The 72,089-nt window shown below is 41.1% G+C and overlaps 1 long non-coding RNA gene across 2 annotated transcripts; it reads left to right on the forward strand.

Moving 5' to 3' along the window:
- The first annotated feature begins 29,629 nt into the window (after positions 1-29,629).
- LOC140364839 (uncharacterized) lies at positions 29,630-36,776 on the forward strand. Of its 2 annotated transcripts, none has more exons than XR_011927736.1 (4): positions 29,630-30,120; positions 32,846-32,908; positions 36,016-36,610; positions 36,647-36,776. It is a non-coding gene; the product is annotated as an uncharacterized lncRNA (long non-coding RNA). The 2 variants fall into 2 exon arrangements; XR_011927737.1 differs by having other exon boundaries at positions 29,630-29,838.
- Positions 36,777-72,089: the final 35,313 nt, after the last annotated feature.

A 72,089-nucleotide genomic window follows, 5' to 3' on the forward strand; every position in this document is an offset into this window, starting at 1 on the left:
ATTTATGGCTTTGTAGGTCAGGAGTAGAATTCAAAATGTTATTTTAAACTCGACAGGGAGCCAGAGAAGAGACTCCAGCACCGGCGTAATGTTTTCTCTTCTTTTAGTTCCTGTCAGTAATCTTGCTGCTGCATTTTGAACCAGTTGAAAGCTTTTTATGGAGCTTTTAGGACACGCTTCGAGTAGGGAGTTACATTAGTCCAATCTAGACGTTACAAATGCATGGATAAGTTTTCAGCATCGCTTTTAGACAGAATTCAATCATTCATTTCAATCAATCATTTGCCTGACGCCCCGCCTACATTCTGTTCGAATGCGTCTCGGTCTGGACTCGGAGTCGTCAATAGCCAATGAGATCGTCGGTATTCCATCTACCGACCAATTTACCAATCCCAGGCTGAGGTTTTAAGGCGTCACACTGAGATACGGAAGTAGCTCTTCACCCTCGTTCCAAAACATTCAAGATGGCGGACCCGGCTCATGACCGAGTGTTCACTTCTGCTCTCGCTTCGGTTTGAACAATCTCTACTCGCAGTGATGAACGTGCGTTAGATGCGGTTATACAAATGGCGTCGTCGCGATTCAGGAGACATTTTCTGCGTTCGGGGACGGATAATGCGGAACACGCCTTGTTGACATGGGCTACGTAATATCCAGTTAAACGCGTCGCATTTTTGCGTCACTTCTGGGTTTATGTGATTGGTTCTGTCTCTGCTCTCTAAACTCCACCCTAGAAATTGAAACGCAGCGGTTTCAAGTATGTATGTCAAGTTCCTAAACTCTCAGTGGGCAGAGCATGAGACTCTTGATCTGAGTTTGAGCCCCATGTGTATGTGTTGGTTTTGTCACTGATTGTTTTAAATCAGAACACCAAGATGTACAATTTCTTGAAAAAGTAAATGTAATGCTACCACCTCTGCTGTTCTGTTCAACGTTTTGTAGAGGGAGGAGCTCTCTCAGAAGGCAAAAAGGCCACGGTCTTTCTTTGCCTTTGGAGGGTTACTGTATGTACAGAAAATACAGTATTGGGGCACTAAAACCACATAATATCGGCCTGAATGAACCCCTCTCCCTTTCTTTTTGGACTAAGCCTGGTAACAAGTTCCGGTATCACCTTCTCGAGAAAGCCTTCAGTGATGTCCGCTTCGCCACCCGCCCACAAGTCTGAGATGGGCTGTGGGGAAAAAATCTAGACTTATTCATCTGCAGTTTCACCACTTTCGGCTGCCGTATTGTCTGAGATATGCTCCTCCGCCTCAGCAAGGCACATGTTAGCCACGTTAGCCTCGTTAGCTTTTGCTTGTGTCTGTTTTCCTACAAGGCTACAGTTTTGATTGTTAAGGTCCCGAAGCATTACCTCCCTTGTTTTTTTCCGTGTTTACCCATCTCTTACAGTGGCTTTCAATGCTTTTGACTTTTTTTTAAACAAAGAGCCATTAAGAAGGCAAGCATTTAACCTCCAAAGTGTGTTTTCTATTTTCCCTCCAAATTTACTGTAATTCTACTATAATTTAAATACATGCAAAGCTGAATCTAACCGTCTGGGGTCAGAGGTAGGTCTGGTGTGCAGATCTCACCATAGTGGATCACTCCTTTACTTCCTGCAGCTCGTCAGACCTCGTCCTTATTTCTGTGGTTCCAAAATCTTATCATCAGGCGTCTCGAGGGATCTGTATATTTTCTCTTTTGACCAACTCTTTTCACATTCTCCAATGTAAACTGAGCGACCGTGACTCGAGATCTGGCCAGGAATTTGTTTTTCAAGAAAAGTTTCCACCGGCTCTCTGCGCCCTCAACTGGGGTTCTCCTAGCTGCACTGCTTTCAAATAAATTAAATTCAATGTAATCATAACGGCGGTTGTCTCGGAGGACTAGGTGTTACCTAAGCAAAGCTCTGCCTAGGTAACACGGTGGCCACATCTGACCACCCTCCCTCTCGGGGCTCCTACGTCTGCCTACAGCTTGACAAATCTTGTGCCGTGTTCTGCCTTTATCTCAGCTTGGCTGCTCATCACTGGTTTTACAAGTGTGCAAGTGCTGATAATGGGTGCATATGTCTGTTATGTTATGTTGTAATATAGTGTATGATTGGTAAAAACACTGTTTGGCCTGTGTTTGCTGCGTTAACATGTCCCTGCTTTGTTTTGGATGACTATGTGTCTGTGAGTATCTTAAATGATTATTTTACTTCTCAGTCACCCCACTGTTTGGGCCTTAGTGTTTAAGATTGTTCTCAGTGTCCTATAGTTTTATCACATCAAGCCTATAAATGAAAATACAGTAACCTTTATTTAATCTGGACTACTTCACAACTGTTTGAGCACTACATCTTGCAATTTCTACTTTTTACTTGAGTATGATACTTAAACCAATGGCCCTTTTTGTGTAAATGAAGGTTATAAATGTAGTCTTCCCACATTGCTTATATGTTTTGTCAAATTATGGACAGTGGCTCCAGTAAAATGCACAGGATATGACTCTTACATTACATTTCATTTTTGTCGGTCCATCTGGACCAGAACTTCCCGCCACAAGAAGTTTCTTTCCCTCTGCCGTTGGACTCACGAACACTTCTTACACACTGTCACTTTAAAGGCGCAATGGACGATTTTTCGGCGATTTGAGAACTCAGGCGGAAGTGCGCATGTGCACTTCCCAGTGCGGACTGATACAACACACACTGCATTTGTTAATTATGCGACGGATCGCATCGCATCTCTCGTCTCCCGTAGATTTCCGTCTCAAACTCGAACCTCGAACTGTCTTTCTACGTTTTTGTCCCGTACACTGAGGGAACTATATCATGATAGATCCATGTGCTTAGACACGCGGAAACGTGCTGCTCATGGGGACGAGCCGCACGCGGCTGCAGGTGAGCGGTAGGTGCGTTTTATGATTGATACGTGGCAGGACTAATCGGCAGTCCACGCCACGAGGAAATAAGGCCAAAAAAAATCGTCCATTCAACCTTTAACGACAATTTAATCAATCAATCAATCAATCAATCACTGCATTGTTCACTTTATGCACTACATCTGTAAATTTAACTGTACATTTTTGTGTACATAGTAAGCCTATTTATTTTATCCTATTGTAAATTGTAATAGTTTTTTCTTTAATGCCCTTTAGATATTATATGTTGTATGAACTAATAAATTTAACCTCGAGTTTCCACACGGGAAATTCCTGCAGTTTTCGCGTACTTTCTAATCGAAGGTGGAACTATTTTTTGTCTGTTGCGGACGAGTGAAGAGGCGCGGAGCAAGTCTGAACAAATCAGAACAGCGCTTCTTGGATATAAACTCAGTGATCCGGTCTGTTTATCAACAAACATGGCGTTGAATCCTCGAAAGCGGCGCCGTGGATCTTCAGAAAAACCTGCCTGTTGTATGCATATTTTAGAAAATTGCACCGAACAGACGAAGGTCAGAAGGGACACATTTCGGCTGATTGTGAAAGAGTGTTATCGCTCGACGGGACTGAAGCGAGCGCTGTACAACCAGTGCTGTTTGGACCTGGTTTAGTCCTTGTGTAGTCCTGGTTTAGTCCTTGTGTAGTCCTGGTTTAGTCCTTGTGTAGTCCTGGTTTAGACCAGGTGTAGTCCTGGTGTAGTCCTGGTGTAGACCAGGTGTAGTCCTGGTTTAGTCCTGGTGTAGACCAGGTGTAGTCCTGGTTTAGTCCTGGTGTAGTCCTGGTGTAGACCAGGTGTAGTCCTGGTGTAGTCCTGGTGTAGGCCAGGAGTAGTCCTGGTGTAGTCCTGGTGTAGGCCAGGAGTAGTCCTGGTGTAGTCCTGGTGTAGTCCTGGTGTAGACCAGGTGTAGTCCTGGTGTAGTTCTGGTGTAGTCCTGGTGTAGACCAGGTGTAGTCCTGGTTTAGTCCTGGTGTAGGCCAGGAGTAGTCCTGGTGTAGTCCTGGTGTAGTCCTGGTGTAGACCAGGTGTAGTCCTGGTGTAGTCCTGGTGTAGTCCTGGTGTAGACCAGGTGTAGTCCTGGTTTAGTCCTGGTGTAGGCCAGGAGTAGTCCTGGTGTAGTCCTGGTGTAGTCCTGGTGTAGGCCAGGTGTAGTCCTGGTGTAGTCCTGGTGTAGTCCGGGTTCAGAACGGTTTCAGGCCTTTTTTTTATCAAATCAAATCAAATCAATTTATTTTTGTAAGGCCCAAAATCACAACAACAGTTGCCTCTGAGGGCCACAGGGAGAAATGAATCAACAATGTCTGTGGTGGCGATGGAGTCAGACAATGTCTGTGGTGGCGAGGGACGATGTCCCAAGGTCCTCTGTCCTTAGACTCTCCTTCTCGGCCAGGAAAAACTACAAAAAAAACCTCTTTGGGAAAAAAGCGTAGAAACCTGGAGGAGTTCCAGTGAAGGAGAGATCCAACTCTCACAGACGGACAGATGGACACGAGGGAGACTGGAGCTGGACCCACTCTTCAGGCAGATGAGGGACCGACTGAGGCGAACTGGACCCACTCTTCAGATGAGGGACCGACTGAGGCGAACTGGACCCACTCTTCAGGCAGATGAGGGACCGTCGGAGGCGAGCTGGACACACTCTTCAGGCAGATGAGGGACCGTCGGGGGCGAGCTGGACCCACTCCTCAGGCAGATGAGGGACCGTCCACACAGGGCAGGGACCACTTCACCAGGGGAGGGGCATCTGGGTCCACAGGTCCTCAGGAGTGAGAGAAAGAAAAGAAGGCGGTGAACAGTTTGCAAGTGGAATCAAAAAATAAATATTGTTTGATAGCATAAGTAGTCAGAAGAAGAGGATAGTGCTCAAGCTGTCATACTTCCCCCAGCATAGTTACTCCTAGGGCAGCATAGCTAAAGCTGTGGGTTTATGTTTCTGTTCCTAACTAGTCTGACCATAAGCGATTTCAAAGAGGAACGTTTTAAGCCTGGACTTAAATGAAGAGACTGTGTCAGCATATTTAACATGGACCGGGAGCTGATTCCATAACACAGGAGCTTGGTAGCTAAACGCTCTACCTCCTACAGTACTTTTAGAGACTCTTGGGACCACCAGAAGGCCGGCATTCTGAGAGCGAAGAGCTCTGTTTGGATGATATGGTTCTATAGCATCTTTGAGGTAGGATGGGGCCATGTCATTTATGGCTTTGTAGGTCAAGAGTAGAATTTTGAATTTGATTCTAGACTCGACGGGGAGCCAGTGGAGAGACTTCAGCACTGGCGTAATGTGCTCTCTTCTTTTTGTTCCTGTTAGTAATCTTGCTGCTGCATTTTGAACCAGTTGAAAGCTTTTTATGGAGCTTTTAGGACACGCTGCAAGCAGGGAGTTACAGTAGTCTAATCTAGTCGTTACAAATGCATGGATAAGTTTTTCGGCATCACTTTTAGGCAGGATTCTTCTGATTTTGGCTATGTTGCGCAAATGGAAATAGGCTGTTTTACAAGCTTGATTTATATGAGCTTTAAATGAGAGCTCCTGGTCAAATAAGACTCCAAGGTTTCTTACAGTAGAACTGGAGGCTACACTGACATTGTCCAGTGTGACTATCTGCTCAGATAGAGCGTCTCGTAGATGCTTAGGACCAAGCACAATGACCTCGGTTTTTTCAGGGTTAAGAAGCAGGTAGTTTAGTGTCATCTAGGTTTTTATCTCCTTCACACAAGTACTAAGTCTGTCTACTTGATCGCTCTGATCAGGTTTCATTGATAAATACAGCTGAGTGTCATCTGCATAGCAGTGGAAGTTAATGTCATGCTTTCTGATAATGTTGCCTAATGGCAGCATATAAAGAGTAAACAGAATTGGACCGAGTACCGAACCCTGTGGCACACCGTAAATTACTTTAGAGCTTGGTGAGGAGCTCTGGTTTACATTAACAAATTGGAACCTATCAGATAGATAGGATTTAAACCAGCTGAGGGCTGTTCCTCCAACACCTACATCACATTCTAACCTCTGCAGTAGAATGTTGTGGTCGATGGTGTCAAACGCTGCGCTGAGGTCCAACAGAACCAGGATTGAGACCAGTCCATCGTCAGCGGCTAATAACAAATCATTTGTGACTTTAACTAGTGCAGTTTCAGTGCTGTGGTGGGCTCTGAACCCTGACTGGAGAACTTCAAATAAGTTATTGTCCTGCAGGTGGCGACAAAGCTGTTTTACTACAACTTTTTCAAGGATTTTAGAGACGAAGGGAAGATTTGAAATAGGTCTGTAGTTTACCAATAGGTCGGGATCTAGGTTAGGCTTTTTAAAAAGAGGTTTAATGACTGCATGTTTGAAGGACTGTGGAACATAGCCACTTTGGAGTGAAGTATTTATTATATTAAGAATAGGGTCTATAATTAGGGGGAGAATGTCTTTGAGGAGTCTGCTTGGAATGGGGTCTAGGACACAAGTTGAGCTTTTAGAGGACATAATGTATCATGTTCCTATGCTCAGTTGTTGTTGTATGCCGATGCTCATTTGTCTTGTTTCCCTAGAATCCATCCCCGAAAAGACTCCGGTCAAAGACAGAGATTATCGCACCCCGACACCAGGCTCCTCCCACAAGTCTGCTTGATATGCAAGAAGAAAGACCTCTACATTAGTTAACCAAAAAAGAGTGAAGGATAAATTGGCAAAGGCTGAAACAGAATCATGTGGTATGTATAGGCTTAAATTATAGTTCACAATCTCCCAAAATACCACATACATATAGAACAGCCTTTGGTATATAATAATTCAATCTCACTCTTTCTGTATAATAAAAATGCACTTTACATATCTATCATTTATCTCGCTAATTTTTTGTGGTTGTGATTTTCCTTCAGGACGTCTACGAGAGGCACATCCGGGATAAGGACTGTGTGACAATAGAGGCAAGATACCATCACAGCAGCTCTAACAAGTACACAAGATACCATCACAGCAGCTCTAACAAGTACACAAGACACCATCACAGCAGCTCTAACAAGTACACAAGACACCATCACAGCAGCTCTAACAAGTACACAAGACACCATCACAGCAGCTCTAACAAGTACACAAGACACCATCACAGCAGCTCTAACAAGTACACAAAACACCATCACAGCAGCTCTAACAAGTACACAAAACACCATCACAGCAGCTCTAACAAGTACAGTGATCCCTCGCTATAACGCGGTTCACTTTTCGCGGTCTCGCTGCTTTGCGGATTTGCATCATGCATTGTGTTCTGCATTCTGATTGGCTAAACAGTCTCTCTGCGTCTTCTCTACCTGTGTGTCAATAACGTTATGGATTAATATGTACACGTACGTAAAACCGCTTGCCAAATTGAAGTTTGCGAGGCCGGTGAGAGCGGCGCGTGTGAGCTGCGGGAGAGGCCGGTGAGAGTACAGTACAAACGTTTATACAGTACTTTTATTTGTTAAACAAATGCTTGGGCCTGTAAAAAGGTTTTGTTCCTTGCTTTCAATGTTTTATGGAATATTTCATTGTATAATAACTGTAAAAAAATAAAGGTTTCTACTTCGCGGATTTCGACCCCCGCGGGTTCTTCTTGGAACGTAACCCCCGCGATAAACGAGGGATCACTGTACACAAAACACCATCACAGCAGCTCTAACAAGTACACAAAACACCATCACAGCAGCTCTAACAAGTACACAAGATACCATCACAGCAGCTCTAACAAGTACACAAGATACCATCACAGCAGCTCTAACAAGTACACAAGATACCATCACAGCAGCTCTAACAAGTACACAAAACACCATCACAGCAGCTCTAACAAGTACACAAGACACCATCACAGCAGCTCTAACAAGTACACAAGATACCATCACAGCAGCTCTAACAAGTACACAAGATACCATCACAGCAGCTCTAACAAGTACACAAAACACCATCACAGCAGCTCTAACAAGTACACAAGATACCATCACAGCAGCTCTAACAAGTACACACGGTTCCTGTTCACCAAAAAAACAACACAAGATGAGAGCGCAAGGTAAATTAAGATATGATATTAATAGAAAATATATCTCTTGTTAGGCCTAGAAATGGTTGAAACAGAATAAAGTTACTCTAGAAATGATTTTCATTTACCATATAATTTGTAATGAAAAATGTCTCTTTTCCAGTGAAACCAGACTTCCCTTTGCACATACGTACAAGCTCTTTTGTGATAGTGTGATCACAAAAAATATTCTGGAAGAGCAAGAAGTCATGCGTATGTCAAAGCTATTGAGGATATAAAAAAAAAAACCACAAAGCTTTGGATGCATCATCATACGGGTATGTATTTATGACTACCTCATTTCAAACACAATATTTGTATCAACTGATAATCTGTATTCACTAACGTAACAATTTTCAAGATGTTTAATTCATTATTTCTTTTCCAGGAGCTATCAATTGAAGAGAAGACTACAAGCTGACTTCCCTCAGATATCATTTCATCCACCAAGTCAACAAAATGCGAGCGACTTTGTGTATGTGGAAACTCTTCAGGCTGGTGATGTATTTGAACAGCTTCATTCTGACAGTGAGATGTTGTCATCTTCAGAGACTGATGTTGGTAGTATTAGTAGTCCTGAATATGCAACAATTGGACAATCCAGTAAAGACAATTATGAGTTAAACACTAAAGCAGCACATACTACGAGCAAACTACCAAGCTGCAATTCATCGTAGGGCTCTACATCAACACATATCTGCATTGTCACCATCACTAAATGGTTGGAACATAAAGGACAATGAACTGTCCATAAATTGCATGTCTGGCAGTCCAGCCCCAAGAGATGTTCTGAAAGTCATAAACTGCAAGTGTCGCACAAACAAATGCGAGTCAAATCGGTGTTCTTGTAGGTCTTCTCAACTTGTCTGCACTGACCTTTGTCAATGTAAGAACTGTTCTAACGAACCTCAGGATAATGATGCAGCTGTCATGTCAGAAGATAGTGAAACAGATTAATGTAAATACAGTATTGCTCTAAAATGAATGTTGCCCTCAGACCTGTGTGTAATCGTATCAAGTGCAATGTCATTATATTTCATTATTAAAAGTTTTATATCTTTAATTCAGCATTAGTTTTTCAGTTGTATTGTTGGTGTTGGTATTGTTAATGGATTTGTGAAAAGTTATTCAGGTTTGATAAATTGTCAATCGTTTCTAAATGGCAAATCTTTCCCTTTTTACACTTACTGGTGTAAGCTTAATATTAATCCGATCAGTCTGAGGTTTTAGATATCCAAACTTCAGTTGCCCCTTGATGTGTAAACAAAAAATGGTATCTCTATCTTGCCTGCATCTGGACTTTTAATGCCAGTAAAAATGCCACGTGCCAATCTTTGCTAATTTTCGCTATTTATCGAACTTCAACGGGCTATTTGTCAATAAACTGCAGGGATTTGGTTTGTGAAACTTTTTTTCATGTTACCTCTAGTATTTAGCTTTAAGAAAACACCAAAAGAAAGTATCCCCCATAATGTTGCTACGGAATCCACTTTCTAGCCACTTTTCTGTCTTCGGCAAATGGCCTAAATGGCAATAAACCTTTTCTGATTCTGATTATTACCCCTTAACTTGATTTGTAGGTTTTAGAGAGACTCTGGCGGTGACACTAACACTTTCTCTTTGTTTCTGTGACCAAAGACGATGATTTCAGTCTTGTCTGAGTTCAGCTGGAGAAAGTTGTTTTGCTCCACAAACTGATCTGTTGGCTGCAGTGACAGAGTGAATCCACTGGTCCAGATTCACCTGCGACAGTGAAACATAGATCTGACTCGTCTGCATAATTGTGATTGGACACATTTTCACTGCGTATCAGCTGACCTAACAGCAGCATGTAGAGGTTGAACAGAAGGGGTCCCAGGACTGACCCTTGGGGCACCCCACAGGTCAGGGGCATGTGGTCAAATATAATAGTTAGTACAGTTATTAACATTATCACTTTGGGGGAGATGTAACATATTTTCACATATTTTCTGTCATAACTGGTTTATTAAGTCTGACTGGGAGGAGACTGGCTGAACTGATGAAGCAGACTAAGCCTGGCTCGAGGAGTTGCGCAGAAACCTAAAGAAGAGAAAGCCTTCCTCATTATATCACTTGTTAAAGCTTATACTATGCAGTCCACTGTATATCAAAAAAGGTACTAACTATATTAGTACCTACCTCTTACCCAAATGCTTATAAATCAAGTACATAGCCTTAGTTTAGACAAGTATCACAATAATATTGATATTGCAGTACTTGACCCCCATATCACATATCACACTTTTTTCCCAATCCATCGTGCAGCCCAATATCGTGCCCATGCCTGTACACATGTATATGTATGCACGGTGAACATACCTATATATTGCTACATTGAAAATAACCATATATTGCTACATTGTCCTGTACAGTGCTCTGGCAGAGGAGCCGTGGCTGAGGATTAGTGCTGGCCTTTGTTGGTGTGACATTCAGCAGTTGGACTTAATTAGCAGTGTGAGCCTGCCACTGACCTTTGTCACGGAGCTGTCATGGACAACCTTCCTGTTGTCCTCACCGCAGAAGGCTGTTTGTTCATCTTATCACACACTCCTTTGTGCCGCATATAGCGCCACACGCTGCACGGCTCACTGCTCACATCAGCTCCACTTTTATCACTGTCAAGACACTATTCTACCTGCAGTCACCTTAAACGCAATTCAAGAGAAAAACCCATCCCCCAATTCACATTTCAGTCTGAGCACGGTCGATTCAATAAGCAGTGACATGAGGGAAGCTACACTGTTGTTTGTCAAAGTTACGCTCTGAATGCAGAGTTTCAAATATGTATGGTTATTTATTTTTCTTTGTTCAACCAATGAGCTTTTCACAAAATAGGTTTATTTCTTAAACTGGTCTCTGAAATTACTTATTTTGTTCAGTTTCATAAATCAGGCTAACACTGAGTCTCACTCAGTAACTATGGAATTTTAAACAAGGAACTTAACCTGGTCTGGAGATGATTTGAAGTCTGGTTAGTCTGGGCTAAGACTGACATTTCAGGGGGGGAAATATTTGTATCATTATCCCAAAATAACTTTTTATTATTAGATTAATGTTATAAATTCCCAGATTATGGCTGCCTAGCTCAAACAGGTCTCTCGGGCTGCATTTGAATCTGTTGGATTTCATTCATTGTTTCAGTCATTTATTTATTTACGCAGGAAAACCCCAATGAGAAGTTATCTTTTTCATGGGTAACCAAATAAAACACAAATAAAACATTAAATAAAATTAACAAATATATAAAAATTAAATGAGGGTGGGAGGGAGGAGCACAGCGTCATGAACACAGGATAAAAATAAAAATAGGCTTTCTATGTACACAAAAATTACAGTTGAATTTACAGATGTAGTGCAGAAAGTGAACAGTGCAGTGAGTGATGGGTTAAATTATTGTTAAAGTGATTGGTGTTGGGAAGTGTTCATGAGTCCAACGGCAGAGGGAAAGAAACTTGTGTCGGCAGGTTCTGGTCCGGATGGACCGTAGCCTCCTGCCTAAGGGGAGTGGCCTCCTGCCTGAGGGGAGTGGCCTCCTGACTGAGGGGAGTGGCTCAAATAGTCCGTGTCCAGGGTGAGAAGGGTCGACTGTGATCCGACCTGTTCGTCCCAGAGTCCTGGAGAGATGGGAGTCCGCAGCCGATCATCTTCTCAGCAGAGCACACAATGCGCTGTAGTCTCTTTTTGTCCCTGGCTGTGGCTCCAGTGTACCACACGGTGATGGAGGAGGTGAGGATGGACTCAATGATGGCCGTGTAGAACTGCACCATCCTCTGCGCTGGCACCTTGGCTTTCCTCAGCTGCCGCAGGATCATTGGACGACCTGGAGAATTGTAGACACAAAAGCAATCTTCCAGAGTACACTGAAGGTAAAGATGTGGTCAAATTCATGGAAGCTTTGATCCATGAATATCTAAAACATTCAACAAAATCTGGGAAAATAAAGCTTGACTGTGCACATGGCTCCCTGGCTCCCAAACCAGTTCCTAACCAGGGTCCAAGACCCAAGTTCCGTAACTTCACTGATAAACAACGTGTTATGGCTGCAGCCGGACGTCTCGCTACGGACCTGACCAACGAGCTCTAAGTCTCATTCTACAACTACTCTGCGAGTGGTCAAAAAACAAATGTAGTGTCCCATTCCCTTCCATGCCCCAGACAAACAGGTTTTAATGACCTCTACTGTCCAAAACGGTTCTGAGTTACCTGGGTCGAACCAGGGTCCACATACTGCAGAAAAACACTAGTCCAAAAACAACAAGAACTTGCAAACCAAACAATACGAAGGTTGAGCATCTTGGATCAAATGGCAGAGTGCAGCCAATGAGAGCTTTAAGAGCTGACCAAATTATACAGCAGCAAGTTTGTTTTTATTTTACAAATATAGAATAAGAATAAACATAGAAAATACACATAATAACACAGAACGAGAGAGAGAAAAATGAAAACCAGCAGACATCCAATGAAAAAAGAAAAGGAAATCAAGGCACAAACATCACAAATGTCCCATTTCAAATTTGTCCCTTTTCAAACCAAGACAAAATGTATTGTTTTTTTCCATTTTCCATTTCCAATATAATGTCGGTCCAGTTCCTGTTTTTTTTAGGTAGTTTTTTTGCCACTGCCAGGATTATGTTCCAGAGGTAACTATTGTGTCCATGGCAGGAGTCTTAAGGCCCAAGTACATAATGGGATGTGGGATGGTGATGTGAAAAATATATCTGCAGCGATTTATTGTTATTTATGTCAGTTCAACATTTCTGAGCAACAAGAGAGTCCCAAAAAACAGTAATGGTTTGCCTCCTGGATGCCACAGTTTCTCAAGCAGTTGAAATGTCTGTGAGTAATGGGAACTTTTACATGGTGTTATGAAAAATGTGATACACTTTTCCAGCAGAATTCTCTCCAAACATGTGATTATGTGGTCTTCCTCAATTTCTGGTTTGGTCAACTATAACTGAACGTCAGCTACATAGCAGGCAATTGTATGTTCCATCCCACCAATTGTAACACAGTGAATTGTTTTGGATTGTCTAATTGGGCCAATGGATATAAAGCAAATAGGAGAGGGGATCAAGCACAACCCTGTATCACCCGTCTTTCCAGGGTCAGTGGGTCTGTAATAAACTGTTGTCTATTTGAAATTGGTTTAGCACTTTAAATAAATAAGGCCAGCTAAATGAGTCAACATCCAAACAATTTATTACAGCTTTATTCTGTTGCTTTTGTATAGGATTCCCTTTGCATATTAAGGATCGTCTTATGTTATCATGCATTTGTCATCTATGAATAAATCCTGTCTGATCATTGTGGATTAAATGTGGGAATATTTTTTCCATTCTTTTGGACATAATTGAGGTGTATATACGATAGTCCACATTCAGAATAGAAATAAGTCGATAAGGCACAATGATGAGAGGGGTCTTTAAGTGCCCAGTTAGTTAGTGCCAAAAGTGGTTAAAAGCAAAGGGAAAAGTGTTTCTTTTAGAGCTTCATACCACTCTGAGGTGAGCCCATCACTCCCTGGACATGTATTGTTCTTTATTCTCTTGATTCCACGTTGTATTTCTAATATTGTTATTTTTTAAAAGGGTGTCAACATAATTAATTTCACCTCCTACTGAGATTTTCCAGAAGAGAAAAAAGATTCAAATGATTTGGTCTTGTTTAGTTGAGATTGCATTACTCTGCTTGTCTTGTATTAAAAAAAATATTCAGTTTTTTAAGTTTCTAGGTTAATAATTTAGGACATTTTGACCCACTTTCATAATACCTTTGTTGAGGTGCGTATTCTTAACTATTTCTTGCACGGTCAGATCGTTCATTGCAACTCTCCTCTTGTGTTTGCCTCTGTATGATGAGTAGATGATAGATGAAAATATGTTTTATAACAAAATGTTCTTAGTTTTTGATGTTCAATGTCATTTAAATGTGTCTCTTGTAAATATACAATCTTTCTTTTTTCATTTTTGTTCAAATGTTTTGATTTTTTGATTGGGTTCAATATGCTGTTCAGATTGAAGGATGCTAATTGTAACACTTTCGATGGGTTGATTGTATTCAAATGTTTTTAAACTCTCTAGTCCAGGGGTCAGCAACCTTTGATGTTCAAAGAGCCAAATTGGACCAAAATGACTATGTCTTTGTGTTTATTTATCATTTCCATGATCCCATTAAGAAATCCTCGACTGGGGATGTCGTTGGACGGTGGAAGGAATACTTTGAGGACCTCCTTAATCCCACCTTCACGTCTTCCGAAGAGGAAGCAGAGATTGAGGACTCAGAGGCTGACACGTCCATCAACCAAGCTGAAGTTACTGAGGTTGTTCGCAAACTCCTCGGTGGCAGGGCTCCGGGGGTGGATGAGATCCGCCCAGAGAACCTAAAGTCTCTGGATGTTGTAGGACTGTCTTGGCTGACACGTCTCTGCAACATCGCGTGTAGGTCGGGGACAGTGTCTCTGGACTGGCAGACCGGGGTGGTGGTCTGGGAAATCTCACATGAACCCTCGAGCACCCGATGGAGGGTATAGAGCTGGTCCAGTGTTCCACGACCAGGACGAAAACCACTCTGCTCCTCCTGAATCCGAGGTTTGACTATCGGTCAGATTCTCCTCTCCGGTACCCTGAAATAGACCTTATCGAAGAGGCTGAGGAGTGTGATCCCTCTGTACTTGGAACACACCCTCCGGTCCCCCTTCTTGAACAGAGGGACCACCACCCCGGTCTGCCAGTCCAGAGGCACGGTCCCCGACCTCCATGCAATAACACATAACATTCATTTACACAGACTGTACAGGAAGAGCCAGAGTCGGCTCTACCTCCTGAGGAGACTCAGGTCTTTTGGAGTGACAGGGCCACTCCTGAAGACCTTCTACGACTCTGTGGTGCATCAGCTCCTGTATGGTGTGGCCTGCTGGAGCAGCAGCATCACAGAGAGGGAGAGGAAGAGGCTGGACAAAGTCATCAAGAAGTCCAGCTCCGTCCTGGGCTGCGCTCTGGACTCGGTGCAGGAGGTGGGGGACAGAAGGGTCCTGGCTAAACTCACATCTATGCTGGACCATGAGTGTCGCCCCCTGCAGGACACTCTGTCCGCTCTGCATGTAATTGATGTAAATAGTGTGTTTATTTGACCGTTATTATTAGTATTATTTTGTCTTTGTCTTTCTTTTTCCCCTCCATTCCTTATTAAGAAATTAGAGTTTTTGTTTATAAGAGTTTTGTTTACAAGAGTTTTTTAAACTTCCTATAAATTATTTGTCCTTTTCCTCTGTTTCTACCTGGGTTGCAACAATGAAATTTCCCCATGTGTGGACAATAAAGGAATATCTAATCTTATCTTAATATGTACAGAAATGTATCACCATGTGACCACAATCTGAACTGAAAAAAAACATATGTCCAGATGACTACAACTGAATATTTTTCTATGATGGAACTCTCCTGGATGAATGAGGGATTTACACTGATTTATTAAGGCATATACTGTAAATCGGATCTCTCAAGGGGAATAATATCTAAAATATATAAATGCTTTAATAATCTGGACAGCCATTCTAAAAAAATAAATGGGAAAGAGAAGGTCATTTGGTTTTGACAGATGAAGAGTGGGAAAGTGTAAGTACATCTCAGTGGAGAAGCACAAATGCAACACGTTTTTTCATAATGCCATGTAAAACTGCTCACTATTCACAACTGCTTAAGAAACTGTGGTTGTCCAGAGGCCGTCACGTTGTTCAAAAATATCGCGCTGAGAACGATTACGCGCTGGTCCCACGGAGTCCACAACTATGTATTTGGGCCTCAAAACCTGCCATGGACAAAATAAATGCATATCTTTGCAGCATACTCCTGGCAGCAGAAGGCCATTACAAAACAATTATGACTTAAGCAGCACCACCAATCAATGACAGGACCCAAACTATAACTGATATTTGAAAAATGAAAAAAAATTACTTTCATACCTAATTTAAAAAAGAGGGCTAGATGGGTTAGGGTTTGTGTGCCATCATTTTTGTTTTATATATTGGAAGTCTTGTTAATTTTGTTAAGTTGCTCTCTGTGTGGTGCTAGGGTTAGCTTTTATGTTTTTGAATTATGATTAAAAAAAAAAGAAAGAAAAGAAAACTGAAAAAGAAAGGTCAACAGGGCTAATACAGTCATTAAACATAGTGTAAACCTAAAGATAAGCAAATAAAATTAGGTTTGCAACAAAAAAACTAAAATCTTGTCATCTTAACTAAATTTAGACTGAAACAAAAAATAACTCAAAATCCAAACCTTTTATTTGAACTTTATCAAAAATGCCTAACAGCCTTACTGGCCTGCCTCTGCACAGATCTGACCTGTAACCTGACCTAGTGGTGTGACCTGCTTGTTTGGAGGCGGTGGATGTTCCACCAGAAACAAATGTAACACTGGAGGCTCTACAAAAAAAAACAAAAAAAAGGAAGAAGAAAACCTACGTCTGAACTGTTTAGATTTTCGGTCTGCTTGCTTTACAGCCAAACAAACATAAAATGGATATCACTATTTGAAATCAGAATCAACTTTTCCGTGTAACTCTGAAGCTGACATTGGACTGCAAACTGATGGAAATGCCACACAGCTTGACTGCTTGAATTTGTCCTGATTTTCCAAAAGGCCGAGCTATAACTGATAGCCCTGTCCTGCGCTTTCTGCTGTAACTGTGTTAGGAGCCAGGTTAACCACTCACATTTCCATTCTCTTCAATTTATCCAAGCCATTCCCTTTATCCCAATATTTGTCAGGATTGCTTCATTCAGAGAAATTCACCAGACAATCAGATTTGGCATGCTTTTGAATGATGCAGTGGTTTTTAACTCCGGCTGACCAGATGTGGCTTTGGTCTCCTGTGTTACAGACATGAAACTAAACCGCCACTGTACAAAAGACTTTTTGTGTAGTGGCTGTTTAATCTCACCTATGTACAGCTCTTTAGAACTTTACTCACTGCATTGATCGAATACACTCCATTACTCTGTTTTTGTGTCGGCATCTTATCCTTAGGGTGAAGTTTTTATCTTAAAGTGTTGCCCGGTATAAAATAAACAGGAATTTTGTGTGTATAAAATTCTTTGTAGTTTTTCCGTCCAGACACAAGGGAACTTCTTAGTTCTGTTCCCAGGAAGTGCCCACTAGTCCAGAGGGTAAGAGAAAAGAGGAAAAACATGTCTGGAATGCTCTCTCAGCCTGTGGTGATCCCGCTTGGCATCTCAACAAAGTTAAACGAGCTAAAAAACAGGACAAAGGGGAAATGGAATCAAGAAGGAATAGAAGAGCGGGTAGCATCGGCTAGCAAAGTGGTTGTGCTTGAGCAACGGATAGACTATATATTTTACTATAACCTTTATGAATTGCACAGCCTTATCCACTGCACTAATATGACTGATATGCAATGTTGGGTGACTCTTCTCCCAGTCTTAACTAGTCCTTGTTAGCCTGTGTTTGCTGTGCCAATAATAACTAACCATGTAGAAATGTGGGATAAACACCAGCAATTTGAGAGATTAAAAAAATGATAATAATGACGCTGGAGGCAGCAAACAAAGTGAGAAGTGTGTGCATTTATTCTGTGCTATTAAAAGCTGAGCTGCAGAGATGACCTGAATTGGTGGGTCAGGCTATGATAACTGAACTGAGCTCTCTTTCTCTCACAATAAAGAGGAAGAAGGTGCATCACATGAATGTACTGTAAGTGCATGACTGATGCAAATGAAGAGGAGTTCCACATTTAGATTAGTTTTCTAGAACGTTTGTCCACAGCCCAGTCAGCTCTCTTGCACTTTAGAAACCATCTAATCCATTTATAAAGCATATATTCACAGTTCAGTGTGAAACTGCACTTCACAGACAGTTTGTCACTGAGCACAGCGAGACAGCAGAGGCTCAGGCTTCACTGGGAACCACTGAGTTTTACAGAAATGATCAGCAGAATTATGAATATTTGGGGGGAAAAATATCTTTAAAAGGTGCATTGCATCTGGCATGTAGAAATAGATTATGGGCTTGTGCACCACTATATTTTAAGTTCTAGTGATGCCCCTGCTAATTAGACTAATACATAGATCTGTGGTGCTATTCAGTTAGAATAGATTTCCCGTATTGTTCCCATAGGGAAATCTGTCCTCTACATTTAACACATCCTTCAATGCCGCTGGGTTAACCTGTCAGGAGCAGTGTGCAGTGCAGTGCAGCGCCCGGGGACCCATGACTTGGTGAGGACCATACCTGGAGGACTTCACCTACTCTGCATCTTTTTGGTTGATGGGTGCACAGAGGAGACTTACCCAGACACAGGGAGTAACATTCACTTTACACAGAAAAGCCCTGGCCTTCTGGCTGTGGGGCTAAAGTGCCACCAATTATTCAACCCCAAAGAAGTAATTGTTGTCAGTTAAAAGGACTAGAAGCCATGAGATTAATATGACAAGTTTGTGCAACCAATCCCAAAAAATAAATGATTATAAATTGGGATATCTCTTAAGAATAGCTCAATTACATAGGCCCCACTCTCCAACATAAAGTATTACTTTCAAGAATATGTGAGAGAATGATTGGATGTTCAGAAAAAGTCATACACAATTTTTTGTCCAAAATACAAAAGTGTGTAAATTACTTTATTTATTCATTTATTTGTATCTGGCAGTGACTGTAGTCAGACTACGACATTTCTAACACTGTCAGATATCCCCCACACAAAGACAGCAATGTTTACTCTAAAACCCTGAAACGAAGCAGACCTTTACAGGCAGATAAAAACATGCTTTTCTCGCTGCAGACTTGTGGATGAGTGTCTGGGGAGAGGGAGGTCCACGCATCTCAGCCTCACGGCGGCCCCTGGGAGCCAACACAGTGCTGAGTGAAGAGAGGAGGGTCATTAAAAAGAGGAGGACACATTTGGTCAAGGAGCACCTACGGCCGCTGGCGAGGGTCAATCTTCTCTGTCAATATCTGGTCAGTTAAGACACAAATAAGCTGAAGAATCCCTGGTGGATCGCACTCTCAGAAGCTCATCTCCAATACTCTGCAGCAGAGAGCCACCGCAGAGCACTGTCAGTCGTGCTCCACTGCTTTAAGCCTGAAGCAGCGTGGGCTTAGATGAAGACATACAAATAAATATGATTTGTCTTTTATCTAATTGAGCTCATACCATAAAGAATGACAACTGAGAGGCAACTGCTTTACATAACTGAATGACAACAAAATATTTACCGTCCATTAAAAAGGAGGAAAGTGATGCATGAGGACACAGGTGTAAACATTAAAGTGCATTAGAAGAAGACAGCACAGGCTCATAACTGCATCTTCTCCTAATCCTATAATGGCCAGACTTCACCAAAGAAGAGACTCATCTTATTTCAAGAAATATACAATAAACATTATTTCCAATTAGGTGGACTGGTGAACTGGTGATTATCTTGATAATTCATTTATGTGGCAATATTTTTTTCAATTTGGCATTATATCGCTAATGGCAATCCTTTCTTTTATTTGTATGAATATACACGTTAACAAATAGAAGAAACAGAACAAGACCAGAGAGGGAAAGGCATATCACTTCCTGTATCCGTCCCATCGGTGTCTTCTAATTTTGTCCATGTTAAGGTTCAATATAAGTTACGTTTTTTTTTTTTTTTTTTTTCTTCCATTTTGTAAATGTCCAAAGTTATTTCAGTCCAGTCCTTGACAGTCGGCTCTGTCCCTGTCATCCATTTTTTGTTACCTTTTTTGCTGCAGCCAAAAGTACACTCCACAGGTATCCATCAATCATCTCTATTGCAGGAGCTTTACAGCCGAGACATTGTTACATAAACATACCGTACATTGTGTCAAAGTCAGTACCTCATTTATCTCAGTCCTAAAACACATGAAAGTGATGAGCCACTTGACAACCACAGTTTCAATAACAACCAGTATTTCCCTGTGAATAATGTGCACTTTGACGTGTTATAACATATCGTGATACATTTCATTTTGTGGGCCTCCATTGTGATGTATATATATATATATATATGTTCCTTCCTCCAATTTATTGTTCATCTATCCCAGGGGTGGGAAATTATTTTCTTCCGAGGGCCATATTCGAATCCAGGCAAGTAGCAGCGGGCCGGTCCGATCATTGATGTGAAAATAAAAAAAATCAATCAATAAAATATCACTTTTCTGTCAAATATAGACAATTGAATCTATTATTTAATTCATTTCACGTCATATTTATTAAGGATACAAGTGCAGACAGATGCCTGAGGGAAAAAAAGGAAAAAAAGTTTTTTGTTTTTTTTAATATTACTTGGCATGTTTGGCGGGCCGGATTATAAAGACAAACGGGCCACATGTGGCCCGCGGGCCGTAGTTTGCCCACCCCTGATCTATCCAGTTGAATTGTTGTCAAGATTCGTAAAACATTGATAAAGTTTTGAAATGATTTCCCTGGAAAGTTCTGAGTTATTATATATATATATTATTATATACTTTAATGAAGATTTCAGGCTGGTGCTGGTTTGTTTAATTTAGTGCTTATTTGTAATAAATAAGACCCTGTCGCTTGGGTCTCACTTCAAGCAGACTTGAGTTTGAGAGAACTGGTCTCGCTTAAAGGTTTTCGAGCAATTTAAAAAAACAAGAATTGACCAAGCTTTTAAATGTAAAATGCTCTATTTATATTTATTTTAGATTGTCTCTGAATGTGCTAAAATTTCTGATTAGTGTGCTATCATATTATCCCAGATTTGTACAGCGCAGGACTAATAATATTAATATTTGTAAGTGCTAGGTGCTCAAGAAGTAAAAACTGAAGGAAAAAAATGGATGAAAAACACCCTAAACAAATTAAGGCACACGCTGTTCTTTTTGAAACTTTTTCCCTGTCGCTAGAGGAATCCTCTAACAGTTATAGAGTCCATGACGGATGTTCTCAAGTATATAGTTCTTAAATCCAGTGGGATGGTGATTTCAAACACAGTCTGAAGTACTTTTCTGATCTACAATATTTCCAAGCAACAGGAAAGTCCCAAAAAAAAGATGGTAATTGTGAGCCTGCTGAAAGCCACACTTTTCTTTGTGAATAATGGGCACTTTGACGTGGTGTTATGAAAAAATCTGAAATTTTTTCCAACATAATTCTTTCCAAACATGTGATTTTGATATTTTCCATCCGTCAAAATAAAATGACCCTCTTTTTCTCATGTATTTTGTGCTGGTCAAAATTGTGAATACATTTATATTTAGATATTTATTCCTTTTGAAAGTTCTGAGCCTTAATAGCTTTAATAAGCTTTAATACATATTTCAGTCAAAGGGCTACAGTGGTCATAGCTTTGTTTAATTTCTTGTTATCATAACTCTTTATATGTAAAAACGGATGTATCTATAAAAGTTCTGTTTTCCCAAGTCAAATAATTATTTTCAACAAATCAAAGCTTTTCATGTGATTTTCTTTAACAATCTGGTGAAAAACTGTATACCTTTTGTTATCCAGACGTTACATCTCAAATCTGTGCTGTATATGTTTTGATTTGTTCTTTCCAAGTTGTAAGCACATATTTTACCCAAGGATTTTCCACTTCTGCAGTTTGTCATGTGCCAGTGCGGCCTGCACAGGAAGAACCCCCGCTACAACATTACTCTCAATATTTCCTCATTGAGCTTCATATTCTAGTTCACACCAGCAACGCTCTGATTTGAGTTGAAATAAAGTAATTTTTCCGACAAGGTAAACCCCAGCAACCTTTTTCTTTTGGTAGTTTTACGGTTTTGAACCAGATACAAGGTTTCCTAATATTAATTTAAATCTAGAGATTTTAACAGTAGCTTTATGTATTCAGAACATTACTTCTTATTATTTTCAACATATTTTGATATTATTACCTTAAAAAATATGATTTTATTGCCATAATTAATGCAATCTAACAACAATAATTAGATTAAATTCAACATTTAAATTCTGAAATGTAATGGACCTGATGCTTACCCTCTGTGACGTGTTACCATATGAGAACTTGTTATTTCTGTATAATCACATATTATTTCATATTGTTACATTACAAGTGCTGTGAAATAAATCATTATAGCCATACTACATAATTCATGAGCAGTTTTATGTTTAGCCTGATGATGTCTTTGATGATGCCTGTGTCTCGTCCCCATGATGTAGTGCACGCCCCGGCTCGTACCTGTTTACTGTCACTCTTTACTGAAAGGATTTATTGGTTGCTAATAGCTTATGGATTTTCCCTTTCCTCTGTCTGTAGCTGTGCTGGGGAACATGCAGCTGGGTGCGTTTGGCCTTGTGACGTGGGCTTTGTGAGACGGCTGCTTTCAGAGGACTAGACTTTATTCTGCAGAACGGTCTCCCCTCCCCCTCCTCTCCCTCGCCGTAGTCTGCCTCGCTGCCTGGGCACAGTGACTCTAAAGTGCTGTGGATTGGAGGCTAAAAAGCAACGGCGTGGCTTCCCCCTGTTCACTCAAACACATCCTCGGCTGACTGCCTTCATCAGGTTGCACATGTTGATTGTTTGTTAGTGACTGGTTCAATATCAATCTGTTTTTCACTGATCAACATAAATATCGAATGTTTTGTCTCAAAAAAAAAATTGTGTAGGTTTTGTTCTTTCTGTGCGTGTTTTTTAATTTGTGTGCATGTTTTGTGCCTGTTTCACTTTATATTACACTACACTATATTATACTGTTTTAGGTTACTCGCTGATATAATCTTGGGCTTTATTAGAGGAGAGGACAGTTTGAAATGGGGGATGAGAGTGAGGGTAAATTGTCATTGTTAAAAAATTTATAATAAAAGATATGATATAAGTACTGTATATATGTATATAAAAGTCCCTTCTCACCCTCCGCGGGTGGTCTTATCCATTTTTTAAGCTCAGGCCTGGGAGCTTGAGGGTCCATCGCAGTATCTTTGCTGTTCCTGCACTGCACTTTCCTGGACTGAAATGTCTGATGTTTTTCCAGGGATCTGCTGTGGTCACTCCTCCAGTTTGGGGGTCACTGCCCCGAGTGCTCCAATGACCACGGGCACCTGTTTTACCTTCTCCAGCTCCTCTCTGAGTCCTTGGTGTTTTTCCAGTTTCTCGTGTTCCTTTTTCCTGATGTTGTCATCACTTGGTGTTGCCACGTCAACCACGACTTTCCTCTGCTGTTTATCCACCACCACAATGTCTGGATGGTTTGCCATTACCATTCTGTCAGCCTGTATCTGGAAGTCTTTTGGGGGTGTTTCCCACTTTGTCCTTGGGGTCTCCAGCTCGTACTCTGCACAGATGTTTCTTACACTATGCCAGCTCCTGGTTATGGTGCTCCATGTTTGCTGTCCCTGCCAGCGTCTTGTACCCTGCAGTTATGTGTGGGATGGTCTCAGGGCCCTCTGCACAGCCTACACATTTTGTCTTGTCTGGTGTGGTAGATCTGGGCCTCCATTGCTCTTGTGTTCAGGGTCTGCTCCTGTGCTTCCATGATCAGGGCCTCTGTCCTTCAGACCGGCTCTTTCTAGCCATTGGTAGGTTCTTGATATCAGCCAATATACAAAATTAAGGCACTTGTTGTCCCAAGTAAATGTATAATTTGGACCAAATTGGTGTAATCCCTCATTTGACCAGAATGAGAGAAGGGAAAAAGCGTTACACCTTTTGTTATCCAGATCTCAGGTTGGTGCCATTTGGTGTAAGACTTTTTTTTCGACCCGACCAATTAAAGATTTTAACATCTTTGTTTAGTTTGCATGTTTGATTAGCTTTGTCCAGCTACATTTTTCAAAGTCTTTCTTTATAGTGGCAAAAAGAGGGTCTTATACTAAATGTGTTGACAAATCTTGTTGGAGAACTACACCACATTTGAATGGGAAGATCTTTCTAAAGGTCGAGGGAGGTCGCAAGTAAGAAAGAATGTATTTTTCTTGTATATTCAGTCATTGGACCAATATTATGTAAGTGACCTACAGATGACTGCATGAGCTTTGCCATGGTGACAGGAATGCCAGGCATTAGGCTTTTTGTTGCTAGATAGCTCACTATGCCCCTTTTTGGAGGTCCACAAATAAAAAGACTGTATTTTTGACAAATCTTGATTTTTAGGTCTTACTTGACAAATACTTTTCATTTTATCTACTGATGTAGAAAATGGATGGATGGATATATTACATACTTTAATACATATGCTTTTTGTGAGGCTGAAATACATGTTTTTTTGTTTAGATTATAATTTATTTTCCTTCCTTTGTAATAAAAAAGCTGAGTATTTGACATTTTGACACTGGATAGTCAAAATTGTTGCTTATTTTTTGTAAAAAAAAAACATTAGCATTTACAACTTTTGTCAGTAAAACTTGTAAATATGATGGTATATTTTATGGGCTGCTTCACTTTTGCCTCCAGTCGCCTCAATTCTGCAAACGATTGTTACATTTCCTTGTAACATAAAGGGACATTTCAGCTGAGTGATGCGCCGTGATGCTTTTCTGTGATCTCCCCTGGCCATTCCTCCCGTGTGCACCACTAGGGGGCATTGCCGCGCTGTGCTAGCTCCGCTCATGCTTGTTTCCTTTGTCCCTGCTCATGAAAGCAGCTGCAGCGAGGAATTAAAGGTGTGATCATGATTTTAGCCACAATGCCCCCAGAAAATCCTGCACAGTCCATTCATCTGCAAAGGGCCACGCCTGTCCAACGGCAACGCAGCACAAATCAAACCAAGAGCAGGAGAAATAAGAAATATTCAGAAGGAGATTTTGGGGGGCAGATACAAAAACAGCACATTGTCTGAATTAGAATATATAATGCACGATTTCTACAACTCTGTCAGTAAAGCTGCGTTTTTTTATTATTATTATTATTTTACCGTCAAATACTGTTCTATAATTAATTTGAATAGTATTTCTATGGCTATTTGTTCTTTTATTTAATTATGGTTATAGATGATTAATCTACAATTAACAATGTATATGTATCAATTCAAACAAATTATCAGCTGAATGGAAAAAAGTCCTCAAAATGTTATATATAACATTTAATGAATGACGCTGAAACCCTTGAATAGATCAAAAGAAAACACTTGATTGATATTCTATGTCTGTTAGAAAATCATATTCTAGAATATCATGAACACAACATATTATCCTTTTGTACCAAAGTAGCATGGGCTTCAAAATTATCAGGAATTTGGATCGTTGCAATAGCAATTAACAATTTAAAATAAAATATATATTTATGCAAGAGCTCCTCAACATGTTGCACATGTTTTACTTAGAGACTTTTTAGATGCATTTTAACCAAATAAATGTTCAAATATGGTGACTGAATGCTTCTAAACAGAATATGTATGAATTAAATATATATTTTGCATTTATTAATGCTGCTGTATTTGTGTGTTAGGTCTTCTTGTGTGTTAGAGTATGTATTGTTCATTATCAAAATACAATTTTTAAAAAATAATTGACTGATCACAATTAGTGGATTAATGGTTGCAGTCCTGTTCTAAACCCTGCTGCAGCGGGAAGTTCATTCCAAACCCTGCTAACGTCATTAGCTGTGGTCCTTGAGAGCCGCTCCCACGCGCTGGCTCCTGGCTCTTATCCGCGCTCACATCAGCTCGTGTGTCTGCGGCGGAGGCTGGAATAATTGGAGGCGTGTTAATTGAAAATGTCAGAGTGGAAAGTCAGGGCCCGCTTCACCTCGGTAAAGAGCTGGTTTAATACAGACCTGGGATCAGCCCCGCGCTCCGTCACTCACTATCATCCCCAATTAAACGCTTGAACCCTGTTATTTTAACGTTATGAATTTGGCTGCATGCTTTATTCCACACCGCAGACAGGATTAGATATTAAAGGGCATGTTATGAGCTTTTCTACTTCTAAGATCATTTATGATATTCAGATGAACGCTGTCTTTTTATTTGTCACAATAAATAAATAAAAAAATCACTCACCTATAAGTTATTTACGTTTTATTTTACAGCATAGAAATTATATGTTAATAGCGTGTTAATTGTGCTACTTTAGTATTTAGTCATTTGAAGACAGCTATGAAGTCACAACATAGTGCAATTGAGACAAAATGCAATTTAAGTTGGAACAATTATTAAATATAAAGGCAGCAATCATTCAGAAAATACCCTGTATTTTTTAGGTGGAAAATCTACAACCAAGTGGGATTATTGTATCCGTTCATATTTCAGGCTTCTCTCAAATATAAACGCTCCTGCTTGTTTAAAATGTGCGCTCTGAACAGAATCTCATTTTTTAAACATATCTAATCACAATGACAGCAGCTTCACCTCTTGAAAATATGAGCTGTATTTCATGGTCATTTACAGTCTTTCTTCTGGTCGGGGGATTGGATTAGGATTCATTGTATCATCATTGTGTTGTAAATGTAAAGGTGGATGTCTTTTGTGAGTTACCCTCCGACCCTTGCTGTGCCTGCGCCGCAGGACACTCTTTTGACCTGAGGGGGGCGACTATCCTGACCTGCTGTAAAGCTCCACACTTATGGTCCCATGTGGAGTTCTTTAGTTCATATCCAATATTTGGATTGATGCCACATCAGTATATTGGTATATCTGCACAAATTCACTTCTACTACAAAAAATATACAAATAATAATACATTATCTGGGATATATAACCATCATATACAACATTGCTTTTCTATTTCTGTTGCTACACACGAGTCTACAAAAAGACAAAACTGAGGTACGAGGGCACAGAGTTTTAAATCCTCAGATATCGGCTGATACTGGAACCGATATATCGGCCATTCCTTTGATATATTATGATAATGAGCCTAAACAAGCAGAGCAGCCCTCACAGACTGATGGCGTGTGCGCCGGTCAAAGGAAGACATGAATACATTTGTTTTAAATTTAAATCACTTTAAGACAGCAGACTATAGCAACAACTGATACAAAAGTCTAATGAAGTTGTGCCTCCAGTAGTATTAGTATTAGTATTAGTATTAGTATTAGTATTAGTATTAGTATTAGTATTAGTATTAGTATTAGTATTAGTATTAGTATTAGTATTAGTATTCTGCTGAGAGTGAAACCAGTTCTAATGCATTGATTTGTGGTAGTTCATAATAACTGCACTTTTAATAACCTTGATAAAGCATGAACTAAGACATAATTCATAATGAATTGGTTATTATTATTATTATTATTATTATTATTTATTTCATTTAATATTTCATTAATTTATTTTACATAAAAAACTCCCACAATAGATAATTTGGAAGTAAATAAAATAAAATAATAAATAAATCCTGTTTCCTTTAAACCAAACTAAAAACCCAAATGATAAAGGTTGTTATAGTCCTTTTATTTATTTATTATAGTCCTTTTTATGTATTTATAATCTTAAAAAAAATTTAAAAAAATAATAATAATTTGGTCATTTATTTTTCACCCCCCCCACCGAGTTCTCTCCTGTGATTGGACAGCCACAGGAAGTGCTGTGTCATGATCGCCGCTTCAGTCATCATCATCTCATTTTTTTGTACTTTTTTGTAGTTTTTCCTGGCCGAGGAGAGTCTAAGGACAGAAGAAGAGTCTGAGGACAGAGGACTCTGGGACATCGTCCATCGCCACCACAGACATTGTTTCTTTCGTTTTTCACTGTCGCCCTCAGAGGAAAACGTTGTTGTGATTTTGGGCGTTACAAAAATAAATTGAATTGTGTTAAAATGACAATAATAATAATATGAAGAAAATCATTTAAAAGGTAGTGTTTTATTCTGGTAGAACAAAAGAGAGAAAAATGAATAAATAAATGGGGCAGAGTTCGAAGCGGCTCAATGGAAATCCTCATTTTAAGTGCAGTGACATTTGTTTCATTTGCACTTTTCTTTATTTGTTTGTAATGGTGTATTGTCATGTTTGCTGAACTAAGTGCTTAACCATACGAAGTGTTCGAATGTGGATTGATATTTCTGGTCAAATGAAGCAAAAACATGGTGTTTCTACATTGTTCCTGTTTTGTTATTTAGGGGAACATTAAATACAAAGTCAATTATAAAACACAAAATCCAAAAAAAAAAAACATACACAAAATGCTTTCCCTGTTCAAAACTGATGTAGGCCAGAAATGATGCGATCCAGCTCGGCCCTTTACAGTTCCATGAGACCTTTGTACAAACTGTAGAATGTTTGAGAAGGAAAAAAGGGAAAATCAGGTGGAAAGTTTCAGAAGTGAAATTAGATTTATAGAAGATATTTATAGAATATCTCTGAAGATAGAAGATATCTGGCAACATTATTCTGTGGCCATCAAGGCCTTCACAGCACTTTTTCTTCATTTATTTACTGGCAGCAAAAGAAATGACAACGTTCAAATTGAAATATTCCGAACCCAAACCGCACGATCTCTGAAGGTTCAGACCGGATCCACCACATGAAGCGTCCTGTTCCTTCATTTGACGGATTTCGGGAAAACATTTTCCATGATTTTGACTTCTGAAAAAAAGGCATATAAATGTTACAATGGTGCTGCTCAGTGCCCGAGTGGTTAAAGCACAGCACATATGCCAGGCTCCACGTGCATGAGTGTCATGAGTTTGAATCCTGACTCGGACAATGCACTGCATGTCCTCCCTTCTCTCATCCCCATTCCACGCTCACATTTCCTGTCTAATGAAGCCTCGGGGCCAAAACATTCTTTATAAAAAATGTTAGAATGGAGTAACATTTACTGTAGAAAGGGTCAGTGAACTGACATTTGTAGGTTTTATTGTGGATGCAATATTACTGCGGGGCTTGTGCTGAACATGTCAAAAAGAGTCTGAAAGAAGGATTTAGAGAGCACAATCTCTCCATTAAGTCCAGATGGCTTCAGTTTAAAGACTTGTGGATTTGAAATCTCATTCACGAGGTCAAACAGAACGCTTCACCTGAAGCTTTCTAAAATCACTTTCAGTGGATGAAGGACACAGAAAATGATTTAAAATAATATTGTGTCCTGGTAAGGGGTTGGACTCGGATTTTGTTTAAAGATTTGTTCATCTTCATAAATATTAGAGAGTTCTCTGACATAATACCCAAGAAATCAAGTATTAATCCATTTGTAGACTGGCCCCATGCATCCTGTGGAGAAAGCACAGTGGAGTGAAGGATGCCTGGAGCTTTGTGATTGGCTGCTGGATCTCTCTCTCCTCGGCTCTGCGTCCTGCTCCTCCCCCCATCCTTCTCTTCTCTACTTCCCAAACCTCTCTCCCAGCTCTTCCCTTTTTTAATTATCGTGCCACACAAACATATAAAACTGAAATAAATCTATCGAACAGACAGCTGACAGTCAAATCATAAGGTGTTTGTTCCATCGTCGTCATCAGGATCTGAAAACACGTGTGTGCAGAGCGTTTGGCCCTGCACTGAACCCTCCTCACACTGAGACCTTTGCACACACGCGGCAATGCAGCATCCTCTGGCCTAAGATTGAAAAATTCCCCGAAATCCATCCCATTACCGTGGACATTGAACAGATACGAAGCAAAAATTTGTCCTGTTGAGGCGGCGTGGAGTGAGAGACGGGCGCTCGCCGCCGTCTGATTGGCCCCTCTCTCTCCTCCGCTCTGCCTCTCTGCCCCTCCCTCCGCCCCCCATCGCCTCTACCTCCGAAGGCTCTCTCCCCGCTCCATCACTCCCAGGCTGGTGCCACGACGCGCCAATAGCTCTCCTCCTCCTCCTCCTCCTCCTCCTCCTCCTCCTCTTCATCTTCCTTCCATTCAACAGAAGCTTATGACCGCACTGGCTTTTGCGTGGCGAGGTCTGAATGTGGGACCCGCTGCTGTCGACACATGGGTGTATTCGCCGGCGTCTCCCCGCTCAACGCCGACACCGCCCAGCGCACGAGGGTAAGAAGCCGAGCAGAGTGGACCGTGTCTTCTTGTTGTCTATACTCGTCCTTCATCTCCTTTCGCTGGACCGCGGGGAAGGTGGTGGTGTGTCTTCTTTTTTCTTTTTTTTTCTTTTTTGGGGGAAAACGTGTGGTCCTGTGTCGTCCTCGTTGTTGTCTTCTGTTCGTCTCTGCCCGTGTTTTTGTGAGCGTGTGGGACTATTAGGGACGATGGGCGTTTTGGAAGAGCGCGGTGGAGTAGAAGGCGGAAGTCCACAGCCCGAGGAGAACGCTGCAACATGTAAGGTCTTAAGAGCCATTCCAGAAGCAAACTCAGGCCTGAGCGATGCATATTCTGAGTTAGACCTGATAAAGCATTGCACAGATGTCATTTCAGTCATTTACTTCATTGAAAATCAGTTTACATTGTGTTCGAAATGTCATGTGAAGTCTTTAAGTCTTCTTTTGTCGTTAATGGACATAGTACTCGGTCAAGTCCTTTATTTCAGCATAAACTTGTATTTAAGGTTTCAGAACTATACAACATTCTTACATCACAAATACAATCTATTTTTTTTTATGTGTTTGAGACAAAGAAATTGCTAAAAATGTAAAAAAACAGCTCCAATTTCCATGAATTCGAAACATTAGCATTTAAGGTGGAGCTCATGCGCATATAACGTCAAAATGTTTTTTTTATTTAATTTTTTTCAAACAAATGGTATATATTATGACAAATATATTAGTGTTGAATTGAAGATTTGAGCGTAATCACAGCTTCGCTTCGGTCGCTGTCCCTCCGAGCTCAGGAGTTTGTTTCTTTCTTTGCCTCCGTCGCATCGCTGCAACAACCTGTGGTGCTGAGCCTGTTGCATGTGGAAGTTTAGTGTGCGTCTCCATGGCGATGCAGTGGGGCGGGCGGGCGGGGCGGGGGTGTATGGGTGGGGGTCCTCTGCCTTCTCTGTCCCCGGTTGTCTCGTGTCCACGCTGCAGCCTGATAGAGACGTCCAGCGGCATTATGGGCAATATGTAGTGACAACAAAAGAATGAGCACAATGCAACAGGACAAAAGAAAAAGGCGGAGAATATAGCACAAGTTATTGATGTAGCAACTGCGACTAATGCTCTTTATTGTAATATTATATGGAGAGGGAGCGATGGGAAGACAGGAGCGGACGCGATTTGACAAGGAAAAACCAGTGTGCTTTTTTTCAGTGACGCATGTTGCAGATGAAGCTCATGTGAATCCTCTGTAAGTCCAACACATGTTCAAATTTCATGAAAAAGCAGGAAAAATTGCACCCAAAAAAATTCAAGATAAATGTGATGCAGAATGCTCCTTTTGATTTTAAAATAAAAAGAGGCATTCTATTGAATCTTGTGGAATCCCATTATCAATAGCGCATTTCATTAGACAAGGTAGAATTCATGAAAATCCAGTGAAATAAAAAAAAGAGAATAATTGCGTGTGAGGCGTCAACAGCCCGAGGACGAGAACATGGGACAATTAACACCTTGGAACGCTTCAATAAGAGAGGATTTCTCTTTTTTTTACTACCTCGCCCTCCCCCCAGCAAACACACACACACACACACGCACACATGCACACATGCATACATGCATACAGACTCACACACACACACACACACACACACGCACACATGCACACATGCATACAGACTCACACAAACACACACACACACGCACACATGCACACATGCATACATGCATACAGACTCACACACACACACACACACACACACGCACACATGCATACATGCATACAGACTCACACACACACACACACACGCACACATGCACACATGCATACATGCATACAGACTCACACACACACACACACACACACACGCACACATGCACACATGCATACAGACTCACACAAACACACACACACACGCACGCACACATGCATACATGCATACAGACTCACACAAACACACACACACACAGACACACACACACACACATACAGACTCACACACACACGCAGACACACAGACACACAGACACACACACACCCTCCCCCGGTGCCGGTGCTTGGCTCGCGGCTGTTGATTTGCCATAAAGGCGCCTCTGCACTGCCACATTTGACTGAACATCACTGACCTGCTGTGTTTTGATTTTTTACACATTTTCCATTCATGTTTCGCTTTGTTTAGTGAGTTTTGGCACATGGGCAGTGGAGATTTTTTTTTTATACTGCGGAAAATGGTAATGCTGGAGCCAACATAACCACAATATTGAATCCTCTCCTGAAAGCGCTGAACCTCCCGGAGTCGTGAATATTGATTATCATTTGATGACTCCAGATTGGTTGAGAGCGAGCATGCTCCGTAGTCAACAGCCACTGCAATTAGAATTTGCATATTTGCATTATTAATAGTCTCGGGAGCTAAACACAACTCCTTGGGATTAACATGTACAAAATTAACGATTTTAATAATCAACAGAGTTGAATAACTGTCAAAGTCATAAATAATGATGGGAAATTAAAGTTTGATACAAAACATTAAAAAGAAATAACAAATAAGATTTTGTTCAAAATATTCTTCTGTTCTGATATTGCACAGAAATTACAATGAATTCAACGTCAACGTTAACATTATTAACATGATTTCTGAAAACAAAAGAAGAAGACAAATGGAAAAGAATAGCCTCAGATATACAGAGAATGCCTGGATGTCTTTCCCCTCTCTCGTCCCCATTTCACACTGCACTGTCCTGTCCAATCAAGCCTACGGGACAAAAAATATGTAAAAACTAATCTAAAAAAGTAAAACAATAGAACTTGCTACAAAAGATGAAATTAACTATAGATTGTATGTTGTAAAAAGAAAATAAAGTCTTAAAAAGAGACAAAAAACACGACAGTGAGACAAGAACAAATACAAATGAAATAACCTGAATCACCAGAATTTCAAAAACAAATTGATAATTTGTCTTAAAAAGACTGTAGAGCTAACCCTGTGTTTGTCCCGCCCCCTCCCCAAACCCCGCCCCCACAGGTCACATCAGCCGGAGGAGGAGGGGCCTGTGACGGAAAGCCCTGCCCATTGACCACAGCTCAGGTAAGAGCCCCGCCCCCTGGCTCCACACAGCAGGGTTCAAGCACTGCTAGCCTAGCCACGTTAGCACAATGTTCACCAGGGTTACTCAGACTGCGCTAGCATGCTAAAGGAAGTGTCAATCCTATTCAACAAGCACATTTATTATATATATATATATATATATATTCAAATAAATACAAATACAAATAAAATAACTTAAATAAAGCATTTTTCTTAATTATTATTTTTTAAATCTTGGATGTATTATTGATTTTATTTAAAAAAATGGAATCATGCACCTCCAGAAAGTTACATACTGTTATAACAAAAAATATCAAATGAAATAAATAAAATATTATACATATATATAATATATGTGTGTACATATATATATATATAATTTCTGTATATTTTATCAAACATAATTAATAATGGTCTAATTAGTTTTCTTTGCATTTAACCAAATTGATTAATACAGTTGTTTGTAAAAATATATTTCTTGTGGTGTTTTTTTTCGTTTCTTTTTTTTAACAGATTATTATGATTTTTTTTTTGTACCTTAATTATAAAACAATGTAAAAAACAAACTAGATTAAAACGTGAAATAAAAAAATAAATACATTTTAATTAGCATGGAACAAAATACTGATTTAAATGTAGTAAGTATTTATACAGTATTAGTGTTGTAGAAACAACTCTACAAGACTTCATACAATACAATATAATTATACATTCTGAATAAAATAAATCAATTTAATTTGGGCCTTTTTTAGTCTAATCTTTTTCTAATTTCAGTTTCATTCCAGACACTAAAAGTATCAATACAAATCTCTTTATGTCTCTTTATCTTTATGTTCATCAGTATATTTAATGACATTAAACATTAGTATTTAGTATTATGATTTCTTGAATGAATCTGAATATAATTAATTAGTGCTCTCTGTGTGCGTCCCGGCAGCAGAGCGCAGATCCCCGCGGCCCACAGCGTTAGCTACACTTTAGCACTTGTTAATTGGGGAGCTATATTTAGCCTGTCCCGGGACACAGGAGGATTCCCCTTCGAGAGCGGCACGTGCGCGCGCATCTTTACCGTCCTATTACAGAGCCACGTGCACCCAATCAGTCGAGAGAAGCACAAACGTGAGGCGACCGCAGAAGAGCAGAGAATAAAGCACAGGGGCCCTTGTTCTGACGTGAGGGGCCTTCATGGCACTGACTTCACAAAACCGTCGAGTAATTCAGGTGTGGTCAGTGAAATGTGGCTGTAAACAGATGTAAACATGTGTACAAATGTTAAAACATCTAAAATGGTTACATATTTTCAAATGACTAAATGCTGCTTTTAGTCCCAACATATTGAATGTTGCTTTCAAAGTAGGAGTAAGATATGCACATTTGACATTGTTATTATTTTAAATGACAAGTCAAGGCGTGTATTTATGTACTTTCTTTCCACGATATAAGGTGCACTCTCTGGGGCTCACATGCCTCCAAAAAGAAGGCCCCTTGTGCTTAAACGTCTGTATTCTACTGCATTTTTACATGTTCACTGTCTTCTTTCTATAAATATATATACATTTAAAAGAATACATAAATAAATGTATTGTTTCAGCTAAGACCTGACATCACAGGTTATATTCAAAAGAAAACACATTTTCCAGCAGTGATGTAAAGCTAGAAGCTGCGTAATGCATGGCCACATCCTGTACAGTCCCACGATCATTGCACGACCCAAACACTGCACACGCTACAAGTACCAGAAGTTCTATTCACTCTAAAAGTAGGAACAATTGCAGCTTTGACGACGAATCCCGAAAGAAGTACAAAACAGAAGAATACCAAAAGCAACAGCAAGAATCACACCAACAATATCTACAAAAAGATCCTTGAATGACAAAAATCAGACAAGAAATGTGAGCCATGGTCCAAAAAGGTCTTTCTATAATAATAATAATAATAATAATAATAATAATAATAGTTAAAAATGAATAATTAATAATAAAGAAACACAGGAACAAATAGTGACTGTGCTGTCACTCAATCATGATTATAGTTTTACATCATACATTTTGTGTTCTTCACTATTTTAAACCTCCACTGAGGGGTTTGTATGAAAATAAAACATTAATGGTTTACACTTTGTAATAACTTCTCTTTTAACAGCCGTAATAAAGTATGAACTACTTCATTCAAAATGAACAAATTGTTTGTTAAGACTAATTCAGACTTAGTAACTATAATATGTACTATTATTACTATTATTATTCCTGAATCATTATTCAAGAAATATGTGTTCATTATGAATTAAGTCTTTTTTTATGCTTTGTTGTGGCTAATTAAGGTGTAATTATTATAAAGTGGACCAGATGAAGTGGTTAATTTAAAGAGGATCTTAGTTATAATAGACCTCATAGTAAAGGTATCAAAGTGTGTTGTTTTGTAGATAAAAAAACTACAAAACTTTAATTTTGAGTGTATTGTTTTTAAATAAAACTGTTACAAATGAGCTTAAAAGAGACAGAAATGTCTAGTTTGTCCCAAAAAAGAGCATAAAGTGATATTTCTGCTTTTTTGTGATTCATTTTACAATCCCATGATGGTGTGATACTTGAATCACAGCAGGACATTTACACACATTTGAACACATTCTGATGCCTTGTGAAAATATTGTCTATTACAAAAAGGATTGAGGTTTTGCATCAGTTTTATTTCACTCACTGCGAGTTATAGGCAATAAGAACTAATCATGATGAGATGACAATAAAACACAATCATTGTTGTATTTTGATGATGGTAATTGGACTAAACAGACTCTAAGACCAAAACCAGCTGAATTCATTTAGTAAGAATAAACTGTTTTGGATTTTCATCAATAAAACACTTTATTCCCAATCTAGAAACCTTGAGTCAACATTTATTCATAAAAAAATCATGTGAAACTTTGGAGCCAAAAAGCAGAATTCTATTCCGATGATATGAAATGAATGCCACACTTGAGTCCCACACGTACAGATCTTTTGGCCCCTGGTTGTCCGTGGCTATAAGGCAGTGCTTGGCCCCTGCGGCCCCAGACGGTGGCCCTGCTGCTGGACTCACACACCTCCGCTGTCCCTTCTCTCCTTTCACAGAGGAGCCATTGATGGAGCCGCGCCTTCGATCAATGCTGCGCAGGCCAGTGCTGCCGCGGGTGATGTGTGTGTGCTGTGTGTGAGCCCGCCCCCACACTACGCTGGCCCCGCCCCCTCACACCGCTGCCCCCTGCTGCCGGGTGACGGGCCGTGCGTCTGGGCTGTGGGAGTTTGACTCTCTTCGGTGACGGGTATTCTTGGGTGGATAATACGGATGACGTTGTTATTGCTTAAGAATACGCGTAGTCGAGGAGAGTCCCGTCTGCGCCCCGGCACCAGCGACACCCCACACACACACCTCCACCACCGCACCCACCATTCCTCAGCCTGCGCCTGGGACAGGGAGAGCCCGGGACAGGGAGACCGGGACATGGGAGAGTCCAGGACAGGCAGACATGGGACAGGGCTCCCAAGACATTGAGCTGTGGCTTTGTGACTGTAGGATGTGTCTCAGGTTGTGTGTCCCTGGTTTGTCCCGTCCATGCGTGTGTCTCTGTGGACAGTTGTGAGGAGTGTCTCTGTGGCCTTGGGGCCAGTGTTGACCTGCTGTGTTGACCTGCTGTGTGCACAGGCACACACGTGTGTGTGTGTGTGTGTGTGTGTGTGCTTGTGCACACACATGTGGAAAAAGAACCAGGGCTGTTAGATCAACAACTGATGTCACACAAGCACAAAAGGACAATGTTGTTATTAAGGTGAGACACTAATGGCAATATCCATTCATTTATTTTCTCCCGCTTGTTCCCATTCGGGGTGGTGGATGACTGGAGCCTGTCCCAGTGACGTTGGGCCTTAGGCGGGGCACACAGACAACCATTCACTATCAAATTCAATATAATGGCAATATTATATTGTTTTCATTTTTTGGTCAGTTTGTTCTCTCAACATTTAAGCGATCATGTGGAAAGTACAGAATTGTCCAATCCACGCAAAACGATGTATTATTTCATTGAACCCATAGTTACATTGTAACTTCAAATGTATTTTTCTCCCACAGAGACATAAAGAACTTAAAGTAGCACTGACACAACAATAATTCAATCATTCTTATGTTTACACCCATTTTTAGTAAGATCTACTTCACTCAAATACTTAATAAGATATCCAAAATCCTCTTTTTGGATTTTTTGTTTCTAATATGTTAAAAAAGGGAACAAAAAATGTAAACCTAGCGCTATAAAGTGAATTATACAAATACATTAATTTCATCATAATAATAGTGCTTATAATATCAATTGATTTGATTTATATAGCGTTTTTGAACACTCAAAGACTTTAAATGTAATTGTATTTTTTATAGATTCACTTCTTCCTTACAACTTAAAACGTTTCTCGTTTCCCACTTTCTTAAAATCAGAGGAATACATCACATTATATGATCTGAAATTCAGCTTTCAAACTTCACTGAATTTAAAGTTTAAAAATGCAGCTCTTATAAAAACGGTGAACACAAAAAGCTGTTTCAATCCTGTCGCTTTTTAATCTTAATAACTATAATATAATAAACAGTATTCAGAATATGAGCTCAACAGTCATTGCTGTTTGCGGTTTTCTTCAGCTCCATAGTTTAATCACCAACATTCAATTTATATTTAAAATATGGAAAAATGACATTACATTATGTGAGTTAACTACAGAAGACGTTTAACACTGATATGTTTAAAGTTGAGTGTTTTGCTCTTCCCTGCAGTGTCTCACCTTAAACACATCATTTCAGAACCGGACTTCAGTGGAAAGCGTTCGGTTCAGTCAGTTTCGTGCCACTTGCGGTTAATGCAATTTCATGCACTGAATTGTCTTGAGACTGACTTTTGCTGTGCGCATGCCACAAACCCATTTTACTACATCAAATCATTCTGTTTCATGATTATATGAAGTCATCTATGGTGTGTCTCCACATGTTTGTTTTCAGATGTGTCGCGTGTCCCTGTTAGTGTGACCTGGATATGAGTGTAGAGCCCTTATCCCAGACTGGTTCACTTCAGAGGGATTTGGAACTATTCTTTTAATGGTGGAGCAGGTTTAAGCTCTGGGTCCAGAGGCAGAGCTCTGCTGCGGAAAACCTAAATTGTACCGGAATTATACTTTTTACTCATGTGGCTAGCACTCACACCTCACAGCAAGAAGGTCGCAGTTCGACACTCGGACTGGATCAACCTCTTTGTGTGTGCGTTTCTCCTCGTGTCTGGGTGGGTTTCCTCTGGGCTCCGATTCCCCCATCAACACAGAACATGCCAGCTATGGTCCTGAGCAAGTGTAGCTCAAGATCTGCTCCTGACGTTTCAAATGCACGGAATGAAGTTCCCTCAAGAAGGATTGATAAAGTATTTCTTAACCTTATTGATTTCATTGATCACTTTCAAAATATTGTCGGGCCCCAAACCCCCCCCCCCTTGCAGTTAGTGTAAACCCGGCATCGACCATTCTCAAAAAGACATTAAGTCATTCCAAGTTAGCTAAAGCTAGAGTAAACAAGAAACTACTTCCTGTTTATCCTTAGCTTTTTCTGCATTTATTTCACTTCTCTGCGCGTCTACCCTACATTTTAACATATCTTTATGTAATGTATATATAATATTTTAGTTCTTCACATGAGTTCTGTGCATCAATAAACAGGAAACGGGTGTTGCTAACGTGTTTGCTAACTTTGTTTGCTAAGCATGTGGGCTCAACATTTAAGTTAGCGCCACTGGAAATGTGCCATCAACTTAACGTTTGGTGATAAAATATTATATTATGAAATATATTTCACCATATTCTTTAGTCTGTGTTCTCTCTTATCCATGTCAGTCAAAAGTGCTTTGGACGCTTCGCACACGTTCAAAGCGTTTTGACCTGCTCCAAAGTGAACCAGTCTAAATGTGCATGCTCTTCCTGTCACTGTGGACTGGATGTGGGTGTAGCTGTGTGGTGCTGCCTCTGTCCTGTCGGTTCACACAGATTCTGCCTGAACACTTTGCATCTTACGATCTTATTTTGGTTCATGATTCACTTTTTCATTTAAAGGACACATTTTCTGCCTTACTTGTATTGTGCATGCTCTTGTATCTTTGCTTTGGCAGCTCATGTTTTAGAATTTAAAATAATATATACTGAAAGCATACATTACTTTATCAACTGGTAGCAGAGGGAAATACCATGGGGAAATAAACAAAAGCCAGCTTTCCTCTGACATGCTAATGTAGGCACGCATTTGTGTTTGTGAGATTTGATTTGCAGAAATGCTCAGAACGAGCCTGTGAGGATTTATGGACTTAAAAACTCTAAAGGCTCATAACTAGGATTAATGAAACAAGAATGAAGCCAAATACATCTCCAGCTGTGTTTTGACGAGGGAACAGTGTTATATCATGGTTAAAAGCGCAAGAAAATATTGTTTTTCCATAATATGTGTCAAATATGTCCTCTTTCTGTGTAATATATTTTGTAAGTACTTTGCATCATGGATAGTTTATGCATTGATATTTTATACATTTTCTTTTCTTTTTTTAATCCTTATGTGCGACCTTACAATGACAATAATGAATAAAATGCAATATGAAACAAGTCTGTTTTGTAGCATTGTGTATTTTATATAACTGTGCAGTCATGGCAAGTGTCCTGCTGAGACAGGCATATGGGTTTATTTGACAGCAAAGCTGTAGCATGAAATGGACATTTAGGAGACATAGAGATATTTGTCAAACGGGAATCAAACCAACGACATTCCAATGGAAGCAACCAGACATGTGCAATGCCCTTAAACCCCTGCTCCACCGCCAATCGCATTGATTGCTGATTTTGTCTTTGACAAAGCCGTTTGGTGTTGATGTGAACTAAAGGAAAGCTGACTTTCTTCTGAAGCCCCTCCCGTTACCATGGAGTTCGTTGCCAATAACCAGGGCCACCAAATGACAAACACTGTTATTAAGTATATGGACATAACAATGGAACATAGTAACATAAAGACTGGAGGCCCTATCTAAATCCAATGTAAAAGTATTATAAAGAAATGAGGGACGTCCTGGGGAGAAAAGGTGACTTTAACCGAGCAGAAACACAGCATTTACATACATACATATGTACACAATACATCATATACTTGCCTGTATTCTAGTGCATTTTAGAAGTTTTTAGAAGTAATTGTATTATCATTGCATTACTCACTTTATTTTGAGGTTCCCCACAGTCCCTGCTCTGCCCCTGCTCCGCCTCTGCCCCGCCCCTGCTCCGCCCCTGCTCCTTCTCATTCACAGCCAATGCCACACGCAGCCCTTCTTCTCTTCTTGCTGCAAACTGCTTTTCAGAAGGACACTTTCTGTTACATTTATGAAATCATTTTCTGACATTTGATGTGGTTGAGCGGTTAAGGCACCAGCCGGAGTGTTGTGAGATTCAAATCCCAAACCCAACAGTTTACTGCATGTCCTCCCTTCTCTCATCCCCATTTCACGCTAAGCTGTCCTGTCTAGTAAAGCAATGGGTCAAAAAATGCAGACATTTGTATGAACCTTCGACTCGACAGCTGGACACATGGCATGTCTTGTTTCATTTGCTCTTTTTCACTATTTCTGATTAAACATGAGACAGATTTTCATCAACTAAAGACTGTTTTGCTCCTTGTGGGTTGTAGAATGCGTATGTGGAGTTACTCCAGCTGTGCCCTTGATCTCTCTGAGTTTAAACTGTGGCTTGTGCAGTGAAGCTGCTTGTGCACATCTCAAACTCGCTTTGGAGAGAGAGAGCAGCAGCACATCGAGTTCAAGTGTTCGTTTTGAAACGACAAAGAAAGAAAATGTAGGCCCACTATAGGCTCTCTGTTTAAAAGAATACTGCAGCATCTTTTCTGACATTCAATTCAAACTGGTCAAGCTGGTGGTGCCCCTCAGAGCACATGATGCCCTATGGCCTATGCACTGTGCCTTATGTGTCCTCTATTTATTAGTCACACATGTAGCCAACCATATTCAAGCAAAGCACCAGAGTTTGTTAAGCTCTCTTAGGGTCCCATCACTGAAGCTTGTGGCCCTCAGAGTGGTTGTGGTCCTAAACATTCACTTAGTTTCTTTATGCCACGGACAGGCCCTGCAATAACTGATAAAATAATTAGAAGTACTGGTGAGGTGCTGATAAGCTTTTTTCACTTGTGACGTTTATATTTTATTTTCAAAATAACCAGCTGTATTAAAGTTCCTTAAGCATAGGGCCTATTTTTCCCAAAATACTTGACTAAAATGAGCCACGATTTAAACTGAAGCTGTTCTTGCACTCTGTAGTTGTAACCTTTGATGTCTGATTTACTCTAATTATAAGCTCTGCACAGAGGAAAATCAGGTTTTAAATCACACCCAGATTTTTGTGGTAAATATAAAGAGTGTTGGGGGAAGAGTCTGATAGTGACACTCGTTTGGGCATTTGTTTTCCGTTTTAAAAGGTGCTAAAAAATCGTTTTAGGCTTTATTAGACAGGAGAGCAGAGCGTGAAATGGGAATGAGAGAGAAGGATTCAATCTGACGACACTGCGGCCGGCTGCATGTAGAGCCTGGCATGTGTGCTGTCGTCTTAACCACTCAGCTACCTAAAATTAAGAAATTACATATATATATATATATATATATATATATATATATATATATATATGTGTATAGTTATACATTTCTGAGTTTGGAGAACAAACTGACCCTGATTCATCCCCGAATGTTTGATTTGACTGGAAATGTTAGTGTTATAGCCTTCTTTTTGTGATGAAGATGCCACGCAGCCTGATCATTTCCTTTCATCAGATGATGGACAAAAAGGAATCAATTAAGAAAAGTGTTGCTAAAATGTATTGCTGTTTAACAAATTCTGAAATTATTTTGAATTGATTGGAAACAATCAAAATCCATTTTTATCTGGAGTGTATCATCTTGAACATGAGCAAAAGACACTGATTTGATTGTTTGTTTGAATGGCAGTCTGAGCCTGAGCCACAAGCGGCAGCCGCTGCAGTCTTCAAAAGCACTAGAGTTTGGGGCCTCAGGCAGCAGACTCCAGGTCAAGGCTGTGCTCGGCTGTGCCAGGATTCATAAATAAAACATCATCCCCCTCTAGGTGTTATTTTAATGTAAGTGTTAGCTGTATTACTAATGGTGCACTGATTAAAATTACCGTTAAAAAGTGCCAAGAATTTGAGCAGCGCCTTATCATTATCAATATTATAACTAACATGATTAGGCCCAAGTCAAAGGATGAGAATCGTCCCAGTGTGTATTTGGGGGCCGGAAAAATGTAAAAAAATAGCGTTGTAAACAGCAACGGATATGTTAGTGAGTGGTATCAAAAATTAGAACTCTGTGAGTTCTAATTTTGAGAGAAGACCCCGTGAAAAAATAATATTATAACAATAATATCAATTAATATGGGGCAAATGGGAGCCCAACGCTAAAAAAAGTTGCAGTAAAAATATGAAGCTCACTCCAAAAAATAGTTGATGTGAGGACATGTAAAAAAGGATGTTATGACCCCGCCCTAAGTCATACAGGAAGTCGGCCATATTGGATCAAACACGGCACTGACAAAAGTGCACCTCGTCGTACATTTGGCATCTCTTCCTACAGTTTTCATCGAAAACACTTTTTTTGGCCACAAGACACAAAACCCATGAGCAATGAAACTTTATGAATTTGAAGCTCATACGCTTTCAGGTGTGGCCATAGTGAATTTAAAGGCGCAATGGACGATTTTTCGGCGATTTGAGAACGCAGGCAGAAGTGCGCATGCGCACTCCCCCGTGCGGACTGATACAACACACACGTGCGTTTGTTTATTAGCGCGACGGATTGCATTGCACCGGGTCTTACCCCACGGGGCCCGGCCGGGCACAGCCCGAAAGAGCGGCGTGGGGCCGCCCTCCCGTGGGCCCACCACCCGCAGGAGGATCCATAAGGGGCCGGTGCAGAGAGATCTGGGCGGAAGTCGACGGCAGGGGCCTCGGCGACCAGATCTCCAGACAGAGACTAACTCTGGGGACATGGAATGTCACCTCGCTGGGGGGAAAGAGCCTGAGCTTGTGCGGGAGGTTGAGCGATACCAACTAGATATAGTCGGCCTCACCTCCACGCACAGTTTGGGCTCTGGAACCCATCTCCTCGAGAGGGGCTGGACGCTCCACTTCTCTGGTGTTGCCCGCGGGGAGAGGCGGCGGGCTGGTGTGGGCTTGCTTATTGCCCCTCAGCTCAGCCGCCACGTGTTGGAGTTCACCCCGGTGAACGAGAGGGTCACGTCCCTCCGCCTTCGGGTGGGGGACAGGTCTCTCACTGTTGTGGCGGTCTACGGGCCGAACAGCAGTGCAGAGTACCTGGCCTTCTTGGAGTCCTTGGGAGGGGTACTGGACAGTGCACCGACCGGGGACTCCATTGTTCTACTGGGGGACTTCAACGCCCACGTGGGCAATGACAGTGACACCTGGAGAGGGGTGATCGGGAAGAACGGCTTCCCCGATCTGAACCCGAGCGGTGTTCAGTTATTGGACTTCTGTGCTACCCACGGATTGTCCATAACGTACACCATGTTCAAGCACAAGGGTGTCCATCAGTGCACATGGCACCAGGACACCCTAGGCCGGAGGTCAATGATCGACTTTGTTGTTGTGTCATCTGACCTCCGGCCGCGTGTCTTGGACACTCGGGTGAAGAGTGAACACCTGGTGGTGAGTTGGATCCAATGGCAGAGGAGGAAGCCGGATAGACTTGGCAGACCCAAGCGCATTGTGAGGGTCTGTTGGGAACGTCTAGTGGAGCCCTCTGTCAGTAGGGTATTCAACTTGCACCTCCGGGAGAGCTTCTCCCGTGTCCCGGGGGAGGCTGGGGACATTGAGTCCGAGTGGACCATGTTCTCCGCCTCCATTGTTGATGCGGCTGCTCGGAGCTGTGCCCTCGACTGGGGATGTCGTCGGACGGTGGAAGGAATACTTTGAGGACCTCCTTAATCCCTCAGTCACGTCTTCCGAAGAGGAAGTAGAGACGCCTCGGGATCCCCCCGAAGGAGTTAGAGGAAGTGTCTGGGGAGAAGGAAGTCTGGGAGTCCCTGCTCAGACTGCTGCCCGCGCGACCCGGCCCCGGATAAAGTGGAAGAAGATGGATGGATCGCATCTCTTGTCTCCCGTAGATTTCCATCTTCTTCTGAATCAGCTCGAACAGTCTTTCTCCGTCTTCATTTTGCCCCGTACACTGAGGGAACTATAGTATGATGGATCAATGCGCTTAGAAACGCGGAAATGTGGGACGAGCCGGACTCGGCTGCAGGTGAGCGGTAGGTGCGTTTTATGATTGATTACGTGGCAGGACTAATCGGCCGTCCACGCCACGAGGAAATAAGACTCAGATATATATATATATATATATATATATATATATATATATATATATATATATATATGTATATATATATATGTATATGAACGCATATCATTGCGTTTAGCTTGGAAGTCTTTCCAAGATTTCCAAGCTGAACGCAATGATATGCAAATGTAGTGGTCATAATATAAAATGGCTATCTAGTGCCCTCTACACATTAGATTTGTAAAAAATTCATAAAAGACAACTGAAAATATTTATAACTGGTGCATTTCTGACCAGGCACAATCTGACAATAACACGTGACTAGCGCAAAAGGATAATCTGCTATTAAAATCTGTTGTTATTGTTATTTTTTTCTTTTTCTTCTTTTTTCTCCCACAAACAACTTTTGTCAATTTTGACCCCCTGAACATTAACAAAAACTGTTTTTTTAAACACATAATTAAGAATTGGTGAAAAAGATTTTGGGCGGTGACTCACTAGCGCTATTTAGCATGAGATGTCCTATTTCCCGGCATGAAGATACGTTTTGGGCAAAATGATGAGTTAAACGCAATGACATACTGTATATATAGCTATATTTTACAAAGGCTCTACAGCGCCCCCTTGAACATTTGAATTAAGTCAAAAAATGTACTTTGACGTAGACAAATCAAATGTGACACAGACATCCTCTTTGCCATTTTTAAGAAAAAAAAGTCAATGACGGCATACTCTAAAAGTATGTTACCATGGCAACCTGACAAGTATTGTCATTGACTTTACATGGGTTTTGGTTTACAAGCATTATGAATGGGAGGAAAGAATTTACTTTGACATAGACAAATTAACTTTGGCACAGACATTTTTCTTACCATTCTGATCAAAAAAGCCTATGATGGCATACTTCTATCTGCAAGCATGTTACCATGGCAACTTAACAAAAATATTGCCATAGACTTACAAGCGTTTTGGTTTACAAGCATTTTGAATGGGATGAAAAAAATGACTTTGATGTTGACAAATTAAATTTGGCACAGACATCTTTCGCTGGCAAGGACCGCAACCCCAGCTAAGATGCAAAGTGTTTATTGAAATACGAGAAACATGAACAACACGAGTCACAGAAATGGACTCAGCTTTGGGGCTTCTGGGGATGAGGGCTGTAGGCTCCCGGGCCTCGATACCCACATCTAGGAGATAAATTAGAATAATAATTAGAATAGGGTGAGAGGGAGGGGCACAAAGTCATGTGTGACATGGATGCCCAAATAATGTAGCCGCAGGAAGGGGCGTGGTCCTGCTCCTGAACTTATGATAACAAACTTATCATGATTTCTTGCCATTCTAAACAAAAACCCATTGATGGCATACTTCTAGCTTCAAGCATGTTACCGTGGAAACCTGACAAACACTCCCATAGACTTTTGGTTAAGAGGCATTTTGAATGGGATGAAAACATGTACTTTGTCATGAGGCTAACCCGACCCAACATTTTTCAAGTGGGTCGGTTGGTAGGTAAATTCTTATTTTTTTTATTTGAAGGCAAAAAAAAAGATCCAAATTTGCCATTTTTGGACTCGGAGTGACCGCCAGGGATCAGGCTTCAACAGTCCAGGGATCAGGCTTCAACAGTCCAGGGGTCAGGCTTCAACAGTCCAGGGGTCAGGCTTCAACAATCAATGACGGAAAACATCTCAATCAACCTGATCGGGAGACTAAATCTCCCGATTTTAAGATATTTCAATCGACCTTTTGTACGCCATTATCCTTTATTTTGGTAGCGAAGGCGAGCGGGGGGAACATGTTTGTTGTGATGACGCTGCTGGGCGTGTTTCAATCCCATTGCGCAAGTAAAATTGAAATCACGCCACACCATGATCAAGAACGGCATGAGCGATGGGCAGTTCAGTGGCGCTGACAGAGGCAAACCAACTTGTATAAGGCAATATGGGTTCACTCCTGCAAGGACTGTGCCATACAGACGCATATGGAGGACCGAATATGAAGAGGCACCTGCCTTGTGCAGTGCATTATTAGTCCTTTGAGATGAAAGATTAGGTTTACCAGCGCTATAAAAATATTTGACTGCGCTTTAGGAAAGACTCGGCAAAATAATTGAAAAATTAAAGAATTTTCTGTTTTTTTAAACAATGCTGATATATTTTTTTCAGTCGGCTAGATTTATACCGGGTCGGTCGGGTTATGGCAAACAAACATATTATTTTGATCAGTTAAAATTTGGCACACTTATTCTCCACATCACACTGAACATAAAAGCCAATGAGAATCTCAAACCGCCCGGTCGTGAAAATGTTGAATGAAGTAGTATAAATCAAATCAAATCAAATCAAATCAATTTATTTTTGTAAGGCCCAAAATCACAACAACAGTTGCCTCTGAGGGCCACAGGGAGAAATGAATCAACAATGTCTGTGGTGGCGATGGAGTCAGACAATGTCTGTGGTGGCGAGGGACGATGTCCCAGGGTCCTCTGTCCTTAGACTCTCCTTCTCGGCCAGGAAAAACTACAAAAAAAACCTCTTTGGGAAAAAAGCGTAGAAACCTGGAGGAGTTCCAGTGAAGGAGAGATCCGACTCTCACAGACGGACAGACGGACAAAAGATGGTACTGTTTGTGAGGGAGGGGTGATGTAAGCGGGGGGATTGGTGGTGTGCTCTTCGCGGTGGCTCACACCGCGGCCGCAAAGGAGGCGAGGGCCTTTGTTGCCTTGCACATTTGTTGTTGTTGTTGTCACTTTATTTAAATTTTTTTCTCCCTCAGAGTTTTGGCCACACGTTATTTTACCATAGGACTTGGCAATAGTTAAGGTTATTGAGGTACATTGAAAATAGAGTAGTATAAAAAAGTGTTGCCTTTTCTGTTGCTATGTAGATGAATGAAAGACATTTATTTATTTAAAACAAGGACAGTGCACAGATGACATTAATCTCCAAGAGAAAAGATGCTCTGAACCAAATTTAGCTAAAAGACAATTTCCATCTGGAGTCCTTGGGCAGGTTTTACTTGCCCAAGGACTCAAAATCACTCAAAATCAAACACCCCTATTTACACATCAACACCCCCTCCTGGCCTGCTTTTTTGGATCTGTTTGTCATTAGAATCCCTACCAGGGGAATTATGCCCCAAGCCACTGGCTACTAGGATCATCCGAGCACTCAAGCACCACCACCACATTAAGATGGTGGTTCAGGGTGCGGTATTGATCTGTTGTGGCGGAGAAAGAGCAGAGTGGAAAGGCAAAACTGTCAATTTCACTAGTAAAACTACCCTCCTAGTCAATTCCTACCCTCACCTATCGTCATGAGCTTTGGGTAAAAACAACAAGATTGCAGATACAGGTGATCAAAATGACTTTCCTCTGTAGGGTGGCTAGGGGCTCCCTCAAAGATAGGTGGAGAAGTTTGGTCTCGTGGGAGGAGCTTGGTGTGGAGCTGCTGCTCCTCTACGTCAAGAGGAGCCATTTGAGGTGGCTTGGCCATCTGTTTTGGATGCTTCCTGAACGAAGACCCAGAACACGTTGAAGGGACTATGTAACTAGGCTGGCCTGGGATCAGTTAAAAGAGATGTGCGTGAAAAGGTAAGTCTGGGCCTCCCCGCTCAGACTGCTGCCTCCACGACCCAGCCCTGGATTAAGGCGGAATTAAATTAATGGATGGATGGATGGATGGATATAGGCAACGAGTGAACACAAGGTTTGTTATTATTGATTATGCAAAACAGGTGCTTGGGATGCATATCTAAACCCACATTCAGGTTCAGGTCCGGATTCGAATCCAGAGGTTTAGGTCCAGGTCCGGACCTAATGTGTCCGGACCTTAACCCATGCCATATTTGCATAATGTTATAACAGCATAGCACAAGACACTTGGCTCAATTAAGTTGAAGACACTTGAACAAGGACTACTATCAAACACAAGGCTTAAAATCTCCACTTGTCTTGTTTTTTCACAGTTTTTTAACAGACGTTAGCTGACAATCAGTCTGGGTCAACTGGTCAAGGCAGCAGTTTAATCCAAATCTCGCGAGCAGTTGCAACAAATTGCGAGACTTCAGGAATTCAGTAATGGCCGCCATTGACAGCGATGCATGGCAGTGTTTACGTCTTTTCCAGCGCAAATTCCGCAATCTATGGAAGGTTAAAGATGGTCTAGAACAAAAAAGGATATATGTAACCAGTATAATAAGTTGATGTAATTGGATTGCTATATAATGTTTAAGTTGTATATTATAGCAGATTGTTGGGCTAGAATCAGAAGAACAGATACGACTCCGAGAGAGAGAAGACAGAGAATGTTAAATTGTGCTTTAAAGTGGTGCCATATATATAATATTTAGAGGAGACAAACAGGACAAAACAATTCAACAGAATGGCCATTCAAGTTGTTCCCAGTGCTTCACAATGATAGTGCATATATTGTACGTGCTGTATTCATATAAGCCACGCCCCCCCACACAGTTCCGTTCAGATTGATCAAACGCAATGTGCTAATGTCCCCCTAGATAGTCTATGGTTTCATTTGAGGTAGAGTGTAATGAATAAACTGAACCAGCAAAAATGAGGTGCGAGGCAAAAATGTTCAAGTGAGCGGCCTAGGGCTGCAGCTATCGATTATTTTAGTAATTTATCTATTTTTTCTTCTTTTTTCATGGGGCACCGTGCTCTTTCACGCAACAAAACTCTTCCCGGTCGCACCTATAATAGATCCATGCGTCGCACTCGTGAGTTTAAAACACGCCGCTCTCTCTGTTGTGCTTTAGTTGCTTCAGGAACAAGCTCCAAAAGTGCCACAAGTCGTTCTGTGCACTCCGCGCACCACATATTCACATGTTTTTAATTAAATATGTAAACTAAACAAATCATCAAGACAATAAAATAATAATCAAAGCTTTTTTGTAATCGAATTACTCGAGTAATCGTTGCAGCCCTAGAGCCGCCTACCGGCCCGACCACCGGCCCGACCACAGCGGGTGCAGTTCAGTGTCGTAGACAGAATCTTCAGGTTTGGGCTCAAGACTTAATCCATTAGCTCGCCATCACAAAAGCTAAGAACCTGGCCTGAAAAAAAAAACAGGACCACAGGTTTCAATAATCACAGTAAATTGTTTGTGTGCAGAATAAATATCAATCTTCAATAAATAGCACTAATGGTATTATTAATAAATAGTCATTATAGGCAAATATTGCTTCAAAAAAGACAATGTGAACAAGGACATGGCTTACTCTAGGCAAAATGTAGCTCAATTCATTAGCACCAGTAAAACAGTTACAATACAATTCTTAGAAAATACCTCACAACAGTGTATTCATAATTAATCAAGTTAAATAACGCTGGACAGATTGTATTTAAGTTCACAATACCAAAGCAGTGGAGAAAACGGGTTAAAACACAAAGCTAATCTCCCATTACAAATGAATGGATGTTTGGCTAACGTTAGCATTGACAACAAACTCGCCGAATCACCGTTTAGTTCTGACTCAAATCTCACTCCTGACATGACAAGGACTGGACGTTCAACACCTAATGATGGAACAGTGGGTTATGGAAAGTTGACGAGATGTAACGGCGAAATCAGACCAGCTGATGACTTATAAACCTACCGGCGTCGCACGCTCTCCGCACGAGCCCAGCACCGACAGACAGTATTGTGCTACCGGCTAATATTAGCCCCTGATTGGCCGCAAAATGCCAGGTGTGTGGACGCAACGGGTCACGTGGGCCGGCGCACTAACGCACAGCGGCCCCAGTGGAGAAGAGAGGAGAAAAGAGGAGGGAAGAGACTGCGTTCACCCCGGTTACATATAGTGTGTCAGTGCTAGAATTTGTATGAGTGCAGTACTGAATCACCGGGGTTTCGTTTATTTTTTTGGATCTGAACCGAAATGTTTTTCCAAGTCCAGATCCGGTCCGGCGTACCGGTACACATCCCTAACAGGTGCCCAAACTTTTTTGCAAGTTACTTTTAGCTGTATAAACAAAGCAGTGTTGAACCATGAATAAATCACACTTAAATAAACTGTTACACAGCAAAGTTGCTAGCGTTAGCCACTCACCTTAACTTGAGCTGTAAAATGATAACCCGTCCCACGCAAAACGTTGAATAATCCAGTCTATTTGCAGCGGTGGCGCCAGAAGGGAAGCCAGAGTGGCCAATGCCACCTCTATAAAAGCCCTTGCCACCCTTAGTTCCACCCTGACACCTAAACTATTTTATAAAGAGCTTTGTCAAACATTTGCGATTGAAAACTGAAAGTTCCCAGTGTCTGTGAAAGCACCAGTCATTGTGGCCTTTTACACCAGGACATGTGCCTCCTACGTGAACTAAAACAATCCGTCCGCAGTAAGAGCAGAGAGAAGCTTGGTTTTGTCTTTTCACATGTAAATGATGTTTATTGTAGCGCAGTGAAGCCATTGGACTGTCCATGTGGATTACAGCGCAAAGCTTCTCATTGTTACAAGAGCGTTTAAGCGTCATGACGAGGGATCAAAGCCACAAACACCACATAATACAGTAAGGACATATGTCAGCAGGAGAGAGAGGACCAAGAGTTTTACACAGTGAGTGTTTGTATGTCACAGTTTAGCTCTAGCTGTAAGTTTCTGCATGTGTGCCACTGTGGATTGTGTTTTAAGTGCAAATAGGTAACCTTTTGTTTTGAGTGAGTATCTCAGCGTTTTCTGTGCGCTGGACCAGCAAGAAAAGTCAGACTTGTTTGGGGTTAAACTGATTGTCTTGTCTTGTCCAGTCCTTTTGATTGCCCCATTACACACTTGCTGAATTTTGTCTTGATGCCAGAACTGTGGTCACTGCTGTATGGAGAGGAATAGGTCTACCAAATAAACAATAGTCTAATGTTTTACCAAATGTTGTGCTGTTTGCATGTTTTTGCTAAGGGAGGCTTTGCACATCTGTGTATCTTAGAGCCTATTACTGTGAGTATAATGGACCAACTACTATTTGAAACAGTTCTAGTGACCGCGAGTGAAAAACAGAGATTGCATTTATAATATTAAACGAATGACTGGATTTAGGCCTATACATTTGTTAATCGATTCAGTTGGCCTGAGTTGTTTAATATGCAGCGATTAGTATTTTAAAAAGCACCAAAATACAGGAAATTACATTTTTTGCTGTTAGCCTTCGGGACCTCCTAAAAGTTTGGCATTTGTTCCGGGGTGGAACATAGCTAATTATTTCGCATTTTCAGAGTAAATGTAAATTTAAAAAAAATGTATGATCTTACAATCTCTTCCTGCCAGTCACATGACCTGCCAGTCACATGACCTGCCAGTCACATGACCTGCCATCCGCAGCCATCTTGATTCTGGTGGCTAACAAATCTGCATACGTTGCTCAAATGTCAGAACAGTGCTAATCTTTACTTTCAGCTGTGGTTCTGACATTTATTCAACAAGTAATTACATCATGCAAATGTACAGCTGGCTTTTAAAACAAAAATGTGGCTTCATTTTAGCGAGTTATGTAGTCAATGTTAATAAATTATTAGCATTGGTGATTAGCTTAAAGGTCAAATATAATGGACTCAAATAAATCTTCTAGCAACAGAAATATGGCTTGTGACTGTTTGAAACCTTTCCTGTACACTAAATATTCATTATGTTTTTGTGTGATTTAGAGCAACTAGTTTGATGATGGTTTTCGCAAGATTTTCGCAAGATTAAAGTCTGAGTAAAGTCATGTCAAAGCTGTTGAAATCCGATATCTGTGCTGACTCAAAAACCATCACCTTTCATTCGACATTTGTGCACCAAATTTGCATTTATAAAAAGGCAAAGTACAAAAAAAAAACTATTCTTGATATATGTCTACGTTGGCATGAACCAATTAAAGTAAGGATAGTGTCAGGATTAGGGTTTGGTTTAGAAAGAGTTAATTTGATTAAGTTTAGGATTATGGGATGTGGAGTGCTAATCCCTCTGTAGAAAATGCTAAAGTTAAACTGCAATGTTTCTTTAGCTAGCTAATGTTACATTGGTTATAAATTAAACAAAAGTCTTTCTGCTCTTGTGTTTTGAACGGCTGACATTATACCCCTAAATGTAGTAAGGTTTAGTCAAAGAGGCTAAATGTTTATCATGAATTTTGCTGATGCAAACAAGTACTTCTCATCTGGGAAACCCATGCGTGACCCTGCATGTTACTGTTCAGAGGATGCTCCTGGATGTCCCTGTCTCAGCCATGTCCAATCCACTTAAGCAGATAATGGGATCAGCAGAGGGTCACACCCGTTTCCCCCCTCCCGTCTCTTTTCTTTGTGGTAGTGACGCTGGCATGCCCTGCACGGTCACAGCGGGTGAGGAAATCATATTTACACACCTCGAGAGCAGATGTATGAAGATGTCCTCATAATGTCTCTTTTAATGTCACACCAGACACACTACTAGGGGCCTTTACACTGGAGGCTGCATGGGGGCCATATGATGCAACTCTACTCTAACAGCTGACTATCTATATTTTTAAAACATTGTCAACCATCACTCCTGGATGAAGATAGATAGATTGATAGATTATTTTACATATTTAAACTAATGTAACAAATTATATTGTTTTTAGACAAAACAATTGTTGAATACCATTTGACATAGTTGGCAGTTGGCTGATTGCAAGGAGGGGCGTCGCCCCATCGCACATAATGGCTCTGCGGGCAATTATTTATTTTTTTGCTGCCGTACCAATAGACGGCTCACAGCAGGTTTAAGATAGTTAAAATATAGTATTGATTAATAGTTAATCAATGGTACAAACCAAGCCCAGCCATTTTTAGCTTCAGAGATCAGACAAAATCAAGCATTAAAAATGAAAAGCACACGCTTAAATTTAATATAGAATGTATAAACTATTCCAGTGTGTCGAAAATGCTGTACAAGATTGGACCCCACTTTGACAGGTGTTAACGCCTTAAAACAAATCCTACGGTTTCAGGCTTAGGTGGAGACCCTGTTCTTCTGATCTTTTTGCAGGAAATTTAATTACAATCTAAAATGTGTATGTATGGACGGAGGCTCCTATGCAGGCGTTACTGGCAGATGACAAACAGCTGACTCATTTGGAGGAGGTAGAAAATCTCTGGGTAAAATCTGTGCTCATGACCTAGAAGGACCTGATCAAAACATACAAACTAAACAAAGATGTTAAGATCTTAAACGTGTCGGTTTATGACCAAGGTTTTGCTCCAAATAGTACTGACCTGAGACTCAAGGTCTGGATTTCAAGAGGTATAAAAAATATCATCAACTTGTAGAAGACAATCACAGGAAAAGCATTGATATGTTGAAGGTATCTTACAACACAACAACCCTTATAACCCTTGGTCTGAAATATTTATGAAGGCATATACATCGGAATTTTCAAGGGGAATAATGTTATTATACAAAATGCATTAATAATTTGGACAATCCACTAAATATATTAAAAATACTTAGGAAAGAGAGGATAATTTTATTTTGACTGATGAAGAATGGGAAAGTATATGTACCGTATTTTACCAGACTATAAATCACACCTTTTTTTAAAGACTTATACTCCAGAGTGACTTATATGTGAAATTATTTCTTTATTTTCACACTGGCAACCGCATGTCACAAGAGGGCGCTCTAGGCTCTAAGCGACGCAGAAGAAGAATCAGCACTTCCTCTACCTCCGGAATTTGCAGATTTTTTTTTAGAAGTGACACAGAGGAAGAAGAATTCAATGGATTTAGTGATTTGGGGTAAAACTGATGCTTTGCTAAACTTGTTAGCATGTTCTTTATGCTATAGTTATTTGAATAACTGTTCATATGTTACGTTAACATACCAGACACTTACCACAGTTCTGTCTGTGCCTCATGTAGCTGAAGGTGTTAGCGTTAGCATACGTCATGTAGCTGAAGGTGTTAGCGTTAGCATACGTGCACCTATTCACCATGTTTTCTAATCTGTTATTATTTTAAATTGCATTTCAAGATTAAATGTTTGTTCTTGGTCCTGGATTTTATCACATACATTTCCTCCAAAAATGCAACTTATACTCCAGTGCGACTTATATATGTTTTTTTTCTTCTCTATTATGCATTTTTTGGCTGGTGCAACTTAAAGTCCGGAAAATGCGGTACTCCACAATGGAGGACCACAAAATCACATTTCTGGAAATAATTCTGTTGGAAGAATGTCAAAGTGCTCACTATTCAAAGGGAAATGCTAAATGATGGCGAAAGTGTGGTTGCCAGGAGGCCCACCATTATCATATCAGAAGTATATGTCCAATATATAATATACAATATAAAATGTCCAAACTTTTAGGCATTCACAGTGTACATTTAGTCGTCTTAATCTAGCCTGGGTTGTCATCCCGTTATATTGCCAAAAATTACCAGTTAATTAGACTTAATTGCACGGTGGCAAAGGCGGTTAGCGCTCTTGCCTCCCAGGAAGGAGATCATGGGTTTGATTCCATGGGTTCGATTCTCTCCGGATTCTATGGCTTCCTCCCACCGTCCAAAGACATGCATGTGTTAGGTAAAATTGGCAACTCTAAATTGGCCCAATGGACAGGTGTTGAAAATTTGCATATTCTGCTATAACACTTAAAACATTGCATCTGGTTCGTCCAATGCTATGTCCTTAAATAAGTGAATAAATAAATACAAATAATTGTGTAGTTTTAGACAGTGTTTAGCTTATCTTTGTTAGAAAATTGTCACATTTATATAGAGCTTTTCTACCTTCAAGTTCCTCAAAGCTTTACATTCAGGGACCACTCACCCATTTACACATCCATAAACCAGTTGTACGCAGACACCTGGGGCAGGGTGGGTTAAGTGTCTTGCCCAAGGACACAGCAGCAGTATTCACCTGCGATCTCACTACCAAACTGTGGCCCAGAGGATCGGACCGCTCTACCAAGGATGTTTATGACGAGAGCAGTATTCAAACTGCCGACCTTTAGATCAGAATACGAGCACTGCCACTGAGCAACTGCCACCCCAGAAAATAACTATTTATCTATCTATATAATAGTTCTAGTTTTGCCTAGGACAAAACCAGCAACCAAAGAGCCTGCTTGCAATTCCCTTGCTATCATGCTTATTGCACCCTCTGCTCCCTTAGTTCCCGCGGTAATTCAGAGCACGTTTCAATCAATCATTGTAAATGAAAAGATTATTGCGTAACTAGACCAAAACTTACAGGAAAAACAAGGAGAGCACTGATCAGAGATGTAGCCAAGAGGCCCATGGTAACTCTGGAGGAGCTGCAGAGATCCGAGTGTGAAGCAGCTGGGATGATCCGAGGCCATGGTTCTCATCTGGAAAAAGGTGGCCTGCCTTCTCCAGGTGGGTGGGGAGTCCTTGCCTCAAGTGGAGGAGTTCAAGTATCTCTGGGTCTTGTTCATAAGTGAGGGAAGGATGGAGCGTGAGATTGACAGTTGGATCGGTGCTTGAGTTCAAATCTCTGACAATTTACTGCATGTCCTCCCTTCATTCTCATCTCCTGTTTCACATTGTCCTCTCCTGTCTAGTAAAGCCAAAAAGAAAAAAGGAAAGTTCTTAATTCCCTTGGCTGCCAGGAGATGGAGTCCTCATGTCAGCTCCTCGCATGGGTAAAGCCAGAGATCTGTATACAAGCAATGTTCCCTCTAATTCTTCATGTGTCTGAGCAAACACAAACATCCTGGGCGGACCACTGTGAACAACATAAAACGTCACCCCAAGAAGTTACAAACTTTTAAAATAATCAAATTGCAGCTGTCGTTTCTGTTAGATTACTTTTAATTAAGTTACAGTGAAAAAGACCCATATCTTCTGTGCTATTTATTGCACATCTATTTATTTTATAGACTCAGTTGGCCATAGTCTTATGATATCCTACTATATATAATGAATAGTGTTTTTTAGATATTTTTTTTATTTCTTTCATTATCAGCCATTTTTTTAGTACAGCGTGTAACCAAGTACTTTTGATGAAATCAAAACTTCTTTAACTAGATAAATGAAAGACAGATGAGTTTATATCATACTGTGGAACCTTCCAGGCAAAGCGAGACCAATTTGATGAGAAATCTTACGTACAGCACCTTTAAACAACATTCACCTGAGAAGCCGATGTTATGTGGGTCTATAGCAGGGGTGGGCAAACCACGGGCCACATACGGCCCGTTTTTTTCTTTTTATAATCTGGCCCGTCAAACATGCCAAGTAATAGCCAAAGTAAACTTTTATTTTTTTGCCCACAGGCATCCGTCTGCACTTGTATCCTTAATAAAGATGACGTGGAATGAATTAAATAATATATTTAATAGCCTATATTTGACAGAAAAGTGATATTTTATTTGATATAGAATTTTTTTGATTTTTTCTTTTCACATCAACAATCGCGGGCCGGCCCTCCTGCCTGGATTCGAATATAGCTCTCGGAGGAAAATAATTGCCCACCCCGGTCTATAGTCTACTCTCTGTTGCCCATTTGTGGACACTCACCCACTGTTTGAGAACCACTGCTTTAAACGTACTTTAAAATACACTAATGCAGAGTACAGCTTCAAATAGGCCTAGTACTTGAGGGTTATGGCCCGGTCCCGGCCGTTGTAGATCATATTATTTCAATGAGACAGTACGTAAATTGGCCACGAGCTAGAGACCTGCATGGGACTGTCTTTATAAATTTTATAAATAAATAAACTGAACTAATCCTACTGAAACTGTTCAGAGGGAGAAATATATGACAACCCAACCACCACTCCAAGCTGTTGACGAGGAACTGTTTCTTTCAGTTGAGGAAAATCTCTAAGCTCAGGAAAATGGTGTCTCAAAATGACCTGGAAGTTATAATTCATGCATTTGTGTCTTCACGTTTAGACTATTGTAATAGTTTGTTTTCCTGTCTTAACAAGAAGGAACTCTCGTCTGCAGTTGGTCCAGAACTCTGCAGCGAGGATCTTAACTCGCACAAACAGAAGGGCCCATATTTCACCCATTCTAAAAGCCCTTCACTGGAGCCGGTCTCCTACCGGATACAGTTTAAAATTCTAGTTTTAACTTTTAGAGCTTTAAATGGTCAGGTCCCATCGTACATCAGCGATCTGATTAAACCGTACGCTCCCTCTCGCTCACTAAGGTCCTTGGATCAAAAACTGTTGTTGGTTCCTCGCACCCGTTTTCGGACCAGAGGAGACAGATCCTTCCAGGCAGTTGCCCCCAAACTCTGGAACGATCTTCCGCTCTCCCTACGGTCACTGGACTCAGTTACTGCTTTTAAGGGTCAGCTTAAAACCTTTTTATTTAGTCGAGCCTTTTAATTGCATTTGCTTTAGGGACTGATTTGACTGTATATTGTTGTATATGTATTGCTCACTGTAATTTTTTTGTGTTTTTATTGTTTTATTCTGTGTTTTGTGAAGCACTGTGTGACTTCTGCCTGAGCCGCTGCTCTCTGGGACAGGGGCCCTCTCACACAAGACCATGCAAATCCACCTGATCCTGCAGCATTTGACTCGCGGCACGTCCCGTCGGCCACAGGTCTCTAGTCACAGCTAAGACAGGGTCCGACAGGGGCCTGAGGCGCTGCTCGCCTCCTCTACAGTTCGGCCCACACCGGCCCATTTACCCATCAGCCCACTGGGGGCATTTTTATGTTTAGTTTATTTCTAACTCAGAGCCACATGGCTACTTAAAACACCATCATACTCCGTGGTGTTGAAGATGGAGTACGGAGTACATCCACCAAAAAAGACGAAAAAGAATCCAATGATTGATCCATGAAAACAAAGTGCCTGGTGTAAGTACTCACAAGATCCCTGCATGCATGCATACATACATGCTAAAATGCACATCGAAAACTAGCTCAGTAGGTGTTGTTGTTCCTGTGTTAGCCGCGGGCTAAGTTGGAAGCTAAGCTAGGCTAGGGCTCTGTTATCGGCTTATTTTTCGGCGTTGTTCTGTACAAATTATATAATTATATAGTATTTCTTGACCCGTGTGTTGTGTGGGTCATGCTTTATGTGTGTTTTATGGTGCTTTGCCGTTAGTTTTCGTGGCTAAACCGGCTTTTGCCTCCGGGCCCTGGAGCTAACGGCTAGCTCCGGACCCCGGAGCTATCATCTTGCTGCTGAATAGCTGAATCAAAAGTACATTTAAAATAAAAGGGTGGGCAAATAAAAAAAATAAAAGTGATGTATAATGATGTAGATCATGTAGAGAGGTGGTAGCAGGGCCTATATTCTAAGAATCCAAGAAAATTATTTAGAATAGAATTTTATTTTTAAATTCAACTCGACTTCTGGATGGTAGATTATCTGTGATTTGATAACGTGAAAATTCAATTTCACTTAACTCTGTGTTTGTGTAGATTGTTACCGTTAGCGATTAGTGTAATAAACATTTCTTAAATCTAAGGTTTTTCTGAATGCACCAAAAACAGTCAGTGTGACAGTGTGAGGAGGGGAGGGGCTTATCTCAATGAGATGCAAATGAGCACATTGTCCTCCTTGTGGCCCAGGCCAGGAATGTTTGAGCCCCGTTTTCTCAGTTAGTTTTTCACAGGTGTTTACATTCAAATGACCACAACTTATTCAAATATTATCAGATGTACATAAGTGAGACATCATTGGATAGCATTGAAACTACACTTTCAGAATCTGTGAATAACTCAAAATGTCTCTGGGGAGACTTGTTCCTGGTTTTCATCCGGCTGGTCACATATGGTGATAGTGTTTGAACCAATGACTGATAGCCGTGGAATTCCATTTGCAGTCAGGTGCTTATTATTAGGCCCGAGTGCCACAAGCTGGCGAGAGGCCTATTAGGTAAGGCCGTGCGAAGCACGGCTGCAAAAGTGCTCACAAAATCGAGCACGAAATCGAGCACGAAATCGAGATGACGACCCATGTAAAGCGCTCGTTTGCGCTAAGTAGCTCACAAATACGTTCCCCATCTCTTGCATGTTCCGTGCATATAACCCTAAAAAGCTGAAATTTGGTGAAAATTGTACTGAGGAGTGGGAAATCAAAAGTCATCTAAATGACTTTGATACCTGTCACGGTCTCTGTCCGCAAACTGTAGCTAGAATTTTAAATTTGCTGCCGTTTACGCAGATAAAGTCCGAATTGCGTCAAATTAGAATCAGTTGTTAAACCCTTTGCCCTAAACCTACTCGAAGTGAAATAAATTAATTTGGCGCGACAGCGCCCCCTACAGAGTGAAATAAAGTTTTATATGGAAGGTAAAATGTTTAGTTTTGCGAAATTTTACAAAATTTGGCACAAAATTCAATTTTCGCATCCCGATCAAAAAAGTAAATGAGACCCATGTCATATTTGTTACGGCTTTGCTGTAGCGATGACCTCCCATGTTATTCCAATGGGGAAATTGCCAAATCTCTGAAATTTGAACATGCTTACACTTTATACTTTTATGAACTCCTCCTAGGGCGTTAGCCCTATTAACGTGAAATTTGGTGAGACTCATCTTCAGGGGTGGACCATCAAAAGTTATCAACATTTTTATTATTTAGAGTCATGGTATTTTGCCAAGAATTTAAAATAACATTTATTTTTGAATGGGGACTACAAAATGTAGTTCTCCGAAAATGTATCAAATTTTGCACAAAATTCTATTTTGGCATGCCAGTAAAAAAGCCAAAAACACCCATGTCATATTTGTTACGGTGTAGCCGTAGCGATGACTGAAACCTCCCATGTTATTCCAATGGAAAAATTGCCAAATCTCTGAAATGTGAACATGCTGACATTTTATACTTTTACGGTCTCCTCCAAGGGCGTTGAGACAATTTCGTGAGACTCATCTTCAGGAGTGGGCCATCAAAAGTGATCAAAATGTTTATTCTCAGAGCCACGGACATTGTGCGGCGGAGTCGCAAACTTTTCCCTTTTAAAGCAAAGGGAAGAAGACGTGACAGCGTCACGGATTCAGCAGTGGATGTATTTAAAGGAAAATTGGGGCGCGTTAACGCCCCCTCCTCTTGCGGCTATATTTAGTATTATTATTATCAAACCATTATTATTATCCCCATTGTCTCCTCTCTCAACAATCTCTCTGAATGTGAGCTGGTTTACTGACCTCCTGCATATCTGACCAATTAGAAAAAGTAGGAAACTAGAAAAAAGTTTGAGAAACACTGAGCTAAATTATATCAACTGAGCTGTCTGTGATAATAATCTCCATAGTATCGGTGTGGAAACATTTGTTTGGGATCACAGATGGGGCGGGGTCTAGGGGAATTCTGCTGTCGTGGTTCTGTTGAAGTATGAATGCCAGAGCCGAAACAAACTTTGTTCTTGTTCTTGCTCCTTATGAAGTATGAATTGGCCTTTTAGTCCCGGGGCCCGGCCTCTGAGCTCCTGGTGATAACAAGGACTGCATGAGTGGCATGTAGCACCATTACGCACAGCTGGATCAGTTTTACACAGACTGGGACAAGGAGTTTGGGTAAATGTGATGTGACAGTAAGGATTTCTCAGTTTTTTCAAATATCTTTTCTGTCGGAACAGGGAAAATGTGTGTGCATCCCAGTGGAGGACCACAAAATGCCTTGTCTGGAGGGATTTTTGTTTTTTCATAACACCATGTTATGGATGCCATATTTGATCATTATTATTTTCATTGTTTTATGTTGCACCTTAACGCCTTAAATTGTGGCAGCCACGTGGCAAACCACTAATATGTGTTTTTGGACTGTCCTGGAAATATTGGATTGAAATTAATGCGCCGCAGACTGTTTTTAAAATTGCCATCCCTTTCAATTTTTGAACTATGTACTTGCCTTGGAATCCCACCGGAGGAGTTAGAGAAAGTGTCTGGGGTCGGGGAAGTCCAGGAGTCCCTGCTCAGACTGCTGCCCCTGCGACCTGGCCTCGAATAAGTGAAAGAAGATGGATGGATTGTACTTGGACCTCAAATCTCCTGCCATGGACACAATACATAGATATCTTTGGGACATACTTTTGGCAAAACGAAAATGGCCATCACAAGAAAATGGCTGACACAAACCTTACCAACGGTAATATTTTTGTCATAATCACTCTGTCAGTCATCAACACTTCTGTCTAAATGTATTACATTTTGATAAATACAGGCTTATAAAACTAGAAACATAAGACGCATATTATTGTATAGGTTATATTGTAATAGATAAGAGACTTGGTCAATACCATTGATTTTGATCAAATCTTCAATCAATTTCCTTACCTAATACGAGTTGGACTTAAAAACACGTTGGACATGTAAAAGTACCAGTACCTTATTTAGTTAATTTTATTGTGGTTCTGTTTCTGTAATTTCTTTGTGATTTTAATGCATTTTTCCAGTTGTGTGAAGCACTTTGAATTGCCTTGTGGATGAAATGTGCTCTACAAATAAATTATTATAAACAATAAATTGCCTTGCCTAATATCTCACTTTCCTACTTTCATAATATCTTTGTTTGGTAAAGACCAAACCATTTAAAAAAATATATATATATTTTTTTTGTGAGGTCAGATCATTGATTTCACCTCTGAGGATTCGTATTCTTGGCGGCTTTGGCCTCTGCAGTTTGTTCTGCAAATCAGTTTGTTTGTTCCGCCTTTGTTTTTGGCTAAGGCCATGGCAATAATTCTTCCTCTCAAAACTGCTTTGGCTACATCTCAGAGGATGGCTAGAGATATTTCACCATTGTTGTTTTCTTCTATATATATTTCTATGTTTTTTGTTTTTGTTTAAAAGGGCCATCAAGCAGACTGGCATTAAACCATATTGCGTTAATGCAATGTGTCATTTTCAATTAGGCTATGGTATAAAATATTTTATATGGCCTAATTTGATTTTTTTATAGGCCTGTCAAGTTGATTGGACAAACACTATCATAAATAGCTTTATTGGAAATATGTTTGTTTAAATGTTATGTTGACCTCTCGTTCAATGTTAAAGCATGCAATGTCTAAATTTACATTGATTAATCTGAATAATTGAAATTAATTATGATTAATGAACATTTTATTTAATCGCAATTGATTTTATTCAGTTAAGTCATTTTCATTTTTAATTTCCTTTTTAATACATTTCTGGCCCTTAAGTGAGGATTTTATAACACAAAGGCATTTATCCACTGTACAGTGTTCTCAGTAATACAAATGCAAAGGAGGGTTCAACTCCTACTACCTCAGTTAGTGCCAAACGTATGACTCTCATTTTGTAGACGACACTTATTAAGTCAAAGCTTTTGGAACACAAGATTCAATATCTTCATTAGACAATTACTGAGGCTTGGTTAAATTGAAGGCCTGCTAATCACGTTACTCCATTTGTGTACAGCGGCCTGCCCAGTGCAAGGCGATACGGCTAGCTCTGATCATTATAGGGGCTGCATGGAGTGTGATGAGACAGACAGCATTATTAAAGTGTAATATGCTGTCACTCCATATCCAGATGACGCAGTATTATTAGAGTTAACTCTGGAACAGGCCTGTTGCTCTCTGCAGACTTGTTAAGCTGTATACTCTGTAACAGTCTTATTACACTCTACAGACCTGTTCTACTCTGCAGCAGACCTGTTACGGGCTGATTCCACATCATGCAAATCTGCTGTGCTACGCCGCGACCTCCACAGTAAATACGCAGCCTTTGTTGTGAATGAGAGCAGTATTTAGTTTCTTTGTTTTAATTCATTTTCAACAGAACAAGGCCACAAGAGATTAAAGTATATTTAAAAAAAGACAAAGAAGGGAGACAAAGAAGGGAGAAATTAAGGCACACAATGTCAAAGTGTCAAGTTCAAATGAAGTCCAAATGTGATTATTGTATTATTATTTATTTTATTACAATTATTTATTTTACTTTATTTTTCATTTTCTGTATGTCAATGGTAATGTTGGTCCAGTCTTTGATCGTCGGCACCGTTTGTGTCCTCGTGTTCAACGGCGGTTGGAGTTTACCTTTTCTGAAGTGAAAATCAGAGCGTTGGTGTACAGCTGTGACCCAAGGTAAGAAGCTCAAACAAAATATTGAATGTAATGTGATGTTGGGAGTTCCTGTACAGGTCTTATTGGCAGATGACAGATGTAATCGCTTATGGTCAGGCCAGTTAGGAACATAAATAACTAGAAAATCTGCAATGGCTGAAGCCATTGCTGGAGTGTCTGCGTCTCTCCCTCTCCCCCCATCTCCCTCTCTCCCTCCCTCTCCCTCCCTCTCTCTCCCCCTCCCCCTTATCTTGTGTTTTATAAACATCCCTGCCATATATATATACTCTAATGATATATTGCATCGATGTATATAAAACACAAGATAATCTTACCTGTTGCTGACAGAGATCCCAAACTACTAAAGAATAGTCTCTCTCTCTCTCTCTCTCTCTCTCTCTCTCTCTCTCTCTCTCTCTCTCTCTCTCTCTCTCTCTCTCTCTCTCTCTCTCTCTCTCTCTCTCTCTCTCTCTCTCTCTCTCTCTCTCTCTCTCTCTCTCTCTCTGGAATAAACTCTAAAGAATTACGCACACTCATAATGCCCAAATTCATTTAAATGGGGAAAAAGTAAGATAAGATAAGATATTCCTTTATTGTCCCACATGGCGAAATTTCATTGGTGCAACGCAGGTAGATACAGAGGTAGATACAGAAGAACAGATCACTTATAGGAAGTCTGAAAAACAAATTTCAAAAGTAATTGCACATGTACTACTGTGAAAGCAATCGTAATGAGGTATAACTTGTTGAAATCGGTTGAAGCGTTAAGGAGTTGAAACTGGCTAAATGGAAAATCATGGAAAATATAACAATAAAAAATACGTGAAATACAAGAACATATAGTGCCTGCGTGACATCACGCAGACACTCAACAATCTTGCTCCTAGGAGTAACTATGCTGGGGGAAGTATGGAAGTATGCACTATCCTTTGCTTCCGACTACTTTTCCTATAGACGATATATAATATTTTATTTCACTTGTTCTGTGTGTCTGCTCATTACTGTTCACATATTTTTCTTCTTCTACCCGAGGGAAGTGGATCTGTTTTAGCCACGTGCCAACCTGTGGATCCAGATGCTCCTTAACTGCCTTAAGAAATAGTATCTAGTCCAGATCAGAATTACATATACAAACCTAGTGTTTACCAGAAACCCAACCAGGACCAAGACTAAACAAACCATGTCTACCAGAAAAACATGGATAAGCTATAAAGCAGGACTAAACACAGACTAGTCTAGAATAGGCCGACATTAGAACAAGGCCAATGTCAGGCTGAAATCACACAGAACTAGTCCAAACCAGCTCAAAAAAGCACTAAACAAGAGCTAAACCAGGACAATCTTAGAAATAAATATCATTACAACAACATTTGGTTTAAAGTATATCAAAGGTATAGGAGCCTATATTAGGTTACCACAAGTAGAGCTAACTTTGCCATTTAGTGCATGAGAACAAATGCAGCTTGGATAATAGGACACATACACAATATCATGCATGTTTTTTTCTCTAACCTGAAGCAGTCTCCCTGCGCCACGGCATCTATTTTTTCAGCGCGATTCACGTCTATTAAAAATAGCGAGTGGAGTGATATTATAGAGCATATGTAAAGTCTACTTTAACAGGCTGTTCAGCAGCCCAAGCCAGTCTGTCGCAGCCACAGTGCCTCTGTATGGGCCACTGTTAAACCCCACCGACAGGACTCCGCACTCCTCTATAAACCCCCCATGACCATGACCAGAGGTACTCATCTAACGTGCCCCGCCGCCTCTGTTATTTACCATGACGACAGGAGATGCCATGGCTATTTGTTTGGAGGCGGGTGAAGTTTCGTGCCTGACACCTTTAAAGCTCATGCTTGTGGCATAGGGCGCGTGCTCTGGGCTCGCTGCATGCCAGCCACCTGTGTGCACCGTCTCTTTGTTTCCTTTTCTTTTTTTGTTCACTAAACCTCACCTTACAATACTCCCACATTCCCACATTCCGGTGAACAAATACGCCAGAACCTCTGTGTCAGCTCCGCAGTTCGCTGCGCCAGCTCAACTCATCAGGTCTTGTGTCGTTCACTCATTTACATGGTTTCTAATTGAATATGGGGTCAATTTTCATAATCTAAAGACCGTTTTGCTACTTGGGGTTCCTAGAAAACATCTGCGGGTCCCTGATCTGTCTGCGTCTGCTTAACTTGGGGTCAGCCTTATGTTCCCTTGTACTTTCATTCCCATGGACCTGCGCCGTGGCTGGATATGCTGCTATATGTTATGCTGAAAAACCATACATTTATGCACAATGAATGGGGATGTGGAACTGTATATGTGGTTGAACCAGTAGCCTATTCTATAATGTGAGGAAATTCAAGACAACAAGCCTACACTCAACAACATGCATGGAATGGATGCACTGGGGAATACCAGGACCTTTTTAAATATGGGGCACCGTAGTTCCCCCATTCATAGAAAAGGGGGAACATAGGTACCGGGTAACATAGGTACCGGGTAACATAGGTACCGGGTAACATAGATATGCACCCGTTTAGCTTGTGGCTTGTAGTTGCCCCTGCGCATCTCAAATTCTCTATGGAGAGAGAGAAACGGCAACACTTGAATCCTAGTTTGTATTGATAAAGAACTAATGACAGGCTATGCCTACTGTAGGCTCACTGTTTTATTGCAAAAGGAACAGTGCAGCTGCTGCACATATAGCCCATGCCAATCCAAACTGCCAGGTCAAGCTGGTGGTGCCCCTCGGGGCAATTGATGATTTACACACTGCGCGTTATGTGCGTCATGGGAGCGGTCGCATTGCATGATCTTAACAACGTACTCATCAATCTAGACAAAATGTGTCTCAAAGTCTCATTGTATGTTTCAAATGCCCAGAACTGCAGAAATTCTATCCAATGATAAGTTTTAGTGCTGATGATCGCCTCCATATGCTGCTTCCCTGACTCCCCATATCAGCCTTCTGTGGTGCAGTTCACAAGGAGGAGTTGTTCACTGGAGCTGGGGCCCTAATTAGCTGCTGCAAAACCACCCACCCTGACCACCCAGCCACCCCCAACCATCCCTTTCTCCGTGGATAATGACTTATATAACCCAAGAAAACACAAGAGAAATCTGATCAGCAAAAACTATACACAGTATATATATATATAAAAATAATAATAAGTTCCCCTCTCACCCTCCACGGCTGGTTTTGTTCCTTTTTCTATATATGTCTGTTGTCTGTACTAAAATGGATCAAAGGTCATGGTCTACGTAGTTCTCTCTATATTTTTAGCTCTTCGATATACTGAAGGAAAGGATCTTGTAATTCAATATATTGTGACAGTCCACGATATTTTTTGTGTGACTTTATTGCGATATTTCAGATATTGCTACATTCCAACTTAAATTACAAAACAGCAAAATCTATTAAATGTTTAGAACACTGATCTGTACACCTGAAGCTGTATGAGTATGTTAGCCCCATAGAAAAGAAAACATATATTTTGCCCATTTTATTGTGTTTACATTTTTAATAATATCTATTCAAGGAATCCAAATCAAGACAAAATAAATCAGTGCAATCTCTCAATCGTCCAGGAGTGTTTTATTGTAGAAAAAGATCAGTTGTACTCATCTGGATGTTTTGACTCAAAGAGTCATTCTCAATCAGCTGATCTAGTCTGAGAACTTGGATATTTATCATACTCTGTGCTGCTTAAGCCCTGCCCATCGGGCGGAGCCTGTCCTGTCCTGCACTGTTTTGGATTTCCACTGAAAACGATCTTCTTTATTACCCAAACAGCCCTGTAATAAGCCAGAGAGATCGTCGTGTTTGCTGGTTGTAGCCCCCTCATCATTGATGAGTACCTGCTTTATTTTTTACCGGTAAATTTAACCTTATACTTCCATTTCTGTTTTTGACAAAAATGGCCTCCTTAACTCCTCTTTCAAACCATCTCTTCAGATTTCCATTTGATCTAATGTGATGTATTTGTGATTGTTACAGTGCAGGTACAGCGCTGGCAGCAGACTGCAGAGCTTGTGTTCTATCAGGGAGACACAGCCGGACTAATGAGGAGAAAAGAGGGAAGGGGATCTGTTGGAGCTGGAGGCCAAAGAGCCAACGTCAAACCTTTTATTACTGTCTTTGTTTTGTGACGGCGCACAATAGGGCCATGGCCTCTCCCTGTTCAGCATTCAAGTCTGGGGGCTCATCTCCACTATCAATTATTTTGCCGTCCCATAAAACCATTAAACCATCCAGTCTGCAGATATATAATTTATAATATGTGTATGTATATGTGTATGTATATATATATATATATATATATATATATATATATATATATATATATATATATATATATATTAGGCTGGGCAACGATTACAATTTTTAATCGCGATTAATCGCATTATTTCCCTGATTAATCACGATTAATCGCATTTTTACATTCAAAATGATTTCAAAAGAAGTGTAAAGTGCATCAGCATTTTTATTCAGTAGCAGTTAAATAAAATATTAAGTATTCAATTGCCACAAAATCCTGAGCCACAATCATTAAAGATGAACAGGCCACTTCAGAGGTAACGTCAGAAACATTGTAATCTCATTAAACATTAGACACTCACAACACATTTTAGGAGCAGCAGAACCAGTCTAGAACCAAATGTCCCTAAACCAGAAAACACTTCAGTACAGTTTGTACATTCTTAGAACTTGACACTAAAGCGCCATAAGTTGTGCAAACAAACAAACACTTAACCAGTTAAATACAAATAAATACATTGTGTGCATTTTAACTTAAACAATGTAATCAAACACAAAACTAAAGCTTATTGCCACTGCCAGGGCATTGAAAAGAACCAGAAAAGTTTGTAGATTCCTAAAACTAGGTGTTTTTTTACTCTTCTGCACTAAGCCAGTTGCTAAGGCACCAGATTATTCACGTTTTCAGCTGATAAAGACGTGCGCCGGGCCCTTCTCGCGGATCTCCCCAGCTACGGCGCCCGTCAGGACCTGCTCACGCGGGCCCCCGTCGGGAGCTGCTCACGAGGGCCCCCGGCGGGACCTGCTCACGCGGGCCTCCGTCGGGAGCTGCTCACGAGGGCCCCCGGCGGGTTGCCTCGGCTGGCGCCTATAGCCGCTGACTTTGTAAAGTTAATAAACCAAAGCCATGGTCCAACATTAAAATCCATTTACTCCACGAGAAAAGCAACACAGCACAACTCCTCCACTGAGCATGTGCAGGACGACTCTCCTCCACTGAGCATGTGCAGGACGACTCGACTCCACTGAGCATGTGCAGGACAACTCGACTCCACTGAGCATGTGCAGGACGACTCGACTCCACTGAGCATGTGCAGGACGACTCTCCTCCACTGAGCATGTGCAGGACGACTCGACTCCACTGAGCATGTGCAGGACGACTCGACTCCACTGAGCATGTGCAGGACGACTCGACTCCACTGAGCATGTGCAGGACGACTCGACTCCACTGAGCATGTGCAGGACGACTCGACTCCACTGAGCATGTGCAGGACGACTCGACTCCACTGAGCATGTGCAGGACGACTCGGAGGCACGTCTGCTGCTGAGTGTATTTTACGGGCATGAGTCCAGTGCGTCGAGAACGCGCGTCCGATGTGTTTGTCTTTCTAATGTACACGCGCTCAAATTCTGCGTCGGACGCAGCGGTTTGTACGAGGCTTTAGAACTGGTGCGGACCAGGGGAATCCCACCTGCGATAATGCGCGTTAAAATAATTGATCGCGTTAAATAAGTGATTAGTTAACGCGATAATAACGCGTTAACTTGCCCAGCCCTAATATATATATATATATATATATATATGTATATGTATGTGTGTATACATTTGTATATATATATATATATATATATATATATATATATATATATATATATATATATATAAATATATATGTCTGTGGTCTGTATCTCGTCCTTTGGCCAACGTGCTCCTACAGATGACATGCTCAGTGAATGTCTCAGACACTGGGGAATAGAGGATGATGAGGTGCTGGGAGGACACGCCCCTACATGGGACGTACCACCGGAACATAACTGAAGTGGCTGATATCACAAAATCCTACCAATGGTTAGAAAGAGCCGGTCTGAAGGTCAGCACAGAGGCCCTGATCATGCCAGCACAGGAGCAGGCCCTGAACACCAGATCAATAGAGGCCCAGATCTACCACACCAGACAAGACCCAACGTGTAGAGGGGGCCCTGAGACAATCCCACACATAACTGCAGGGTACAAGATGCTGCAGGGACAGCAAACATGGAGCACCATAACCAGGAGCTGGCATAGTGTAAGAAACATCTGTGCAGAGTACGAGCTAGAGACGTGGAAAGTGGGAAACACCTCCAAAGGTGGTGGAGAATGACCGAGCAAAGGTCCTCTGAGACTTCCGGATACAGACAGACCGAATGGTAATAGCAAACCAACCAGATATAGTGGTTGTTGACAAGGTGCAGAGGAAAGCTGTGGTGGTGGACATTGCGGTGCCATGGGATGATAACATCCGCAATAAGGCCTCAGAGAGGAGCTGGAGAAGGCATGTAGCGTGAAGGTATCAGTGGTGCACGTAGTGATCGGAGCACTTGGGGCAGTGACCCCCAAACTGGAAGAATGGCTCGAGCAGATCCCAGGACGGACGTCGGAGATCTCGGTCCAGAAAAGTGCAGTGCTAGGAACAGCAAAGATACTGCGCAGAACCCTCAAGCTCCCAGGCCTCTGGTAGAGGACCTGAGCTTGAAAGGGGACCACCCGCGGAGGGTGAGGTGAGAATTTATATATATATTCAACTCTTTGAAAAATATCTTAGATAATACAAGGCATGCCAATGTCAAAAATAGTGTAAATCTGTAGCTGTTTGTTGATTTCAGTCTAATATTTCTAAGCAATAGGCCAGTCCCAAAACACATGGAAATGGTTTGCCTCCTGGCAACCACCGTTTCTCCAACAGTTAGAAATTCCTTGTGACGTTGCACGTTGACTTGGTGCTATGAAAAATCATGTCTCAATTTTCCAACTCTCCAAACATGAGATATGGTGATTCTCCACTGAGATACAGATATTTTCCCATTCTTCAACAGTGGCTGCCCAAAAGTCCGAAGGTTCACGAGTCCGAAGGTTAGGAGTTAGGGTTGGGGTAGGGTTAATGTAGGGGGGTTAGGAGTTCCCTAACCCTAACCCTTCAAACTTGTGAACCTTTTGACTTGTGAACCTACGGACTTGTGTGGTGGGACCTATTCAACAGTCATGTAATTAGTAGCGTGGTTGTCCAAATTGTCAATACATTTATATAATTAATAAGCAATGTAGTTTATTCTATCCAATGCAGTGAAGGAAATTGCCACTTCACAAGAGGCTTTATCAGCACAGAAGACATGCAAGATCAGGACACCAGAGCGCCGTGCATCTTCATCTTAAAGCCACAAACCACTCTATTGAAGACAGTGAGGTCAAGATTCTAAGCAGGGAAAAAGTTGGTTTGAAAGAGGAGTTCAAGAGGCAATCTTTGTTAGAAAAGAAAAACCATCCTTAAATAGAAACAGTGGGTTAAGATTCAACTTTCCGGTTGTGTATAATGGAATTTTGAGTCCCTGGAGAGGTAGACGCTCAGGGCATTCGGACGCTAATCAGTTACACAGGGAGGTGAGAGAGTGAGCCAGGTGTCATATGTGTACATGTTATGTGTTGACACTTGACCCGGATGCTCGACGGCAAACACTATATATGGGAGTGTGACCACCTGCATGAGATCTGTAATCAAACCTGTGTGTGATAAGGATTACCTCGTGCTGCCTGTGTTCGGAAATAAACACGTTTGCAACCAAACTACCGCTCGTCATTCTACATGGTGTCAGGAGTGACCTGGACCGGACGATCGTCGTAAAAAAGAGACTTTGAAGCGCAATGGCAAAATTTTATCCACCCGTGAACTTTCCCTTCGACAAGCCGACAGAATGGCCGGACTGGAAACAGCGGTTTGAGCGATACAGGATCGCCACAAAACTCAATAAAGAAGAGGGAGCAGTGCAGGTGAGCTGCCTGATCTATGCCATGGGCGCTGAAGCCGAGAACATTTATAAGTCATTCACGTTCGCTGCAGACGAGGACCGTGATGACATAAGGATTTTACTGGCAAAGTTTGACGAATACTTCTTTCCGCGGAGGAACGTGATACACGAGAGAGCGTGTTTTCACCAGCGCGTCCAGCGGCTCGGCGAGAGAGCGGAGAGCTTTATACGAGCTTTGTACGAGCTCTCGGAGCATTGCGAGTTCGGAGCCGCCAGAGAGGAGCATATCCGCGACCGGATCGTTGTGGGAATCTTGGACAAAGACATCTCACGTAAACTGCAGCTGATGTCGGATCTCACGTTAGCGCTCACAATCCAGAGTGTGAGGCAGTCCGAGGAGGTCGCGGCTCAGATAAGTCTGCAAGGAGACGCAGCAGCGGCTGTGCAGGAGGCGCGGCGCAAAAGCAGAGGCACGACGTGGAAAACACCATACAAGCAAGGCAAGTCAAATGTGGGCAGAAGATGGGGTGATTCTGACAGAAAGTGTGGCAGATGTGGGAAAACGGCTCATAGAACTGAGGAAAAGTGCCCAGCTTCAAAAGCCACATGTCATTGTTGTCACAAGATGGGACATTGGGCCAGAGTGTGTCGTAGTAGCAGGTCAGTAAATGAAGTCACAGAGAATCAAACTACTGGACAAACCTCCTACTTTCTGGGCTCAGTCAGCACCCCTAAAGACAAAAATGAGTGGACTGTATTTCTACAGGTGG

The sequence above is a fragment of the Eucyclogobius newberryi genome, unplaced genomic scaffold, assembly GCF_026437365.1.
Source record: "Eucyclogobius newberryi isolate DKJ021-1_F unplaced genomic scaffold, fEucNew1.0.hap1 SCAF_18, whole genome shotgun sequence".
Lineage (NCBI taxonomy): Eukaryota > Metazoa > Chordata > Actinopteri > Gobiiformes > Gobiidae > Eucyclogobius > Eucyclogobius newberryi.